The sequence below is a fragment of the Osmerus mordax genome, chromosome 14, assembly GCF_038355195.1.
Source record: "Osmerus mordax isolate fOsmMor3 chromosome 14, fOsmMor3.pri, whole genome shotgun sequence".
NCBI lineage: Eukaryota > Metazoa > Chordata > Actinopteri > Osmeriformes > Osmeridae > Osmerus > Osmerus mordax.
The window spans coordinates 2599323-2669501 of record NC_090063.1 but is presented as its reverse complement, the minus strand read 5'-3'; the positions used below and the strand labels follow the sequence as shown (position 1 = coordinate 2669501).

Genomic DNA, 70179 nt, shown 5'->3' with positions numbered 1-70179 from the left:
TAGCCTGTGTAGTGCACTTTTAGTTTATGAAGTATACTTCATAAAGTACCTCAAAAAATACCTTTGAATACTCTAAAGTAACCTGTGTAGTGCACTTTCAGTTCATGAAGTATACTTCCTAAAGTACTTCAAAGTATACCTTTGAATACTCTAAAGTAACCTGTGTAGTGCACTTTCAGTTCATGAAGTATACTTCCTGTACTTCAAAGTATACTTTGGAATACTTTCAAGTGCACTTTCAATTAATGTAAGTACTTCAAGAAGTTAACTTAATAAATGTCCATTTACTATGATTTACTAATATATTAAAATGTTTAGGGGGCCCTCGCCAAGTGACACTGCAGATTATTAGCTGAAAGAAGCTAATTACTGCGTACAATGTAACAATACAGCTCTTCTTATCAAACGTAACAGTCATTTAACTCATGGTTACGATGGTAAACCAGCACAACAATGACAATTACCACGCAACAAAACTGGACAGGTAACGACAGATTTATTTTGCTGCAACAAGTTACACTGTGGATAAATGAAAGTATAAATAAATAAATGTAAACACATGAAAACGTAAATCTATATATATATACACACAAATACATGTAACATTTATATATAGTATTTAGTGTCTCATTTAATTTGTAATTCATACATTTTGTATGTCAATTAGGCATTAAATGATATAATTAGTCATTTATTTAAGCTTTGTATTTTATAATTATTTATTGATTCAAGTATTTAACCATTCAATGATTTAATTATTTATGTAATTATCTATTTAGTTTTGGCCCCTATAATCCTCCATAAGGGGATGGGATATTATGGCTTGAATCGTTTGGAATATAGCTAAAATAGCTAGTTTTGCAAAACTTGCCTACACTAGCTAAAGGCCGAATACTTACGATACGATAATACGATACTTCTCCGACTCTGTTACGGACAGACGCACGCACGGAGTCGGACGGATTGGTTGAATTTATAGTACTCCGAAGGCTGTGGGTGCTGAAAACAATTCACTGCCAGAAGACCAGGTGGCGCTGAACTGCGATGCTAGCTAGGTTATCGAAAAGTTAGAGCAAATTTGCCGTTTCATCAATAAAATAATCACATTTTCAGCAACTACACTGTCCATTTCTCGTCACATTTTAATTCAGATGCTGATTTACATGTACTGTTTAGCTGAAATATGAATAGTAAAAACGTACAACAATGGCGGTCAAAGGATGTTGTTCTCTTGTTGGTCACGGCAACCCCGCCCCTGACGCAAGCGGTTCTTAATACGGACCAATCACAGCCAAGGGGTATCCGTAAAATGACGGACGGACGGACGGATAGTCAGGAAAATCAGGAGGTGCACGTAGAGCTCTCCGAGGGACCCTTTGCATGTACTTCACGCTAGAGCACATGGACTCCCCAGCATCCTACGCCAGAATCCTGTTTGTGAACCTCAGCTCTGCTTTCAACACCATCATCCCTGCCCTGCTTCAGGACAAGCTCTCCCAGCTGAACGTGCCTGACTTCACCTTCAGGTGGATCATAGACTTCCTGTCTGACAGGAAGCAGTGCGTTAAGCTGGGAACACAAGTCTCTGACTCCCAGTCCATCAACACCGGATCTCCTCAGGGCTGCGTCCTTTCTTCCTGTACACCAACAGCTGCACCTCCAGTCATCTGTCCGTCAAACTGCTGAAGTTTGCGGACGACTCCACCCTCATTGGGCTCATCTCTGGTGGGGATGAGTCTGACTATAGGTGGGAAGCTGACAACCTGGTGACCTGGTGCAACCAGAACAACTTAGAGCTCAATGCTCTTAAGACAGTGAAGATGGTTGTGGACTTTAGAAAGAACACAGCCCCACTCACCCCCATCACCCTGTGCGACTCCCCAGTCAACACTGTGGAGTCTTTCCGCTTCCTGGGTACTATCCTCTCCCAAGACCTCAAGTGGGAACTGAACATCAGCTCCCTCCCTGATTGGCTGCAATCTGCCTTCCCTCGAGGACCTGCACACCTCGAGGACCCTGAGGCATGTGATGAAGATTGTGGCCTACTCCTCACACCCTGGACACACTCTGTTTCAGCCACTCCCCTCCGGCAGAAGGCTGCGGTCCATCAGGTCCAATACCACACGCCACAAAAACAGTTTCTTCCCATCCGCTGTTGGCCTCTTCAACAAGGCCAAGAGCTCGCACTGACTTAATTCACAATCTGCACAATGACACGTTGCCACATTGCAAATAATTGCACTATTTGTATCTTTTGTACTATTTGTATCTCTTGAACTATTTGTATTTGTAAATTATTTGGCTTCTTTATATTTTATTTTATATTTTTTATTAGTATCAGGTAGACTTGTACCTTTAGTTAGACCCCATATTTAAGTTTTAGGATTCCTATATGTTTAATGTATGCACCTTCCTGCCAAAGTAAATTCCTTGTCTGTGCAAATTTTCATGGCGAATAAAACCCTTTCTGATTCTGATTAGGGGAGGATATATCATAGCCTGGCTCTGCCCTCCTACGTACTTCCGCTCAATTAAATTTTTGCTTCTGTACATGGGTGTTGCCATGAGGTACGTAAGTCAGATTTTTCAGGTTGATTTTCTACCGGCGAATCAGCAAACAGAGGGAGTGGCTGAGAACGATGACTTTGATGTTGTGCGCTAGTTTGTGTTGTAGTTCCATAATGGCGGCGGAGAAAGATGCGAGAAAATCCATTCGGTCCGTTGTGGCAACGCTGCCGAATATCCAACAGCTAAAGCCGGAGCAAGAACAAGTTTTGCTGAGTTCTGCTGGTGGCCATGATGTTGTGGCCCTCCTCCCCACGGGAACAGTTTGATTTTCCAGCTACGGCAGCTAGCTCTGTTACAGTAGTGGTGAAGGAATTGGCTAAGGCGAACGCTAGCGATTGGTTATGGCAGATCAGAGTGGCTCTGGGCAGATCCAATAGTTTTAAACTTCAACAGAGTACCCGCCTACAAGGAAGTCAACGCTTGTCAATGGAGCGAGGCCAGACCATAGAGTTAATATATATGGTATCTTGTACATTTGTATTTTTTGTAATATTTGTATTTTTGTATTTTTATATTGTAATTTACGGCAATTTATATTTTATTGTATATTTAATTCTATTCTAATCCCACTTAGTACCGCTAGTTTATGTACCCTTAGTATAGTTAGTCCACATATTAAAATTTTAGGTATATGTTTATTGTATGCACCTTCCTGCCAAAGCAAATTCCTTGTCTGTGCAAACTTTCATGGCGAATAAATCCCTTTCTGATTCTGATTCTGATTCTGAACTAGAGGAAGCAACTTTTGTCTTCCAAGATTGTGTCCCCATTCATTTTTATGAAAAGTGCTCAGTGGCGCAGTGAGGCAAGCGAGAGTACGAAACTGGACCGCGCCATCTTTCCACTTCCGACTCTTCCGGTCTAGCTTTAAACAGTGGCTCTTTTTTTCCCTAGCTCCGAGACCTCGTGCACGCTTGCAACTAGCTGTACACGTCATACTTTGCGACAACCAGTCGCGAGCATAGATTTATATGGTTGCGAGCGTGTGAGCTAAGGCATTGCAGTGGCAGAATGGGGTACAAGTCCGATAAGAATCAGAGACATGATGCAAACTTTACGGAAATGTATGCTGTCACTGTATAGTATTCCTTTCACTTGTTTTTTAGAAATAGGCTATAGGGCTAAATATAGGGCTATTCTAGGTGGAACTCATCACATATGTTGTTTTTTTTCTTCGTGATTTGAGTATGATTTCCAACGCATTGTATCGGATTAAATAAACTGTTAACATGAACACTTAGCTCCGTCGTTGTTCTCGCCAGGCAAAGAAAGCTCAATAGTTATTTTGTAACAGAAATCTTCCATAATGCAGATTTACCATAGCTTACTGTCAACTTTATATTCAAACGAAATGCCACGAAAATCACACTGCCTTCAATTTAACATCAGTGTAGAAATGTGGCTTGTGTTATATGTTCAACCTACAAAACCAATTGGTTTTGTAGGGTTAACCCTAACCCAAACGCCTATTAATGGATATAACGTGATCTAACAAGACTTGGTAATAATGTAATAAATTGAGAAGTGTGTCTAAAATATAATCTACTTTATTGAACGTGCCTTTGAAAGGGGCATATTAACATAACTATATACAAGACGTTTCCATCAGATATAAGTGGGGTTGAAACATAGTCACTGGAGACCTTCATTGTCCCACAAAAACAGTCTGGCTTTGACACGATCAAAAAATGAATAATGAGTGTGTTTAACAAAAGCTTCTGAAGGCAAGACTAATATTATTTAAATATATATATAATTTCCTATTGTGGTTATCAGTTAAAGTACTATTAATCTTCGTCTTTGCTCCAGATAGACATGTCAACAATCTATGCTCACGCTTAACATAATATAATATTTGCCATCATGTCATGAACGTTTTTACGAAAATTCAAATCTATTTTAAAATAACGGGAATAAACTATATTAACAACATTTCATGTATGTGTGACAACCATTTGCTAAACTTGCTACAACAGGGCAGGCAACTCAAGCCATTTCTTTCAGCTCCAGGTAAATCGGCTATCGGCCAATGTGAACTTTTGTGCTCGTGCCCTGTTAGTATCCGCGAGCACATTTGCAGGCAACCTTTATTGACGTAAGCAAATAAATGGGATGCTAGTTTACCCATTTCGGATTGGTTTCAAACTTAGCAAAAATCAGGAAAAATTATTCTATGAAAAAGATAGTAGTATGAGCCAGGTTCGAGAATCTAACAAAAATTATTGGGGGAGATAGCTTTGCAAATGTTGACTGGAGTTAATAGAATAAAAACGACCGGAAGAGTCGGAAGTCAAACACGAAATGCAATACCACCTACATCCACCGGGGCCGTTGCTTCAAGCCGAGGGGCGAGGGGTGGGGGCTTGCTTGGGCCAGACTCTCTGTAAATGCAATGTACGAGTCTGGTTAGGACCCGGCTAGATATATCAGGCGTATATCAGATATTTTCTAGTAATTACGTAAACATCCAATAGATGGTGCCAAAGCTGCATGTATGAATATCAGCAGGCTCGCTCCATCGTTGCTTTCCTCGCGTGAAAAAGCGAGATTCCAAACGCACTAGCGCAAATAAGTATGAGTGCTAGCTAGCTGTAGTAGTGTGCTTGCGACACTAAATCCGAACAATTTAGAACCTTTGTTGTTAAAATACTGTAGTCTTTGTAAGTGATTACATCGAAGGATTGTCAAAATGAGTTTACTCGCTAAAATAGCAGAGATAGAGAACGAGGTAAGTTATTTTAGGGAACGATAGAACTACTGTAGCTAAACTAGTTGACTAGCTTAGTTAGCAACCTGTCACGTTTTCAGCGTGGCTTCTTTATAATGACCCAGAGCTAGCTGCAGACTAGACAGCTGCTAGCAAGTAGCAACTGCCTTATGTAATTCACCGTAGACGAGTAGCTGACGTTTACCGGCTAGCCAGCTAGCTCGCTAGCTACAACCATGTAGGCCTATATTTAAATATGTAATAATGTATAGAATATGATGTGATCTAAAATCATCACACTGTCTTGTTTGGTAGATGGCTCGTACACAGAAGAACAAGGCCACAGCTCACCACTTGGGGTTGCTGAAAGCCCGTCTGGCCAAGCTGAGGAGAGAGCTCATCACACCAAAGGGAGGCAGTGGAGGAGGCCCAGGGGAAGGTATTACGCTACATGTAATCATTTCGCAGATTATTGTATTCAAATCGGAATACAAAAGTCCATAAAGGAAGTGCGCAGATAGTAATGGACTACATTTATGGGCTATAAATATATAGTGCTAAATATGATTTTGTCATAAAACTCACGTGCCAGCACACAAGTTTTATGCAAAAGTTTGGGCACCCCTGGTCAAAATGGCTTATTGTGAATAGTTAAGTGAGTAGATGAACTGATCTCTTAAAGGCATAAAGTTAAAGATGGAACGTTCTTTTCAACATTTTAAGAAAGATTACTGTATTTTAGTTTTGTAAAAAGTTTGAGTTAAAAAAAAAGAAAGCAGCACCATGAAAATGTTTTGGCACCCCCAAGCTTGAGCTTACAGATTTCTTTTACCAAGGTCTCAAACCTTAATTAGCTTTTTAGTGCTGTGTAGCTGTGTAAAAAAATCATCGACAGGAAAGGCCAGGTGATGTAAATTTCAAAGATTGATATACTCTGGCTGTTTATCAATCCGAAGAACGCTAAGAACGTACGCAAGGACTGAGAACGATTTGAGATGTGTGTGTTCTTGCAATGACTTCTGGGAAATCAGATGCGTTCTCGCTGGCCAAGTCACCATCCGATGCATCCTCGATAAAAGGGCCGCATCAAGAACACTTCCGGGTATTTTTGGCGTTCTTGGTGACTTGTGTTCTTTAGATTGGAACCGTACTGGAACCGTACTTGGGCAATGAAAGATGACGTCAAACGGGTTTGCAAGAACACAAGAACGGAGAAAAACGTGGATTGATAAACAGCCTCTGACTCCTAAAACCGTGTCCCAACAATCAGCAGCCATGCCCTCCTCTAAGCAGCTGCCTAGCACCCTGAAAATGAAAATAATTGATGCCCACAAAGAAGCCTATAAGACGATAGCAAAGCATTTTCAGGTAGCCATTTCCTCTGTTTGTAATGTAATTAAGAAATGGCAGTTAACAGGAACGGTGGAGGTCAAGTTGATGGTCAATCATGCTTTGGGCTTGTGTTGCAGTCAGAGGCACGGGGAACATTTCACAAGTAAAGGAAAGAAGGGGTTCAATAAAATTCCAGCAAATTTTGGAAGCAAACATCACACTGTCTTTCAAAAATCTGATGATGAAAAAAGGATGACGTCTGCGACAGGATGATGATCCTAAACACACCTCAAAATCAATAGGCGCAAGTTGAAGATTTTGCCATGGCCCTCAGTCTCCTGACCTAAACATAATCGAAAATCTGTGGATATACCTCAAAAGAGCAGTGCATGCAAGACGGCCTAAGAATCGCACAGAAGTAGAAGCCTTTTGCAAGGAAGAATGGGTGAAAATCCCCCAAGAATTGAAAGACTCTTAGCTGGCTACAAAAAGTGTTTGCAAGCTGTGATACTCGCCAAAGGTGGTGTTACTAAGTACTGACCATGCAGGGTGCCCAAACTTTTGCTTTGGGAACTTTTTTTATTTTGAAACTAATAGATGGAATAAAATAAAAAAGTTATCTTGCTTAAAATATTAAATAAATGTAATCTTTAACTATGTATTTTGGAAATCAGGTCATCGTTTACTTGCTTAGCTATTCACAGTAATAGAAATTTTGACAAGGGGTGTCCAAACTTTTGCATAAAACTATTGGTCTGGTGCACGTAAAAGCAACCCTGTGATTTTATTGGCTTACAGTTGAGCATCAAGTCATATAATGGTGTGTATATATGGTGTCACTCTTTCAAAGATGGCCATTCTGTACTGTGCTCCATTTGTTGAATAGGTTTCGATGTGGCAAAAACTGGAGATGCCCGTATCGGGTTTGTGGGGTTCCCCTCAGTAGGCAAGTCCACTCTGCTCAGTAACCTGGCTGGCGTTTACTCAGAAGTTGCTGCATACGAGTTCACCACCCTCACTACCGTACCAGGAGTGATCCGCTACAAAGGTGCAAAGATCCAGGTATGCTTCCAAGGACACTTCTATCTCTGCCAATTTTCGACCATTAACTTCCCTCTTTAAGCTTTCCACTTTTCCCATTCTTGAGCTGTAATAAATGTCCTGTAGGCTGTTACTGGGCTGCTAGGTGTTGATATAGTTGTTGTGATCTCCATGCTTATGGTTTTCCTTTTGTCTGTTCAGCTCCTGGATCTCCCAGGAATCATTGAAGGGGCCAAGGACGGCAAAGGAAGGGGAAGGCAGGTCATTGCTGGTGAGGGAGGACTACCTGTGAAGTAGGAATGGGTGGGGGAAATCATGAACAAATGGAAGTCAAAGTTGAAATACTCTAGGTTACATTTAATGTAAGCATATTAATATTTTATTTTGGGGGATTCACTGGTATTTTGCACTGACATGGGTGCAATTTCTGAAAAGATTGATAATCATTTTGAAATTGAATTGTGAGACTGGTAAAGGTTCCCATCCCTATTTGGTGGCACTGGTGCTCCAAACTTTAAAAAGTTAGGAGCACCAGCAAAAACTTTGGAGCACCCACCAAATATTAAGAAGCACCACAACTACAATTTTATTGTTATAGATTTATTTTGCGCCCTAGTTGGCTCCCTGTCACGTGACAACGGAGCGCAGTGACAAGGAGTGACTGACGGCTAATATTAACCAATCTAAAATCTGCATTAAAGTTTAGAGCGAAAAGAAAGTTTAATTGGTTATGTAACGTTGGATAGAACAATGGACCGGTCACTATCAGCTCACAGCAGGCACATACTGTTCAGTAGGCTAATTTGCGAGCATTTTTAAAGAAATTTAAACGGGTCGCACCATAATGATTATTTGCACTCTCAAATATATTTTTAGGTCGTACAGACACAATTTCGGGCTCATATGCGACCAAATGGTTGCAATTTCCAGCCCTGCTGTCCCTGGTCTTCTCCCCATCATGTTCCCTCCTTCCCCATCTCAGTGGCCCGGACCTGCAACCTGATTCTCATCGTGCTGGATGTCCTCAAACCTCTGGGCCATAAGAAACTGATAGAGCATGAGCTGGAGGGCTTTGGCATCCGCCTCAACAAGCAGCCACCCAATATCGGCTTCAAGAAGAAGGACAAAGGGGGCATCAACTTTACTGCCACAGTAAGGCAGTTCAGATCCACCAATTCATCATAACCCTTGATTATTCCAGTCAAGCTCTCCTTTCCTCTTTTCCACAACAGCCCTCCCCTTTTTCATGGCGAGAAGGGGGGTGGGGGATTTATTTTCTTTTTCTCATCAACTTATGAGTGTAATCACCCTGATATACACCACATCTCATGGTCTGTAACCTGTCTCTCCACTGATCTCCTGTCTCTCCTCTGTCCTCAGTGTGCCCAGAGTGAGCTGGATGCAGACACTGTGAAGAGCATCCTCGCAGAGTACAAGATCCACAATGCCGACATCACCCTGCGTAGTGATTCCACTGCCGACGACCTCATTGATGTAGTGGAGGGTAACAGGTAACCAATGGCTTGCTGCTGTTCTCTGGAGATGCGGCCCCCCCCCTTTATTTATTTGCATTATTTTCAATCTCTCGTTTCCAGGCTTCATTCAATGGGGGGGGGGGGGTGTATTTCATCCTTTTTTATAGTTTAGGTCTTAAGGTTTAAACTTGCTGATCTGTGGACAACTGCCAAGAACTGTAGAAAGGCATACAACAATAAAGTTTGGTTTGATTTATTCTTCAAGGGTGTACATCCCATGCATTTATGTACTCAACAAAATCGACCAGATCTCCATAGAGGAACTAGACATCATCTACAAGGTGCCTCACTGTGTGCCTATCTCAGCCCACCATCGCTGGAACTTTGACGACTTGCTGGAGAAGATCTGGGACTATCTGCAGTTAGTGCGAATGTAAGGATGCTGGGGCTCAACTAACAGGCCTTGTAAATTTAATGATTGGCTGATTCTTCAAAGCAGAATTTCATATCCTGGGAACATTTAACTATGCCCTTATGCTCTTATTAAATACGGAGCATCCTCTCAGAGATTGAATATACAATTGTATTGTTGTCTCCCCAGATACACCAAACCCAAAGGCCAGCTTCCAGACTACACATCCCCAGTGGTACTTCCTGATAGTCACACGGCTGTGGAAGACTTTTGCCTAAAGATCCACAAAAACCTCATCAAAGAGTTCAAATAGTGAGTATTGTACAGTTTGCCTGGCGATATATGTGTGTGTATATATAATATATATACATATACGAGAATCTTCTCTTTTCTACCCGTATTGGCTGCAAAGTAAAGGTGTGAACAACAGTAATCTACCCCTCCTGTTAAATGCTCCCTCGACAGAGCTTTTAAGGATCCTTTCCCTTTTTGCTATAAATTTAATGATGTATTGATTGAATGGTTGTTATTATTCAAACATACATTCATATTGACTGGATGGTGTAGAACACGAAGCCTCATAGAATTGCTGTTGCAGACGAACCCTCCCCCCCAGGACTCTTTCATTCACTCCAATATCTCTCTCTCTTCCTCCCATTCTCTCCAGCGCACTAGTATGGGGCGCCTCTGTGAAACACAACCCCCAGAAGGTGGGCAAAGACCATGTCATGGTGGACGAGGATGTTATCCAGCTGGTGAAAAAGTAATAGGAAGACCCCACCCATTTATTGCATGGACCTGTTCATCACAAAGACATGTCTATTATTAATCAACCCCCCCTCTCCCTAACACACACACACATTGTACCATAAGAATGTGGTATGCGCTTCCTAATTATATGGGGACATTTTGAACAGAAGACGGAATTAATATCAATGTCAGTGTTGCATACAAAAGTGCCATCCGAGGTTCATGACATCCATAGAAGAACCTTATAGTGGATATCACAAAATAAATACCTACTATAAACATTTAATTGATGTATTTCCTCAATTCTTCTTCGATTTTTGTGTGTGTGTATAACTGATGGTTAGTGCGCTGCTCCATCCTGTGTTGAAGTACATACCATATTTTTCGAAATTAAGCCGAAGTTTATACCCCATATTTTTCTTTTGGTGGTGCGGTTTATATTTCGATGCGGCTTATTGCACCTTTTTATAACAAAACAACAGAAACACTTTTGAATGCTAAATATTAGTTAATTCCCGGGTAATAGAAAACATACATTACACCCTTTCGTTTTAGAAGTGTGTTACACAACGGCATGCTGTAAGATTGCCTATACTCGTGCATTGCTTGGTATCATTGTTCCCGTATTAAGTGCGGAATATATTCCAGTGCGGTTAATACTTTCATTTTCAAACGCGAAGCTCCCATTCTGGTGGGGTGCGGCTTATAGAAAATGCTTCTTATTTTCCAAAAATACGGTAGCTTGAAAAGTATGATAAAACAGGAACATTCGATAAAGTGTAAGGAAGTGATATGTGTTGGTGTGTGTGTGTGTGTTATATATATATATATTTTTTTTTTACTGACGCCAGCTACAGTATATGAATATGTAAGACACGCCTTTGACTGAAAAAAAAAAAGAAAAAAGGCATGGCAGGGCCACTTTCACTTTGCTCAATGCTCAGGCTTCATCTGAAAAGGCCTGTCCACCACAATGATTTATATGACATTGATGGTCCAGCCATTCACTCAGACTGGCACACCAATCCCTTCCTTACAGCACTGACGGCTACTCAGGTTAATCAGTTCATTCACTCAGACACAGTCTGGGGACATGCTACCCCAGCTGGTATCTACTGCATTCAACTAACAGACTGCAGAAAATAGTAATTAAGTTCCCTCAAGCACTTCAAGTTTGTATGAATTATCTTACACTGATATGTATCCACAGCCACCAGCTGTTTGAAATGGTCAGCCATTTTGTGTCTGTACAAACCTCCACACTAGCAGCCGTAGAGAAGTAGACAAGCTATTTTATCGAGGGATGCACAAAGGTTCAATTAGTCCATTCATGAAGGACATTCTTTCAATAAAGTTTTGGACTGGGCTGCAGGATTAATCATGTTGTATTGCCGTGAGATGTCCCCAAGGTCTTCTTATGCCTTTAAAGCTTGATTTGTAGTATTGTCTAAAAGCAAAATCTGTTTCAGCATCCTTTTGCACCTTGTACCATGTGTACAATTTGGTTGTCAATTCTGTTCACATTGTTCTTAACATTTAAACATTCTTTGTAGTTTGAATTTTATGTAAGCCTTTTCAGACTGTGGCAATGTATTTCACAGTGATAATGTCAAGACACACAATGGTTTTATCAAGAAATCTGTGCTTGTCATTCTTAGTCAAACTCAACAGTACTAGAAAGTCGGTGGCACATTCTGAGAGCATGAATCTAATGGAACTTTTAGCAGATTGCACTTTATGATGGATAATGTCAGCAGCCTTATTTTGCGAATAAAATGCCTACTGCTACTGAGGAAAGCTGCAGTGGAGCATAGTGGGAGGCGAGCCAGCGGTGGCATGAGCAACACTTCTCGGACAGAAGCTCTTCCCCACCCCCAGCTCCATCTCCACCGCCCCATTCCTCCCTCCCCCACTGTAAATTATAGCAGCACTTTAGCTAATGAAAGAGTTGAAGACCGGGCACTAATAAAAGCCATTAAGTGTATAAAGCACTTCCCCCTCTAACGAAATTAAAGAATCTGTCCCTTTGTAGAGAGGGAGGGCTCTGTATTAATATTTATAAAATGCAAACCCCCCTCCCCCCCTAAAAGATCCCCAGCCCACAACCAATCGAACCCTGCCCAAGTCCCCTTCGCCAGTCCACCTATCCCAAGAGAAAATCCTTAACCCCTCCTAACTTGAAGGAGGAGCGGGAGGTAGGCGCTTGGGGGGTGTTAGAGGAGACGCAGTCAGGACAGTCTGTCTCCAGTTGAGCTAGCCGGTAGACCCACCCAAGACACCCAACTCAGAGCACCCGCTTTCCATCACTACCTTCGACTACATCACTAAGCCGAGCGGCCACCATCAAGCCAGGGCCAGAGGATGGAGAGGGAGGGTCGGTCCATGGATGGACAATCTGAGAGGTGAGAGGTTTTCCAGTGACAAATCAGTTGCAGCACTTCCTTGAAATATCGGGCAATGCACGGTGGATGTATTTGTGTTTTAATCCCAAATGTGTCTGAATATTGTCTTTAAACAGATACGATGCTTGGTCACCAGTTACAGTTGAGGTATTAGTTTTCATGCAGGATTACTGACAAAGACGAGTACAAAGAGGATCTTTGTCAAGAAGAAGGCAGACCCTAATTTCCTTTTGGTTGGTAAGGTTAAGTTTTGAGTTAAGAGTTTAAATGATCTAAATACAAAGTATTTGAGACTTTCAATCAGTCTCAGATGACTGACAACCCAAAGGATCCCAAATCTACAAAACTTCACGTAAGGTAAGACAGCATGTTTGAAATCCTATATCCATGGGTAAATACCATAATACCATTTCACCCACCATAAAGTGTTCATCCTAAACATTGTCAATGTCCACAGTTTTTCTCAAAATGTTGGTTTATTTGATTGAGAAACACTATACCTTTCATGGTCATTTCCATGTCCATAATGTTCATAAAGACTCCACTACCAAACCCATTTTATTTCCCTTCAAATACCCCTGCATCTGCATATTTATCTAATTTCACCAAACAAAGCGGTTCATCTGCCAGAGCACTAAGTTGATTACTACACCATCTCAGTAAAATATCCCAGGAGATATGGAAAAGAAGAGTAACAAGATTGTCAAAACCCACTGATGGATATTTCCTCACTGGTCTTTGTAAATAATGAATTTATGTCTGTGGTAACCAGGCATCACAGCATTCCAACTCCTGACTTTGATTGTTGACCGCTAACCAGGTTAGGACCAGAATGTCAGGAGTTGTTGTGTTGCTACTCTAAGATGGCAAATGGCAATTGATGGACAGAGGTGATATGACTGTATCTGCCATTCTCTACATTGAATCAACCTTGAGCATTGAAACTGCTCTCTGTCCGTTAGATGGAAGACCTATAGCCTAGAGCACTTATAAGAGATCCTGCTGTTCTTTAAGAAGATGACAATCATTGCTCTAAATTTTATTTCCATTGATTGCTCTTAAAAATCACCTTTGGATAGATGGGGTTGTAATTCCATTAACAACTCCTTTTGGCTGGCCTGCAAAGATTTTAGTTACGGGAATTTAAAGTTTTTATTGTTGTTTTTTTTTGGAAAACATATCTAATTTATAATCCTTTGATACGGTAAATCAAAAGGTGACTGGTGGGATAGGGTGCGAAGACTGGGAGGGTGGGGTTTGCCGCAGTTTGTGGCGCAGGAAGGGCGGTGCCCACTTTTCCGCAGTGAGAGTGTGACCTATGACTAATCCCTTTTTTCAAATTTTGCAGATGTCCCGAGCCGCACTGTACCACAAACACTTCCCCTGTTTCTATTGTGTCTAAAGCTATTTCATTTTAGTACATAATTTCAGTACTCTCAGGTCTGCAACTCTACCTTCACCTCTCATGTACCTCCACCCCATCACTACCTAGGTCACTAATGCCGGTGTAGATTTGATTTAAAGGGACTTTTTAATCTAGATTTGTTTGAATTTCCCCATTCTCCCAGCTACATATACTTGGATCAGTCTTGGACAGGACCTCAGTCTCCCACAGGCTATGTCTTGACTTCACCTGAACTTTGATGGCGTTTTCTCTTTGCCCAGGACCCCATTGTGCTTGATCTAACCATGCAGTGCTTCTCCTGTCCATGGTTGCGCCAAGCACTTTGGAGGCTTGTGAGCACACTTCTTCTGTCTTTTCTCCCGGTTTGAGGTTTGAGCAATTGCATCATTTCTATCTAGATGTCATACCCAATGTCAACCATCTGGCAAAAAAAAGACACTGACTAGTTACTACTTTGTATCTGTATTTGCATGCTTGACCCCTTTTAAAGGATATCAAAATTTAATGGAAATTGATTAAAAAGAGATAAAAGCTGCTGAACACTGATCTGGTGGAGAACAAGTGAATTCAAAGCTTTAACTGTTGTCCACTGCCACAAAGTAACTTTTTATTTTCTTTGTACTTCAAAGGTGTTTTCCCTTGAACTGTATCTGTTTTGATTGCTTTAGCTTTGGTTCTGGTTTGGAGATGTTTGTGTATTTAAATAAATGTTTCAACAAAGATTGTGTGGCTCTCTGGGAAATGTATAAAGTGAAAATCAATGCTAACTGGAGGGGTGGAGACAAAAGGACAAAAGGAGCAAAAGTGTAAGAGGACTGGGGGTTGTTTAATTGTTGCAGATGAAGCAGTTTAACGATTGCTTCACTGACTTGCTACATTGTGGCAGATTTCTGGACACAATCAATTACAAATATAGCTGCAAGCAGCAATGAGGTGGCCAAACCGGTAAAGCAGGTAAAATGAACAAAAAACATTTTAGACATCCTCAGAACAGGGTTCTGAGTAAATGCAGCTTTGAATCCATTAAAGATTTGCTGAGATACAATCCAACTTCCTGTCTGCCGGCCTTGCCGCAGATTTTGATCGGCTGTACCGATCAAACCGTTTCGAAAATCTAAAATAATTTTGATAGTTTGTGTAGACAGAAAACCAGTGACATGGCAGGCTCGTTGGCTTTGGCTACGTTGCCCTTGCCAGGACACCAATTTATCCTAGTGAATTATTCTCAGTGCTGGAAATTCCTGTGTTCAGCTACTGTGTAAAAATATAAGCAGTTTTTCAACTGGCAAGCGGTTTGTCCCAAGTTTAAACAGCTGTAATTCAGTCCTATTTTGACATGTCAAAGTGATTGTGGTCTGAAGATAATCTGTGCCAAATTTGGTGAATATTGGATACATTTTGTTGGAGGAATAGGGAAAAAACTTTTTATAAAACGTAAAATTGGCGGCCGCATCAATTAAGCTGGTAACACAAGTTAATGTGTGTCAGACACGGGATCGCCCCCTAGCGGTTAGATGACACAACCTTTTGTGAACCTCTTTGTAACAGGGTTTCGAGTACCTGTACCAAGTTTGATGTCAATGCAGCAAATATTTCCTGAGATATGTTCTCACTTCCTGTTTTGGCGGCTTCATCGCCGACTTTGATCATTTACCGGAAAAACTATTTTGAAAATCAAAAACCATGTGAAAACGTTTGTTAAGCTTGATCTGAAGATAATTGGTGCCAAATTTGTTCTTATTGCAGCGCCACCTAGAGGTGAAATGGCATGACCTATTGGACCTCTTTAGAACAGGGTCCCTAGTCCTTATACCAAGTTTGGTGTCAATGCAGTAAAGAGGTGCTGATATGACCGCACTTCTTTTATGGTGGCTTGGTTGACGACTTTGATTGGCTGTTCCAGTCAAAAGGTTTAGAAAATCAAAAAAACATGTGATGTCTTTTGTGAGGCTTGGTCTGAAGATGATCTGTGCCAAATTTGGTGAAGATTGGACAAACTTTATAGTTTAAAACGTTATATTCAAAATGGCGGCCACATCAATTCGGCCACATCAATTTGATTGGCTGTAACTAACAAACGATTTAGAAAATCAAAAATCCATCAACTTTTTCCAATCAACTTTTGTGAGGCTTTGTCTGAAGATCATCTGTGGCAATTTTGAAGAAGATTCGACAAAAATTGTAGGAGGAGATACGAAAAACGCTTTTCCTTAACATTCAAAATGGCGGAGAATCTATATAACTGGGTATGACGTCATAGAGTGCGTTGGACTCGTCTTGATCCAGGGAATACAACAATACCTCATTTTCGAAAATGAGACATGTGGTTCAAAAGTAAAGTGTGTAAACACACCTTCAAGTTTGACCCATTGGTGGCGCTAGAGGGTTTAAAATGGAGACATGAAACTTGGTAAAATTGATGAGGGGACTGGCCCCAAAGAGTGTGCCAAATTTCACAACTTCTGACAATACTGTTCTAGGGGCTGCCATAGACTCCCATGGCAGAAGAAGATGTATAATAATAATAAGAAGAAGAATACGTAGAAACACCTAAGGTGGCTTCGCCGCTTCGTGGCTTGGCCACCAATAAGTGCTCTGAACATTTGACTGAGGCTTTTAATTTCAACCAGTAGAGGTCAGGTGTAAAAAAAAAACTAGATGGGGGCTCAGTTTAGTCTTTGGACACAGAGGAACCACTGCAAATCATATTGCTGACAAATTCATGTTGTCCAGTCCCAAGTCACTGAGCAGCACCTCCGCATTTTGTCAGGCTGTCCATTTTTTTTACGGCCATATTTCAATATTGGGACAGAAATGGATACTTTAGAGTCTACAGCCTTAGAGTATTTTCTCTGAACAAGTTCCCTATCCCTTTCAAATCTTGAGTTGTGATGTGAAAGCGCAAAATGTATTTTCCTGCGTATTCATCATAATACTGAGTAGTGAGATTGTGTGTCATTGTTGTAACAACACAGTGCTTTTTATGGAAGGTCAGACCATGTTCATATTTTAGACCTCTATGCTGTCAGTCCTTATCTGATCCAAGTGCACCAGTATTTGGTGGAGTGTGTTATTTATAGACTGATCATCCCTGCCACATGCCTGTCTCTAACCACTTGTGTGTTCCTGATATAAAATATGCATGACAAGGACAGGGGTCTCATCAGACTATACCTTTGACAAAATGTGTAACATGAAGATTCAGTTAAATAGACCCTAGTGTTGTGTATGCACACATTTGCTAGTTGGAGCACAATTTCACCCCAAAAAATATCAAAAGGAAGTTCATTTTTAATTAGCTGTTTATTGATTAGTTGTTCAACTGTTTCAAAGCTGTCATAAAATAACCTGTTACAACCAACGGCTTACATAGTTGCACCAGTTACAGATTTTTCAGTTATTTCCTAATGTTTTTCTTTTTATTTATATATTTTTAAACAAAGGAATCAACCATTGCAAATCATAAAACATGTCAGACAGCTTGTCAAAAAAAAGCTAGAGTACATCACAGTGGACTAACAGAGGGGACACGTGCCGAGAAAATGTAAAGCACATTATAATTTGACATTCGCAAGCTGGACATTCTCAAACCTAAACTGTTTTCGCTGTGTTTCTCTTTGCCCTCCAACTGACCATCTCAAGACAATTTAATTGAAACACCACTGGAGGCTTTAATTAATTTCCACAATTTTAACAAATTTAAAACAGTCATAGTTATTTTTTTACAGAGCTAAATAGACATTTGTAATAAAGATCATTGCATGACAAAAAAAAAATATATATTATTTGGGACTTTTGAGTTACCTTTTTTTTTACGTAATACCTTTACATGGACCCTTCAGTTACCTAATTAATACAAATTACAGTCTGTACTACTGTTACTAGACATACGTACTTGTCTGGCTTTAAAAACACCCATTCTTTTTCAAAGTATTGCAGAATATTGAGCTCTGCATTTCCATAAGAAAAAAACAATGCTGTAGAGAGGAAAAAAACAACCCAAAAAACTCATTGAAAAGGCCAGGTTTAAGCACACAAAAATACAGTTGGGGGGTGTTTCACGCCTAATTGCTGGGCTGTAAACAGAGTAGTCTCTTCTGAGTGTATGTTTTTCATAGAGCATGTCTGTAACACATTTATTTTGCCCACTTTAGACTCAACCAGAAGTAATTCTGATAGTAGGACCTACACTAAAAGCACCACCCCACTTCTCAAAAAGAGCTAACAAAACCAAATTAAACCCAGTAGAACATTTAACCTAAACGTCTTGAGGAATTGCAAATTGTCTTCTGCACTACTTCATTTCATTGCAAACTATTCTACCGCTTCAGCAGTAAGAACAATAGTGCAGTCTGTTCTCCAAAGACAACATTTCACAATTACCACTTTTAGTATTTAGGAAATACAGTAGCAGTTATTTCAATCAGCTCTGAAACTACTGAAATGCAGTTGATTACCATTTGTTGGCATGCTTGTAAATTCTCAGACAATAGCATTCAAATAAACAAGTGAAGGGCAATTGCATTGGTAATAAAGAAAAAAGAGCATTTGTACTATGGATGTGGAGGATTTTGCAGTTGTCCTAAGACAACATGCCCCCTTATGGATCAAAATCCTGTTAAATCAGTTTAAGTTTAAGTCTGTTACAACATACCTGGCAGTTTGAAAAAACTCAACGATGAAGGGACGGATCATGGAGGAACCTGGCTACTACCATTGGATGAAAATTCCCATAATTTGAAAGTGACCACACCAGCTCTTAGTCTTCTGGTCCGTAAAAGTTAGTGTGCTGGGTGTATAGCTCCACGGTGCTTTGGCAACAGAATCTCTACATTGTGGGTAGTTATTTTGTCTCAGTCTTTAACATAGTTCCCCCCAGGATGCTGGCTGGCTAGCACACACACGAACACACACACACAACAGTAATTTCTCCAAGAGGTTCAAATGTTTCGGTCAAACAGTTCACGTTTCTCACAACCACTCAGTGAAAGATGGTGATCAATTCCATAAAATATATCTAGGGGAAAGTAAAGTCTGCAAATTTACCAACCACCGTCTGATACTCCCTTTAATGCTGACGCGTCCAAAAGTGTAAGAGGCTGGTGAAGTTGTGTGTGAACAGGTGTACAGCAGGTGAAGTCACATTTCCCACAACCCATCCTAGATAGAAAAGACATCCAGACTCTAAAACTTAGGCGTAGATCTGTCCGGAACCTCCCGTGCGCGTGTTGTCCCCGGTTAGACGATCCTGGTTGGGCTGGTGCTTGGTGTCGTTGGGTTTAACAACAGCTGCATAGTCATAGATACCTACTTCCAGGTTCTTGGCCCTCAGGGTTGCAGAGTGCAGTTTCTCCAGAAAGTTGGGCATGCCTTTAAGTGAGACAGAAAAGATTAACTATTAAATTTCACCACTAAATGTAACTGTCCTCCTGAAAGGCCACCTGGATACGCAAGCTGCTTCTCTCAAAACCCCTACTGCAAAAAAAGTACACATGTAAACATGTTAAGTGAGCGAGCGTTGCAGACAAGAAGAATCTCTCCTGTTTTATTTCCCCCCCCAACCAGTGTGTCCTGGAAAGCTGCATTAGAGCAACATCAATCTACGAGCTAAACGGTGTTGGTTGTGTATGGACAGCCTGTGCTCAACTCTAAATTTGTGGTGTTGTCAACTTGATTTGTCGTGTTGACTTGCACATAACTTCCCTTTGAGGACAACACTCCAGTTTTATACAATGACAGCCATCATTTATAGGTGAAAAAGGAGATTAGGCATTAAATATATAAAATGCTCACCACTGGAAACCATCCAGCTCAAACAGTAACGTGGGAAGGCAGTCTGAGGGTCATCACTGTAGGTAAGCAGGTAATCAAATCCATTCTGTTGGCCACAAGACAAAATCAATGACTCTGCTGCAGGGCACACCGACCAGTATAGGTGAGACCTGCTACATGTTAAAAGCCCATTATTCCCTACTTACCTCATCGAAGGACCTGTGAGGGCGGATGACCATTTTGGACTGGTAAGAGTGGACTCTAACAAAGTCCTGGGTTTCTGGGAGTCCTGGATGCTGCACAGCCCTTATTATCCCCCCCCCCCAAAACAAAACTGATTTGTACATCTTGACATCTGGGATTGGAATTGGATCTAGATTAGGCCTTTCGAGATACTCACCTGGAGACCAAGATCATCAAATTATTTTCCAGGTCAACATCGTAGCGACGTACATAGACATAGTCTCTCGAGTACATGGGATACTGTAGTAAGACAAAACCAAAATGTCAAATATATAACAGGAAAAAATTTAAGAACATGTTTCAACAGTATCCCAAAAGGACAGAGAGCTCAAAGCAAAAAAAACACAGGAAGCAGAAAACGAGAAAAAAACAAATAAAAGTCACAATCAAATCAAACACAAATGCTGGAAGAAACAGTATCAGTGTCCCATCTTATGTAACAAGCACCAACATACTCACAGGGAAATGTGTGGCCCAGTGCACAACCTCAGAACCTGTGTAAGCATCTCTGTCCACCACCTCCAGCTTGATTACCAGAGCATCCCACTTCTTCCTGTAGTCTGTATCCAACTGGGCCAAAGGAGAGAGCATGAGACAAGAAAACATGCCAGCAGCTATAAATAGCAAATGCTACATAGAGATCTTAAACGGCTGTACATGCTATACATGCCTAAGAGTGGAGCAAGAGCAGCTCCACTATGCACTATGCTATACATAAACTTGAGATTGTTTGGATCCCTGATATAATCCCAAAACATGGAATCTATAGGCAATTGCAGTACAGCCATCACTGCTAATATCGTAAACAGCAAGCTCATGATATACCTGAACATTGAAGAACTGCCTAGGGGTGACATCGTTGTAGGAACCCAAAACTGTAAAAAAAAACATATATATATATATATATATATGAATTAAAGAAATGAGTTTCAGGCATATACAAGCTACGTTTACAACTTGGGCGCCCCCCTAATATAATGATACAGGAAACGCTGATCATTCAATTAAAAGGAGCAAATTGTTAATAATGAATTGAATGAATAATAAAACTAGTATGGTCAGATACTGAAAAGACAGAGAAATTGTAAATGGCTACACAGAATGATTGTCTACCTCTGTATTCATACAAGTGGCTGTCTGGGATAGGTCGCCTCCATACTCTGAAGTTCTTCCTTTCCATGACAACTTCCCAGCCAGCATCCACCTGGCCTGCTAGCTTCTCTGTGGAAGTCCTTACATTCTTCACAGATTCTAACGCTTGAAGCTCTAGTCCACACCTTTGCATTGACAAAAGCATACCACATAAGTGTCCCAGACAGCATTACTGATACACGTAGACAAACATCAAAACCTCAACTTTATTTGTCTGTATAGCCCTTTTTACAGGCAATGTCACAGAGGGCTTCACATATGCCCATGGAACTGCATCTAAACCAACCTAAACCCCTCCGAAAACAGGGGAAAACTAGAGAATAAAAGGATGAAACCTTGGAAGCAATTCAGTGAGAGGTCTTCTCCCCCAGAGATAGTTGGTGGTACAGAGACAATGGTACAGTGGTACAATTACACAGTAAGAAGCAAACCTGCATAGTGCTTTTGTCTTGATCAGAGAACACACAAAAAATATCTAAATATCCAGCAATGTGCAGTCTGTAAACTTGTGGATTCAATATGGTATGCAAAGTACAACAGATAGGCTTGTGTCTCATTTACATTTTAGATCTAAAGCAACTACTTTTACTATTACATTATTGACATTAGACAACAAGAGTATCATAATACCTGCGTATTTCTTCATCTCGAATCTTTTGGTCCTCCCACATAAAGACACCAGCTAGTGCGCCGATAAGTTTCCCTGTATGGGCGTGCTTGCTCTGGAGTCGTCGCCATATGCTGCCGACCAGGGTCCACCTGGTTCGCTCGGAGTACAAGTTGGAGTAAAGCTCTCCAATCTGATGTGCACGTCTGAGCCTCTGCCCAGTCACAAAACTACAATGGTTGGCAAAAATGGACAGTAGGCCTTGTTTCTTCTTGTCAGAACCCACCGTTTCACTCGTACCCACCCCTGATCTCTGGAGCCATGACAACAAAAGGCCCATCCTTCGGCCAATCCATGCAGCAGTGACGGATTTGCCATTGCCCTTGCCAACACCCTCTCGAAATGCCTTGCTGCTTTGAAGCCTCAACGCACTTACACCGATCTTACAGATCGGACGCCTTTGCATGGACTGAAACATACTATTAGTGCCAGTAGAACCCGTTTGTTGTTAACAGAAGTCTGGCAATTTGTCTACTGCATAAGATCCGTGTACAACACACAATCTAGTTAGTGAACAAGCTGGTGATATGCATGCCCTTTCGAATGTATTTGATATCAGGCTAGCTGCGCATGACAACACGAGATCCAATCAACATTGTAGCTAGCTAGCTACCATAAGCTAGCTAGCCATGCCTTAGTTTGGATAGATTGCTAAACTATCTATATATACACTAATACTACTAAATATATATTACCAGTGGTACGAGTTTTAAAATATATTAGCTGGTTTATTAGCTCACGCTTGCATCGCTCTTCTTACAACCTGCCTCTAATGCTCCCTCACGTTTTCTACACACTCTAGCTAGCCAGTCGACCTGATCCTCCTACAGAGACTGCTTACTTCAGAAAGATCTGGACGATAGACCCTCCTCCACTAAAAACACGATTCTTATTGGTCTCTTGTCGTTACACTGGTAGTGTCATTGGCTTTGTATATTGCCTGTCTCTAGATTAGGTGCTCATGAAACAGTCAAGTTCAGTTGTCTTCCTTACGTCATCTGCTTATTGCAAGTGAAAGGACCACGATAAAGGTGAAAAGTAGTCTAAATAAATGCCTCACTTGGCACTGGCATAATTTAGTTATATATATTTATACAGAGCAATTATACAAAAAAAACGCAACAACACTTATGGATGATATGTAAAGTGCATTTGAAAAAGTTATTAACATTTGAATCTATATTCAATATAAAATTAGGCTACAACGTGTTCACCGCCAGATGGTGCAATACAGTGTTGCACATCTACTAACTAGAACACCTTTTTATTTGGCTGCTTTGACATATTTCTCAAAGGATTGTGTCTCGTACCTACTCTAAATAGAGATTATATTGTATTCTGTGTATACTGTATAATATTGTAACCCTAACAATATTGTTAATGAGTAATAAATAGTGGATTTCTCGATGGTTTCATTATCAATCTTTTGTGTACACTGCTACCTTTAATTTTAAATGGATAACTAATGACATCGAAAATTCTGTTTCTTGGAAATACATTTCTGTCTGGAAACCAAGTGGATGAAACGAGGATGGTGTAAAGGTTATAGTCACGGCACCGCTAGACTGACTGGCTGCAGTCAGATTGTATGGGATTGTTATGGAACTATGTATAGGCCTACATACAATTTATACGCTTGCGAAACTGTTCATTTCTAAGCATGCGCCAAGAGGAAGACGTCCATGGCCTATTTTATATACGAAAATCCCTCTTTGCGACATCTATAATCTTTTATAAAACCAACTAAAACCAGTTTGAGCCGTATTCCGACAGTACGGGGGTGGGGTTATGACGTTTTAAGCCCCACCCTTTCTCTGTTTCTGAATAAAGACATCCACGAACCAGGTACCGGGCAATTTCTACGCACGCGGCTACTAGGTGTAATAGAGCTGGACTAGACATCAGAGGACAAAGCTGAGAACCTGACGTGTTCAACGTATTTTTAATACGGTGTTCCTTAAAGCATACAAACGTTTTCAGTAGAAATCGATATTTTGATAACGCCACTTTTTGTTTCCTGATCCCGCGCGCGCTGTATTGATATTGCGCGCGTCATCTCTTACATTTTTGTATCGTGTGCGACGTGTGGTAAGTTGCTAAATATCTACTTTATAAATTTGTAAATTGTTTTTTTATGTATTTTTATAGCTAAAGATTCAGAAGTGAACAACTAATTCACAACAACCGCTGGCAAGCTCACTAGTGTTACATTAGCGACAGCAAGTTACTTCAATTAACCGCGTACTGTAGCTTCCTACAGTAGTTAGCTAAACGCATCTACTGTTTCCCGTAAATCTGTCAATCTGTCTTGTGGTGCCGGCGATGTCAGTGTTGTATAAGGTTAGCCTTCTAAGCTTTGAAGCTTGTGTTTCTTAATTTTATAATCTATTATTTTGTTTTGGCCAAGGATGATGGCTCACTTAAGAGATTACCTTGTTTGATAGCTAACATGTTATCGCAATGTAACGTTATTACATTTCTAGCTGATGTTGCTTACTTCCATTCTGTTACCATATGATTTGATGGCGTGGAGGAGGTTAGGTGTTGCCTATCTTGGCGGGTGGCTGGCTACTGTAGATGGGTGGATGGCTACTGTAGTAGCTATCTGGAAAGACGTTATGAATGAATGAGGACTACACGTGCTCGCTTTTTCCCGACAACAAATTAAATGAGGCAATTCATTGAACTTTTGTCGAGTAATGGCTTGCTACGTTACTGTCTTGGTTTGTAATTGCTGTCAAAAATATTTGTAAATATTATTGCCACATGCCAGCTAAGTACATTTATTCTGTTCCTGCGACATCCCTTAAAATGGCCTCCGTTAGTGATTTTAGGCAAGACGGCAAAGGGGCCCTCATTTAGCTCCAATCTATGTTGTAAAATTGAACGTGTTTAATCCAACAGATATCTTAATTGTTTTATTTAGTCCTAGAACAGTGAGTGGTTAATACCACGAATCGTGTATTTTTTTCACTCAACATCTCCTCCCATGGTTGACATGAATATTGAGTGTCTCGTTTTCCTGTATTCATTGTCAATGGGTCCGCTGACACCGCCCTCTTGTGATGTCAGAGGAAATATGTTTTTTCCTGCTCCCTGTATTGCTCACGGGCATTGATAAAGTGGATTGCACATGTCTTGTCCAGTTAATATCTAACTAGTGTTTTTTGTTCTCACCTTTTTTTCAGCATGTGCACCCATTCACTTCCAGTAACTGTTGCACAATGGGAGTACACTCAGTCAGTCTGGTAGCTGGTAGCAGTCAAAGAACCTGTAGCAAAACTAGTACAATTACAGGATAGCATTAAGCCCACTTTGTAGGTTACTTTAATAACTTACTGCTGTTTTGTCAAAACAAAAGTACTCTAGTTATATTCCAAAGTTTACACAGCTCAGAAACCCAAAAGGGTTGAGGCCTGAAGAAATCACCTCTTGAAAACATTGATACCTCCTTATTTAACTGAGCAGCTTTGGAATTGATTGTCTTTTTGGGCAAACATTCCCTCAAACATAGTGAAGTGGATAATTGTTAAGAGAATCAATCCCGCAAAATGGTTTCAACAACTCTAGCCACCATAACACTGGCCAGCACCATAGTTGTCATGACCCAGGGTCCACTGACTCCCTACATGTGGCTGCTTATTGTTGGCTTTATCATCGCTTTTATCCTGGCCTTCTCTGTGGGAGCCAACGATGTTGCCAACTCGTTTGGTACAGCAGTAGGCTCAGGAGTGGTCACCTTGCGTCAGGCCTGCATCCTGGCCTCCATCTTTGAGACGGTGGGCTCTGTGCTCCTGGGGGCCAAGGTGAGCGAGACAATCCGTACGGGCATCATCGACGTGGACATGTACAACGGTTCCGAACACGTGCTAATGGCTGGATCTGTCAGTGCCATGTTTGGTGAGTGATTTTAATCCAAAAGGCAGGTAAAAATGGGTTTTAAGTATGAGCCCAATGTCTGATATAATCTGTAACTGGAAAAGATTTGTGGCCTTACCTGAAGCTTTGTTTCTGTACGGAGGATAAAACTAGCAGCTTGAATGCCATACTGATGTACTGTTGCTCTGATCTCCCCTCTAGGTTCTGCTGTGTGGCAGTTGGCTGCTTCTTTCCTCAAACTTCCCATCTCTGGAACTCACTGCATCGTTGGTGCTACCATTGGTTTCTCTTTGGTTGCCAGAGGCCAGCAGGGTGTCAGGTGGCTGGAACTTGTCAGGATTGGTGAGACAACAACTGTCTAGGAACCTAAATCTGTTTGTGACCCATTTAATTGGTCAGCAGAGTAAAAAGAATTTGGAATATTTTGGGGGGTGGGGGTTAAGTGTTTGTCTTGCAAGTGAAGTCAAAGTACTATGTGTTGGTGATTTCAAAAACGTTAATTCTCTGTTTAATTGTTCTGCGCTCTCTACAGTTGCCTCCTGGTTTCTGTCTCCCTTACTGTCTGGCATCATGTCAGGCATTGTCTTCTACCTAATCCGCATGTTCATCTTACACAAGGTATGCCTTATCAAAGCGAAATGCACTATTATTACAGAATGTGGATTGTAGAAGCCTCCTGAGAGGAAGGTGTTGACGAGTATGTCCTAGACCAGGGGTACTCAATTAGAAACTCAAAAGGTCCACTCACCAAATTTCCATTCAGTCCAGGGTCTGGAATAGTGATGGTTTATTTTTCTGGCCCTTACCTCAGAGTTCTGTAGGTAATTTTGTTCAGTGTCTATGCTTTGTGTCATAGTGATGTTTCACGTTAGCTCTACCACTTTTGACAAGAGCAACCTTCTCATTGCAGATTAAACACATCGGTTTTGCACTCCCCACCGGCAACACAAATGCATACTTGTCAGTCCATTCTGTCTGAAATTTGCGATTTTCAGAATAAACTTTTCGCTGGGTTTTGTCACGCCATGATTTTTGCTAAAGAAGAAACAGGTAGGCTACCGTTAGCAAATCGATTAGCCTGCATTGTTGCGAATGACACACACAACCTGCGTGACCCACAGAGGTTGCGGCCAACATTGAATGAATGAGTTGTCGTGGTGATTACTATTACAGCTCCTGAATGGATCTTTGGATTGGACACAGAAGATAGAAACCACACTCAGTAGGAAAACAATATGGGCCTGAAATCACGCACTAATGAAAACTCGCTTGGATTATGACTAAATTAGAATGTTGATTTTGGCTTCAGTCCAAATTGTATTGCATCTGGGTCCAGATCCAGACCGCGGTCTGCCTATTGAGTACCCCCGTTCTAGACCATTAATGATCATGTTTCCGGATAGAATAAGGCCCATCTTTGTACTTTTCATTCCCTGTAATCTCAATCATTGATCCTATCCAATATACCAGTGTGTGTGTTCTGCCATTAACTGTAACCTGACAGTATAATAGGGTAACTTTGTTCACAGTGGGTGCAGTGTTTCTGACCTGCTCAGTCTCTCTCCCTGCAGAAAGACCCTGTTCCCAATGGACTGAAGGCTCTGCCTGTCTTCTACGCTGTCACCATGGGAACCAATGTGTTCTCCATCATGTTCTCTGGTGCACCGAGTGAGTAACCTTGTTTCACTCTCCATCTCACCCTGCATTCCTACCTGTAGCCACGGGCTACAGAAATTAACCACTCCCTCAGACAGCCGGATGCTGAGTGGTAGTGGGAGATGTTTGGGAGTTGTCAATGTGGGTCACCACCGTATGTCTGTTCCTTTCCGACCTAAAGCAGGGACATTTTAACTCTGAAAATGCATGTTTGTCACAGTCTCTGGTTAAATGGCTTGGATTTACCTTTGGGTCTTGATGGTGGCAGTTACTAGTTTTGTTTTTCCCTGGTAAAGAACCCTATTTAATTAGCTACTTTCGCTCCTTTTGTTTTCTTCTACCTACAGGACTGAACAGTTCAAGATGTCAACTGGCCTGGGCCATTAAATGAAGGCTTAAGGCCAGGGTATGACCAGATATGCGCTTGTGCGTGCTTGTGGGTGTATTCATGCATATCAGCACACGTGCAGAGAGAAGATCACTTTCACTCACTGCAGGGGCCTCTGCCCTGCTGACTCAAATCACATTGTGTACTGTTATGTAATTTACACCCAGACGCAAGTGTATCGCACTCAAGCACCTATACTGTGGGTATTCCTTGTGCAGAGAAGGGGATTATTTAATTCCTGCTGCACTTTCAGATGCATAGCCACAGGATATAGATGGACAGGAGATTAAAGACCTGAGGCAGAACTGAACTAGCACAGTCATCAGTGCACACTTGGTTTACTGACACAAACTGCTAGGGAGGAGGATGTGTATTCTTACACCCATGCTCCTTTCAAGACCTATAGGCCGTAAAGGTGGTTCTAATAGGATAATCCTGATCTTTGACAAAAAGCAGTGACTTCCTCCATGTCATAAGCACCAGGAGTATACAGTTAAAGCAAAGCAGGAGCACATACCCTTCACAGCAGGAGTGTTTATTTTCCAATACAGGGGTCCTAGTAATGATTTTTTCCTCGATACAGACTCTTATGTAGCAGTTGTGTAGTGGTGATAAGTCAGCCCTGTCAAACTGAGTTGGGTGCCATGGAATGCGGAAAAAGGAAACATGGCAGTACATTTGTGTTCTCTGTTCTTTATATAACCCCTTTTTTCACGTCACATACACTTGCAAGTTCACGCCTTTAGTATTTTGTGGTTGTAAATGAACCTACTTAAGATGACAGTCATCAAGAGGTCAAAAAGAATACATGTTGGAAGCCCTGGTTGTTCAACACCTTAGAAATCAGTCACGTGTAAACATAAACCATATTTGTTCATTTAGAAGGTCTACTACAGATGGAAGTCAAATAAGGAGGCTTTACAAAAGCACATTATCACCATTTTAATGTGACTATAGTTTGTTCGTGCTAGATGCAACTATTTTCCTGATTTGTAACTTTCTTTTGAGTACACCCTTTAAAAAAACTTTTTGGACCTGCATGGGTTCTGAATATGGTAAGCAATGAATTTGACACCCCTCCTGTTGGTGTTTTTGTGTACTTAAACTGGAATGCCAATTTCCTGTTTGGTTACCCCTTTGGAAAACAAACTGTGTGGCATTGGTTTCTTGGGGGACCCAACACAAACCACTTATGACAGTATAGCAAATGAATCGTTAATTAAACAAGCTAACACATGCCTTAATTTACACAACATGTCTGTCTTGCATCATCAAGTTGTGCTATCCGCTAACTGCATTGCTTGTGTGAACATTGAAAAATGTAGTGGGTGTCACAACATATAGATTACAGTTCGACTATGAAACAATTGTTTGGTTTTATATACTGAAAATACTCCACTGTGGGATAGTTCACCGTTCCAGGAACTTATTCTGACGTTGGCTAAATAAATGTCTCGAACTGGGAGGGTTACAACTTTAAGAATGTATTGCTGTTATGTTTAAAGAGGATATTCACCCTTCATCTATCCTTTCCAAACTTTGAGTCATTCATACAGTTGAGTCATAGGGGGAATAACAAACCGTGTTATTGTGTAATGTGGGCCACGGGATGCAAAGGGTTACAAGGGAGGGGGTTGGAAAGTAGCTGTGGTTAAATTCCATTTCCTGAGCACTCCCATTCATCCCACTGCGTGGCTGTGGTGGAGACTCGCCCCTTTTGTGTGGGAGTGTTTATTATATGGACAGCCTATATTTTTATACTTTCATTGTTTCCAGAGGTTTGACCTATTCTGGGGTCATCATCACATAGACGTGCTACTGTCTAACTACATATAAATCTACCCAGGCTTATGCTGAATTTACACACCCAAATCTCTGTTTCCAGTGGTTACTTATTTTTGTCCACTCTTATTTTTGCACTTCACCCTGTTCCTCTTCCCCACCTTATCCCAACACTGGCCAAACTGAGCACCCCGAGCTGGCGGCACCTGTCCAGTGAGGGTGAGACAGCTGGGCTATAAAAGCTACATGCTTCCTTCCCGATTCCTCTCCCAGCCCCTCCTCCTTTCCTTTCCCCGGAGGGGCAGAGTTTGTGTTGCGTAACTAAATACACAGAGCAGATATGTCCTGCAGTCGGCTGCTGCTGCTGTAGCATGTGAGGGTGACAAGTATTATAGGTTGCTGTGGACTGTAGACCCTAAACGAACGATGTGACCAAGTTCTCTTATCTTTCAGCCCCTGGCCTTCTAATCTGTTTGTTTGTCCAGCTTCCATCCGTGTTTTTGTTGTTGTTGTTGTACACTTAACCAAGGTCACACTGTAGAGACCTTGCAGAAGTTTAACAACCCACTTCCTTTTAACTGCGTAGCTAACTTGTATCTTCATGGTATGACATTAGCAGGTTGTTTTCAGGAGTGTTTCATTTAATGGCGCCCCTGTTGCCACCAGCATACAGAGCTGCATTGACACGATGCGTTGTGACGTTTTCTTATGCTACACTGAAGACTAGTAAATCATCACCTCCCTTTTTTGTACCCCCTCCCCAGCTCTCCTTGCCTTTTTAAAGAATTGTCTGTATGTGGATGGTGGCAGGGCACTTGCAACACCCCTGTGTCTTTGTCACACCATGTTGGAATTACGTAACTGTCTGCATAACATCTGAGCCACGTGCTTAATAATTGACTAGGAGTATTTGCTACCTGGATGCAGTGCATGATCTATGAAGCAGTGTTAACTGGAAGCTTATGTTTGGCAACTTAACATATTGGGTAGATAAATTCCAGCGCAAGTTCAGATTCCTTGTAGACTTATTAGCTGAAGATCTTCTGTTAAATAAAAAAAACAATAATCATCAATGAGTTACTTTTTGTGTTTGTATTAGTCTTCAGAAATGTTACAGATTTGTAACCTTATCCACAATACCTGTACATTTGTTATTTTTAAGTAGACCTGCTGAAAGAATATCAAAGTCTGAATGCTTGATTCAAGTTATTTTATTTCATATTATTCTTTATCTTGCTCCATGTCTTTCTTTCCCTCTCGATCTCTTGCACCCAACATCTTCTCCAGTGCTGGGCTTTGACAAGGTCCGTTGGTGGGGAACGCTGCTCATCTCTCTGGGCTTGGCGGCGCTGACTGCTGTAATGGTCTGGTTTGTTGTCTGCCCTCGACTCAAGAAGAAAATTGAACGTAAGTTTCCTCCTCTTGCCTTTTTAGGATTCCTTCGTTAGGAAGAAACCTATTGTAATTGTTGGTATTATAATTATTAGGGGTGCCGCCGGTAGGAGGGAACCCATTGATTTAGTTAGTATTCCTATTATTATATTTCTCCGTTAAATGGCTCAAAAAGTCCTCGACCCAATTTTTTTTCTTCAAATTTGGCCCAATCATACAACAGGTCAGTCACTACTCCCAGACGGCTAGTGGCCCACGTACGCCCATAGGTGGTGCTATAAGCCACGCCCAAAGTCTACGTGATTTCCCCATTACTCCAAAATGCCAGAAAATTGGTATACTTGCCTTATTTCTCATGGGGAACAAAAAAGCTTCAAGGACGCATAAGGTCCGCTATGATGGATTTTCCTGTAGAACGACATTTTGCAAAAAACTTTCAAAATCTATCTCCTCTTAAACAAAAAGTCAAATTGACTTAATTTTGTACCGTATCATTGATGTATTTAAAAACGTTACTTAAGACGGTTGAATCAAATACAAAATGGCTGAAAGAGGTGTATTTATGTAAATGTACACACTGCCTCAATTTCTTTGTGTCAATAAATCAAATATAATTTTAATAGGGTTCAAGATGACATCACTCTGAAGTACCATAAACAATTTCACCTTGGTATATCAAAATATGATTGAATTAGAGCAGTTTCAACTTTCGCTGAATCTAACAACGAAGTATAAGGTCGTAGGTTCGAATCCAGCCACAGTCTTTTGGCCTGTCATTTTAATTATCTGTTTAGTTAAACAGGATGACATCGTTCTGAAATACCATGTGCAATTTCACCTTGAAATGTCAACCGTTTCTTAACCTTTGTCCCAAAGCTAATACTCTGCCCTTTCTATTCATACAATCTCAACTGTTGGTGTGTAGCAGAGAGGATAGAGAGACTGACTTGTAACCTTATGCTCATGAGTTCAAATCCCCATTCAGCATGTTGTTGTTGGCCAAACATGAAGTGGTTTTGCTCTCTTGTTGTCCAACTCTCGATCTTCTACAGTGTACATGTTTATAATATTTTGCGGAGGAACCCGCATCGCTGCTTGCAGCTATATTTATTATTGTAAATTATCTCAAGAACTCATGGGTAAAAGTTTTGAAATTTGGCAAATTGATACAACATGCCACAACTAACGCCCATACCAAGACTGGCCCACATCAGACCATAGGGGGTGCCCAAATTTCCACTTTTCGAAGTGATGGCATTGCAACCCCATTGCTCCAATTCTTCAGAAACTTGGGGTACACGCCTCATTTTCATGAGGAACAAAAAAGCCTCAAGGACCCATGAGGTCCGCCATGATGGATTTTTCTTTACAGTGAATTTGGGAAAACCTTCAAAATTCCTCTTTTGAACCAAAGGTCCAATTTGACTTGAAATTTTGTACAGATATGTATAATGGATGTATTTCAAAACATTACTTGGGACAATTGAATCGAATACAACATGGCTGAAAGGGGTGTATTTATGTAAATGTACACATTGCTTCAATATGTTGGTCACTAAATCAATTGTATGAGATGATTTGCTGGTAAACGAACGGTTGTAGGTTCAACACCAGTCAGAGGCATTGTTTTCTTTTTATTCTGACAGAAGGGTTTCTAGTCTTCTGGTCTACCCTTCGGTTGTAAAACATAGCAATGAGTGTTTATTTGAGCCCCTCACAACACTCCGATCATCTGTTTAGCGAGACTGTAAACCACTGCAAAACAAGCCAGGTTCACCACCGTAGCTAGCTACTTGTAGTCTATTCATGGTAGTGTCAGATTCACAATCGAGTTAGCTCAAATGAAGTAGATTTATTCTTCAGACAGAAAATCGAAATTGCATTTCCCCATACTCCAAATGTGCAAGTAATACAACATTTATAACATTTGACAAAAGTGTAACAGACATCAACAGGTTAAAAACAACGATCGATAAGGACAACATATGAGTAAAGTGCTCAAATAGCAGCATGGATACTATGTTATTGTTCATAATGCAGGCACTATGCACAGACACCTTACAGACTAAAAAATAAATGATAAATAATTAAAATATAAATAAATATTTTGCAGTCAGTTGGTCCTTAGTGGGTGTATGTGGCGCAGGAGCACCTGTTCATGAGATTTCCTTGTGTGTTTGGTAGTCTGATGGCCTGTGGGGAAAAAGCTGTTGCTGAGTCTGGTAGTCTTGCACCGCATGATGCGGTAGCGCTTGCCAGATGGTAGGCGGGTGAAAAGATTGTAGCTGGGTGGGTGGGGTCTATGGTGATGGCTCTCTTGCGGCAACGGGACATGTACATGTCCTGAATGGATGGTTGGGCTGATCTGGTGATCTTCTCTGCTGTCCTCACCACTCTGCAGGGCCTTCTGGTCAGCAGCAGAGCAACTGCCGTACCAGACTGAGAGGCTGCTGGTTAGGATGCTCTCAATGGCACCTCTGAAAAAGATGGTGCGGGCAGAGGGTGGGAGGTCAGCTCTCCTCATCCGGCGAAGGAAGTGCCCTCTTGACCAGAGAGGTGGTGTTGGTGGACCATGTCAGGTCATCTGTGATATGCACCCCCAGGAACTTGGTGCTTTTCACAGACTCCACAGCACTGCCATTTATACTAAGTGGAGTGTGGCATGTGATTTTTCCTGAAGTCCACAATTATTTCCTTTGTTTTATTTACATTCAGTTGTTTTATTTACATTCAGTTGTAGGTTATTGTTAGTCTGGGTGCCAGCCAAACTTAGCCCGCCCACAAATAAATTTGGTCGGGAAGTTGGGTCTGGGGTCGCTCGGTTGTGGAAAAACTATGTCCGAACAAGAGCTGTTCGGACCAATCAAATTGTCAGGGCGGGCTTTATACGATGATGGACAGATGATCAACAGTAACGTAATCAACCGCATCACCAAAGAGCGCTTGGGTTGAATTCGTTTTCAACAAACAACATACTACGTTGCTCTGATTGGTTGTAGGTCTATCCAATTGCGTGAAGAGGCTTTTTTTTTTTCGGGTTCGGTTGAAACATGCCCCATACTCACAGCCCAACGGAGCGGTATCAGACTCATATTCTGACTAGAATTATGAGTATGACAACATCAGGCTATGTTATTGTTGTCACACCAGTTAATAAGTTGATGCACCTCCTCTGTAGGCTGAGTCGTCAGCGCCGCTGATGAGGCCCACCACTGTTGTTTGTATTGAAGGCGGAGCGGAAGTCGATAAACAGCATCCGCACGTAACTGTCTTTGTTTTCCATAGGTGAAGTGCTGTTGCTATGGCATCATCGGTGGAGAGTTTGGGACGATATGCAAATTGGAATGGGTCAAGTGTAGTGGGGAGACTGGATGTTATATGGGCCTGGACCAACTTTTCAAAGCACTTCATCATGATGCGGGTGAGTGCTATGGGCCGGTAGTTGTTCAATGTTGATGCCGGGGATTTCTTGGGTAGTATGATGGTGGTGGCTTTGAAGCATTTTGGAATGATGGCTTGACACAGAGAGGTGTTATGGATATCTGTGAGGACGGCTGTTAGTTGGTCAGCACAATCTCTGAGCACACGCCCAGGTATGTCGTCAGGTCCTGCAGCTTTCCTGGGGTTCACCTTGAGTAGGGTCCTCCGTACATCAGTTGGGTCCAGGTGAAGTGTTTCATCGTCCGGGCCGGGAGGGGCTTTTGTTGGTGTGGTGGTGTTATTTTTCTCAAATCTGCTTAAGTAGGTGTTAAGTGTGTTGAGGAAATCTGTGTTGTCCTTGCACGGTGGGGCTGTTGATCTGTAGTCAGTGACTGACTGGATGGGCATAGGCACGCTTGGCTGCTCTCACGCCCTGGTTCAAGTTGGCCCTGGCAGATCTGAGGGTGTCTTTGTCCCCAGACTTGAAAGCAGCATTCCGTACTCAGGAGCTCACGTACCTCCCTGGTGAACGAAGGTTTTTCGTTGGCTCTCGTGATGTTTTTGATGAAGGTCACATCTTCCATGCACTTGGATATGTAGCCTGTCACATAATCCGTCAAGTCGACATGCTGGTTGGCAGTGGCAGCCTCTCAAAAACATTCCAGTCTGTGCAGTCATGTAGGGCTGAGGTAGCTCCCTCTGGCCATGCTCTGATCTGTTTCACAGACGGCTTGTTCCTGGTTAATAATGGTCTGTAAACTGGAATTAGCATAATAGAGATGGTCTGAGTTCCCCAGGTGGGGGTGGGGGAAAGCTCTGAATGTCTGTTTAATGTTATTGTAGACCCGGTCAAGAGTGTTTTCTCCCCTGGTTGCAAAGTTCATGTTTAGATAATGGTGTGGAAGTACTGTCTTCAGTTTGGCCTGATTAAAATCTCCAGCAATTATGTAGACAGAGTCCGGGTTAGAATTCTGCATTGAGCTACCCGACTGATAACATGTAGACAGTGCGTCTTTTGTGTTTGCACTGGGTGGTATGTACACAGCTGTAATGTTAATGGCTGTGAATTCTCTTGGCATGTAGAATGGTCGGCATTTTAGCGTTAGAAATTCTAAGTCCTTAGAACAGTGGCTTGAGACAATTTCGGCGTTAGTGCACCAGTTGTTAGTAAAAATACACACACCACCTCCATGAGATTTACCGCTGAGAGCGTAGCTCCTGTCCGCCGAATGCTGTTCTCCCGTCCACCTGAATGGCGTTATCCGGAACGGTGTGATTAAGCCACATCACCGTGAGTATGATGGCATTGCAGTCTTTCACTTTTCTTTGTGTTGCTAAATCCAGTCTGAGGTAGTCTCTTTTATTTTCCAGCGATCGAACGTTGGAAAGCAGTATAGATGGAAGTGCAGGTCTGTAGAGGTTGGCCTTTAGCCTGGCGCTGATACCGCTCGACTTCCGCTTGCGCCTCCTTTTTGTTCTAAAAAGCCTTTTAAAATGTAATTGACGTCATACGACCAGAGGTATTGTTTTACGGCAAGCTCCGGTCACTTCTTTTTTTCTCTCGAGCTATCGACAACACAGCTGACAGGTTAGGCTCTCCTTGTCAATACACATGCTAGAAAGAGTTTTGGCTTGCTAATGATGTTGCTAATGCTCTGACATTATGCTTCGGATGCCATCAAGCGGGATCTCTGGTCGTAGTCAGTCCTTCACTAACCAATCAGCATTCATTAGCAGAATGCTAGCGTGTTATGGGCAACACCGACTAACCCTGTAAGAAATCGAAAGGACATAAGTGCTCGTTCATTCAATTTTTGACCTATAATCCATGTTGATCATATAAAAACTACAATAAAATCTGAGATTTCTCAACGACAATCAGGTGAAAGAGACAAATTTAGCCGTTTAGCTCCATAGACTCCCATTCATTCTGCACTCGACCGTAATCACTCCCAGTGGAACTCTGGTGGAACTGCAACAAAATTCGGTACAATGGGGCTTAAAGGTGACATGACATGAAAACTTCACTGTAGGAGGTTATTTAACATTAATGAGTTCCCCTAGCCTGCCCTTGGTCCCCCAGTGGCTAGATTTTTCGATCGGTGTAAACCAAGCCCTGAGTGTTCTTCTCCGCCTTTCAGAAAATGAAAGCTCAATAGCTGTGTTTGAAAATCTCCTCTTTGTTACGTCACAAGGAGGAAGGTTACCTCCCCTCTCTCTGCTTTGCCCGCCCAGAGAATCTGGCCCGCCCATAAGAAACTGAGCTACGACCGTGCAAGTGTTTTTATCCTCGAGAGACATCATGGCTTGCAAACGAACGAAGCATTACATTTGCTCAGTTTTTATGTACAAAGGAAAACAAATCTTTTTACAGTTCCTTCATCCGAGCCTCTGAAGACCCAGTATCTTAATTTTATTTTCTCTGGAAATGCGCCTACACAACTTCTGTTGTAGGCGCATTTGTTTTTTATGTCTGCGCCAAACACTTCAGCCACGACTGTTTCCTCAACTTGAGCTAATACAAAACTGGCCTTGCTGAAATAAAATTCTGGATCAGTACTAACTCTCCTTTGTCCAGCTACTAACCTCAGACAAGTAAGTTAACTAACGCTACATCATTTTGTAGCTTTACTGTATATGGTTACCTAGCTTGCTACCCTTAGAATGTGGCTGTAACATTAGCTCTGCAGCTAACAGCTGAGTTACTGTCGCTAATGGAAAGGTAGATAGCATCAAGTATGTGTGTGAATACACATGCTGTAACGTGAGTGTTGTACACTTCTTTGTTATTTGGATAACCGTTCTGCTGTTGGTGTTATGGCGCTCGCGATATCCGCGATACCGGAAGTTGCACCCATAATCATTTCTACAGTAGACCCCCTGAGAATAAGGTGGATATTTTGTGAATTTGGTCTCTATGTTGCAATTGAGTAATGATGTTGTGTTTGAAGAAGCAGATAGTCTACGAATTAAGTAAATGATTATTGAAGTAAAGGTGCTCTTATCTTTTAACATTTACATCAACGGCCTAGTTTGTGTTTTTGCAGATTTCTGCAACTCTTATTGTGATTCATGTTGATGACCACACCCAATAACCTGTTTTTCATGGATCAATCCATAACATCTTCCATGTTTTTTGTCTCACGGAGACTTGATCTCCTGCTGTCTTACAGCAAAGGTACAAGCTGTTGATGGCCATCTTGAATGGTCATAATCTGTCTACAGCAGGGGTGTCACCCTGGTCTTCGAGGGCCGCTGTCCCGATCGAGCTCACCTGATTTCGAATGAATGGTCGTTATAACAACCATTTAATTGAATCAGGTGTGTTTGAGCAGGGAAACATCTCAAACATGCAGGACAGCGGCCCTCGAGGACCAGGGTTTGACACCCCTGGTCTACAGCCACAATGATCCAGCAGACTGGGTCATCATAGTGATCCACTAATTCCCATTTACCTCAGTCACTAGAATAGCCCTCGTTGACTTAAGTTGATTGAGTTGGGGTTAACCACATTTCACAGGATGAAGGCTAAGGGTGACTCGGGCTGTCTTGTGAACTGATTTGGCCAACAATCTAAAATTACTTGCTAGTGCCTGAATGGATTCGTGGTCTAACAACTTTTGATCATGTAATCAGGCCAATGTTCTGGCTGACCAGCAAGCCATGATGTACTACTTTAAAGAGTTTTATCAGAAAGTTTACAGTATCGTCTTCTGTTTGCAGCCTTAAACAGAAGGTTCTGAGGCGTGTCGTTATCAGTACACTGACAGGGCTTGAAATTCACTTTTTTTTACTTGGTGGCACTGGTGCTCCCAACGTATTTTTTTTTTTAGGAGCACCCACTTAAAGTCTGCATTAAAGTTTAGAACGTTAAGTTTAATTGTTTATGTAATGTTTGATAGAACGGTGGACCGGACACTATTAGCTCACAGCAGGCACATACTGTGCAGTAGGCTAATTAGCAAGTGTTTTTGTAAATAAATTAATACAGGTTGCACCGTAATGATTATTTGCACTCTCAAATAAGGTCTCACAGACAATTTCGGGAGCATACCAAGCAAACCAAATTGGTTGCAAATTCAAGCCCAGACTGAGCTGAGACCAATGTGTAAATATTCTCCCCTACATACTTATCCTTTACCTTTTATCTTTTACCTAGTAGCAACTTGACTCATTATACCAGAAAAAATCCCTCTCTCCCGTCTTGTCATGCAAGTCCTTATAGCTCTCTAGTGGAGTAGTATATTTTATATAATAAAAGGAAGCATGTGTGCCTTCAAGTTCTTGTACTTTTTATATAGTCTGCATATTTGGGCACCCCCCCCCCCCCCCCCCCCCCCCAACAGACTTGACAACTTTTCCCCCTCCACCCCGCAGGGGAAAACAAGTCTTCCAGCCCCTCGGAAAGCCCTCTAATGGAGAAGAGGGAGCTGAGGGAGGCCCACAGTCCTATTCTGAAACCTGTCCCTGAGGAAACCTCCACTCCCTCCTCACCGTCTGCTGCCACCGCCCAGACCTCCCCCATGCAGCCCCAGCCTCCCACAGAGGAGCCACGCAGGGTTACCTTTGACATCGGAGATTCTGACGACGGCGACAACAAGGACGGCACGGACACCGACAGCTGCAACACTAACGGTGGTGAGTGCGAGTCACTGGAATGGCTAGACTGTCTATGCTTGTGGTGAGCAGTATTGAACTGAATTATTCTTTTGAGTGCTCTTGGTCAGGCTTCCTCCTCCAGATGTAGTCCAAATAGTTTCCCTGTCGCCCTCATTGCTAAGCAGCTTTTTGTTCTATTCCAGTCTATGTAGTCCATTAAATCTGGCTTGTTCATTAACAGTCCCTAAACAGGTCCAGTCCACTAACCAAGTCCAGTTTAACAATCAAGTCCAGTTCAGCAATGGGCCTGCCCATGTCCCTAGCAACGGTTACAGCCAGTATCACACGGTTCACAAGGACTCGGGACTCTACAAGGAGCTGCTCCACAAGCTGCACCTGGCCAAGGTCGGAGACTGCATGGGCGAGGGTGGCGACCGACCAATCAGACGCAACAACAGCTACACTTCCTATACCATGGCCATCATCGGCATGCATGGAGACTTTCGGCACAAGGAAGGTGAATTCCGTGCTAGCGAGGATGGGGACAAGGGCACGGGTGCTGGCCAGGAAAGGAAGCGCATCCGGATGGACAGCTACACAAGCTACTGCAACGCTGTGGCAGTGCACGGCACGCCCGATGGCCTGGGGGAGGGAGAGGTGACCCTGGAGATGTGCGAGGAGGACGCAGGGAGCAGTCGCAGTTCCCTGGAGGACGATGGGCTAGAGGCAGACAGGCCAGAAGTTTCCACGCTTTTCCAGTTCCTCCAGATCCTTACCGCCTGCTTTGGCTCCTTCGCCCATGGAGGCAACGATGTCAGGTTGGTACAGTAATAATACCTATAGCTATATTAAGGGTCTCTCACGTTGGATTTAGGTCAAATGCAGTTTGAAATATTGGCAGGCATAAGTAGTGCCAGCATTTATCTGAACATGAAGGTAAGCATCTTCTCTTTCAGTAATGCCATTGGACCCTTGGTGGCGCTGTGGCTGGTGTACCAGAGTGGATCTGTGTATTCCAATGCCCCCACCCCTACCTGGCTGCTGCTGTATGGAGGTGTGGGCATCTGCACTGGTCTCTGGGTGTGGGGTCGCAGAGTGATCCAGACCATGGGCAAGGACCTCACCCCCATTACCCCCTCAAGGTACTAGCCAAACTGAATCCCTGGTATTCTTCCAGGATAAAAACCCCACCACCCCGCCCTCACACAAACCACAACCTCCCAAGATGTGACTATCCTCAAAAGTAACACTTCTCCTCTCCTTCTCACACACACCAACATTTGACATGAGTGATTTTATTTTCCTCCAGTGGTTTCAGCATTGAACTGGCCTCAGCTCTGACTGTTGTGGTTGCTTCTAACATTGGTCTGCCTGTGTCCACCACCCACTGTAAGGTAAGCAACCCTTGGGCAGACATTGGGCCACAACCGAGACTGGAAGGAGGGGGGTGCTTGTTAGGGGTGTCAATTAATCTTAAAAGTTTAAAGGGGTCATTGACTGGGTTTTTTGGGTATTTCACACTGTTCCTTAAAGGACATATGGCAGGTTTATTTTTCCAACGAATTTGCGCTATTTGTTTGTTGGTAATAAACATTTAAACTGTTATTCATTGTATTTGATGTTGTTGGGTGTCACAAAACGGAATATAATACAAAAAAGTAGCTACTTTTTGCAATGATTCTTCTTTCCCCCACAATGCATTGCATGATGTCACGTTAGGGAGACGACAGACCAAAGCCTGCTTAGAGACCATTGAAATAGATTAGAAATAAACACTAGGCTAGTACAAGAGAATGTCTAATATGGTCTCTGCTAGTACCATAAAAACGTGGGACATCTAATTGGGAGTCAGGTGGCTGAGCGGTTAGAGAGTCGGGCTAGTAATCTGAAGGTTACTGGTTCGATTCCCGGCTGTGCAAAATGACGTTGTGTCCTTGGGCGAGGCACTTCACCCTACTTGCCTCGGGGGGGAATGTTCCTGTACTTACTGTAAGTCGCTTTGGATAAGAGCGTCTGCTAAATGAGTAAATGTAAACGGAAATGTGTTTACGTCTGGGAAAATATTTAATTAGGGATGATCTTGGGGGGATTTTACAGGTGGGACTTGTAAGTTGGCCCATAGCTAGCCCATAGCTAGCATGATGTCTTCTATTTCTAGATAAGTTCACCGGTAGTACTAGTCTACTTATCTGAACTACAGCTCACAACATGATTGTCCGGGACAAGTGGATTTTTTTTGTAGGGCAAGTGGAAGAGAAATGTACTTGCCCCACTGGAAAAGTTTAAACTTAAACAAAATAAAATGCCATGTTACTTGCACTGGCCAGCTTGCAAATACTGAGGATAGCCTACCGAAGTTGAGTTAGCCAATGTCGTTAGCGATGCTAGCTAACGTTAGTTTGCTAGCTGTATATAACATTTCACTGGGTCTTGCAGCTGTTATTATGAAATGTTGTGTTTTACTAACCATTTGCCTACTTTAGCAAGTCACAGTATTTCCAAGCCCTGATAGTGTAACTGAGAAGACGCGGTAAATAATTCCTCTTCAAGTAATAAGCCCCCGTTCAAGTGTTGAGCATTAAATTGTAGAGATTGCCGTGTGATTGTCTGTAGAGATATTGGGACGAAGCTGCAATACAGTACATAAGTGTTTCATTCTGCAGAAATTGTGTAAATGTTTAATGTAACAAATAACATTTGTATAATATTACAGCTCATCTTCGTTGGTCAAAGGCACAATCTTTACCCGGACTTGACTTTTGTGCATGGAAAAGTGAAACATAAATGTCGGCTACTTGTCAAAAGGACAAGTGCCTCAAAAAGTTAATGTCAAGCCCTGAATGATCACTCACTAGATATAAAGAAACCGTTGACTTTCAGTCGGTGCTATTCACTGACAGTAAAAAATAAATAATTGTATATGTGCACTGCTGTTCGTAGACTAGCTCCAGAGCTCTTTGCTGCGTTGCTAAATGATAGCAACTCACCAGGACACTTCACCAACTCTCCACTCATTCTCCTCGGACCATCCATTTAATTGGCTTTGACGGCCATCAGGTCTCGGCAATTCCTCATTTGCCTTCTCATGTATAGTTGGTTCAAAATTATACCGCTGCGGGCCATCGTACACATTAGTGGTTTTTGCCACCTCTTCTTCATCCCAGTCAGTCACCATAGTTCTAGTACTAGGCTGAACTCTTCCTCCACGACTCCCCAACGTGGCATCGCCGAATTGCGCTAATATGGTAATGCCAACACCAAAAATGACAAAAACTGGTCTTTAACACCATTTGGAGATATTTTAAATGATATCTTGAGCGCTTCATGTACCCATTAATCAACAGTAGTGTATAACCTGCCATATGGCCTTTAAGGTCTCCGAATAGGGTATGTAACATTGGTTGGGCTGAAAACGGCCTGGGTGCTGTTCTATGCCCCCTGGTGCTTCCTGTGAAATTGTCCCAGGAAAAAATGCTAGGTTTTCTCCTTTTATGGAATGCTCATGAATATATAGATGAGCTGCGCGCTGATTGGTTGGTTTTCAACGACTGAAGCTGCGGAGCAAAAATGCAACACGGCCAACACCACTCACTGAAACATAGAAGGTGGAGACTTGAAATAAAAACTTGCAAATAAATCTATTGTGTCTACACAACACGGTTTTCAACATATTGACTACATATCATTTGAAATGATAATATTTGTTGTTTCCACTTCTGTTGTCGAAGAAAACGGGATCGACCTTAAGTGGGTAACGTTACAGTTCAGAAACCAAACTATATCGTGATTCAACTCAGCTTCAGTTAGCTAAATATCTTGCTGAAAAATAACCTGACAAAGATCTGGACAAACATGCATCGTGAATTGTAGATTTACATGACAACACGGGGCATTTATTTGAATGACACACAGTCAGGAACATGAAACAACGCGTTAGCCCCATTGCCAATAAACGAGGCAAAATCACACATTCTACCTATGCTCTTGCGTTAGTTTTACTAGTTTACATGCCTACAGTCTAGGGGCCTCATGTATAAAGGATTGCGCAGCTTTCATACCAGAAGATGGCATACGGCCAAAACTCAAAGTACCTACACACAGAAATATTCACATGTATAAAACCGGTCGTACGCCAGGTCCTGCGCACCTTTCCTTTATAAATCACAATCAACGTGAGATTGACCGCACGTGAACAAGCCACTGACCCCGCCTTGCCTCCTCCCATAAATGAATAAGCAGATGGACTATAAATGCGCTCCTGAGGTAATTTCTTTGTCTGAATTACCGTATTTCTTCGAATAAACGCCGCCCTTGAATAAACGCTGCACCAAAAATGAACGTTATTTAATCAACGCCGCAGCGTTTATTCGAAGAAATACGGTGACTGTGAGATCGAGGTTCTCAGGACAACAGAGGTGGAGGTGAGAAAATGTGTCCTGTTTGTCGGCCTGTCATCAGGTATTAGCGACAAAAGAAAGTCGGCGGAGTGGAAAACTGTCACTATTTGCGCCCTTTCTTGTTTTTAACCTGTAGCACTTTGAGATTTAGCTAAATGTAAAGTGCATTACAAATAAAATCATTATTATTATTATTATTATTATTATAGGGCCATAAATGATGTGGGTTCAGAGAACCGGACCATGGCAGAAATTAAGAATAAATGGTCCGATGTAAAACTTTAAATGAAGAAACGAGTGGTGGCGCATCGTAACAGCATGGCAGCTATAGGGTTAGCGTGACATGCATTTCCTGAGTGATTTGTCGTTCTTTTGACACCCTCAAGTTTAACATGTTAAGTGGTGGCGGATTAAACAGAAGGCTATACAGCATTTCCTGTTTTGGGTTTTGGCATTTTGATGTGATCTTCCACATTATTGATCAAACTTTTATTTTTATGTTTTTTGAATAGTCAACGTCATAAACGTAGTAGTGGAAACTTTATTTTGTAAGGTTTGGTGAGTTTCGGCACTTCAGTTAGAATTCGCCACGTTACAGAGCCAGACAAGACTTTGTGGACAGTCCGCACATTCTTATGAGGGACCGTGAGGGACATTATTCAGAATACCCTCTCACACACACAACTGAAAAGCTCTCACACACACTACTGAAAAGCTCTCACAAACACTACTGAAAAGCTCTCACACACACTACTGAAAAGCTATACGCTCACACACACTACTGAAAAGCTCTCACACACACTACTGAAAAGCTCTCACACACACATATGAAAAGCTCTCATACACGTATGAAATGCTCTCACACACACATGAAAAGCTCTCATACACACATGAAAATTTCAGTTGAAACGGAAGGTATTTCAGTTGAAACGGAAGGCGTCTCAGATGAAACGGAAGGTGCACAAGGATGTAAGCTCAACCATGTGCTCAACAGCCTTCAAGCAATTTAGCCGAAGCAACGGCATTACTCAACATATTGGCCTCAGCAGAGACAATCAGAACGTTGTCTAACGCATGGGACACACCGGCTGCGAAGCGCCTGGAAGCACCGCGCAGCGCCACGATCGGCTACGACTGAGCAAAAGCTGTTCACTCCAGCGCGCATTTCTCCGCGCCGGTCACCAAGCTTTTCAGCTACTCTGAGCTTTTCTTTACGCTGACATGGTACTTAAACATGGCATTGGCTATATCCCAGCATTGATCCTTATCTAGCCTACGTTGTCCTTGTAAAATTGTTGCTGGGGGTCATACGACTACCTACAGTTAGGTCCATAAGTATTTGGACATTGACACATTTTTCATCATTTTGGCTCTGTATACCACCACAATGGATTTGAAATGAAACAATCAAGATGTGCTTTAAGTGCAGACTTTCAGCTTTAATTTCAGGGTATTTACATCCAAATCAGGTGAACGGTGTAGGAATTACAACACATTTTATATGTGGCCCCCCCCTTTTTAAGGGACCGAAAATAATTGGACAAACTAACATAATCATAAATCTAATTGTCACTTTTAATACTTGGTTGCAAATCCTTTGCAGTCAATGACAGCCTGAAGTCTGGAACCCATAGACATCACCAGACGCTGGGTTTCGTCCCTGGTGATGCTCTGCCAGGCCTCTACTGCAACTGTCTTCAGTTCCTGCTTGTTCTTGGGGCATTTTCCCTTCAGTTTTGTCTTTAGCAAGTGAAATGCATGCTCAATTGGATTTAGGTCAGGTGATTGACTTGGCCATTGCAGAACATTCCACTTCTTTGCCTTAAAAAACTCTTTGGTTGCTTTCGCAGTATGCTTCGGGTCATTGTCCATCTGCACTGTGAAGCGCCGTCCTATGAGTTCTGAAGCATTTGGCTGAATCTGAGCAGATAACATTGCCCGGAACACTTCAGAATTCATCCTACTGCTTTTGTCAGCAGTCACATCCTCGATAAATACAAGGGAACCAGTTCCATTGGCAGCCATACATGCCCACGCCATAACACTACCTCCACCATGCTTCACTGATGAGGTGGTATGCTTTGGATCATGAGCAGTTCCTTCCCTTCTCCATACTCTTCTCTTCCCATCATTCTGGTACAAGTTGATCTTGGTCTCATCTGTCCATAGGATGTTGTTCCAGAACTGTACAGGCTCTTTTTTAGATGTTTTTTGGCAAACTCTAATCTGGTCTTCCTGTTTGAGACTCACCAATGGTTTACATCTTGTGGTGAACCCTCTGTATTTACTCTGGTGAAGTCTTCTCTTAATTGTTGACTTTGACACAGATACGCCTACCTCCTGGAGAGTGTTCTTGATCTGGCATCCACCACAGTTGTTTTCCGTGGTCTTCCGGGTCTTTTGGTGTTGCTGAGCTCACCAGTGCGTTCTTTCTTTTTAAGAATGTACCAAACAGTTGATTTGGCCACACCTAATGTTTTTGCTATCTCTCTGATAGGCTGAAAAATCAAAACAAACCTAACGATGGCTTGCTTCACTGATGGTGACAGCTCTTTGGACTTCATATTGAGAGTTGACAGCAACAGATTCCAAACACAAATACCATACTTGAAATGAACTCTAGACCTTTTATCTGCTCCTTGTCAATGAAATAACGAACTCCCTTTATGAGAGAATAACATACACCTGGCCATGGAACAGCTGAGCAGCCAGTTGTCCAATTACTTTTGGTAAAAAGGGGGGGGCCACATATAAAATGTATTGTAATTCCTACACCGTTCACCTGATTTGGATGTAAATACCCTGAAATTAAAGCTGAAAGTCTGCACTTAAATCACATCTTGATTGTTTCATTTCAAATCCATTGTGGTGGTATACAGAGCCAAAATGATAATTGTGTCAATGTCCAAATACTTATGGACCTAACTGTATGCTTTTCAACTTCGAGAATGAATTTGATGTCGTCCATCTCCTTGAATTTCTCGCTGATTTTAGAAATCGACTTGGGGGTTCTCTCTTTAGGCTGTGTCTGAACGCGTGACAACTCGTTTCTCTCAAACAAACAAAACAACTACGGGCATGCCAGCTCAACAGATCAATCCGTTTATTTTCATTCGTTTTCATCAGGGTAACCACATGTAAAGGCTGTTCGTTACCAACATTGTGTAGTTAAGTTTAATATAGGGTGAATATTGGTAAAGTAGTTAGGGTACGTAGATCTCCAAAGTAATATAAAAAAAAATAATATAAAGTCTACAACTTTACAAATGTTCACCTTATTCTACAATTAATGTATGGCGGCTATGCTGTATCGGGGCCAACCTGGATGGCCAGTCAAGATTGTTGGGGGTATCAAATTGGTCACATCACTGGATCCCTGTCTGGCCTCATGTTCATAAAGCAAGTTGCGAAAGAATCTATACAATGATCCTAGTAGATTACTCACATCACTATCATCATGATCATATCTGGACACAGCAAGAAATGCAGATTGAGTTGTGTATGATCACCAAGCTCTCTATAAAGCCTCTCCTGACCGAAATTGTTGGACTCCTCACTTTGCAATAACTCAATGCATTGCAGAGCACTATTAAAAAAACTTACAATATCCTCTTCATTGCCTCTCACCTCAAAAAATAAAGTTTGGACGTGAAAAACAAACAGGATCAGGTGAACATGCATTGTGGTTGAAGTACTACTTCAAATCCAGTAAAAGCACTTGCACTTCCTGTCATGTACTGAATGTCATTACTAGGCTACCGTGGTTGTCAGGAAGTAGTATTGTGTAGGGCGGCAAATAAAGTGCTAGCTGTTCTTGCATTCCTTGCAAGTCAGCATTAATAAAAAGCAGATGAGCTAGAGTCTAGCAAACATTGACTAGACGGGCATGGCTGATTATCTAGACCATAGCTAGAAGATCCCTGTGCATTTCGACCATCAATTACACATTTGCTCAAACCATTTCACCAAGGACGGTTTTGAAAACCTGGGACAATGGAAAGCAGGATTTGCTATGAAGCTGTTGCTGAAAAGAGGTGCTGTTCCGACCTTATGTTCATCACAACCGCAAGCTGTACTATGATTTTGTCGTTAACAGTTATTAACAATGCTAACGTATCCTGTATCTAGCACCTTCTCCAGTTTTTTCAAATATATAATCTAGACAGGCATTAGCAATAGGCTAGACTGCTATTCGTTTTCTGGCAATTTTTTCAGAAGCTTCCCTTCTAATGCCGACTACAGCTAGTCTAGCTAGAGTCATTTGCCAAGTAAGGTATGTTGATGTGTTTTGAAACGTATTTAGCATTCTACCTATGCTAGATGCAGGAGACGTTAGCATTGCTAATAGGCTAACTGTTAACGACAAAATCATACTTACAACTTGCTTTTTTGATGAGCATACGGTTGGAACAGCACCTCTTTTCAGCTATAGCGGCTTAGCAATCCTTCTTTAAATTGTCCAAGGTTTTCATTCAAAACTGTCTTTGGTGAAACGGTTCGAGCAAATGAATAAATGTGTCGAACTTCACAGGGATCTTCTCATAGAAAAACATAAGCCATGCCCGTCGAGTGTCTGGTTCCTTGGGAATCATAGGCGGAAATCCCGGGGGGGACAGGGGGGACATGACCCCCCCCCCATCCTGGGATTTGTCCCCCCCAATAAATCCCTGTAAACATAAGGAAATTGAAATAATATTAATAATATACATTTAACATATTCAGGGTTCCCGCGGGGTCTTAAGTCATAAAAAGTCTAAAATTCGGAACTTTAAATTTAAGGTCTTAAAGATCCTGTAAAGTGGACCTGGAAACGAGTTTTAAGTTCGCCCCACCACAAAATAATGTGTTATTAACTACCCATCCAAATTCGAATGAAAAAATAACACCGACAAGTATGTTAAATTAGGCTTTGAAATCGTGAAAAAATCTGCAGTCTTCTCTGCTTGAGACTGGGGGGGCGTGTCGCCTGAAGGAGCTGAAGCTCCGCCCCTCGCTGCCTAGTGCCTACCTCCGACCCAGATAATGGACACTGTCAAGCCGAACAAAACCGTATAGAATTAGAATGTATTTGTTCAATGAGAGAAACATACAGATGCATATAAATGAAATGTTCCCCTGAGCTGTAACAGTAAAAATGGACACCAGAGACAGCAGACAGTGAGCTCTCCAACTAGGCTACTTCTAACACATTAGCTACCATATCACCAAAATACCATCATTCTACACCGAGTAGCCTAATATCAATTTAACGGTTTGAACTAACTCATAGCAGAGATACCTCTGGAAAAGTTATCTAGTATAATTATAACAAGCACACAGAACTGAGTGATGAACTGCTGGCGGCGGTGGATGGTCCAGGTGCGACCGGAGGATGAACGGCCGGAAGGGCGATGCTCGGTACGGCTCCGCGCTGCAAGAGAAGCCGTGTGTTGGTGAACCCCGTCTGTCTCTGGTCCATGTTAAAACTGTCCGCCGTGAAATGGTCAGTGCAGAGGCGGCTGTTGGAGTTTATCCAAAGCTTTCCATGAGCGTGGCTCTTCACAAAATCTATCCACCTATTTTTCTTTTCATTATCAATAGGGAACTTAAAATGGCGTTGCAGCACAGCTGGATTTCTTGCATCCAGGGAAGATGCAGTGGTGGGTGGTGGGAGACATCCTGAAGCTAGCTAGCTGATGTAGGCTACAATAACACTACAGCAGGAGGAGCCATTCAGTGATCTGGCGTAGATAGGGCGAAATGACGTAGATAGGGCATTTTTTGGCTCCGCCCATTAAAACCTGATCTGAAAACGGAAGAGAAACTGTTCTTCGGTTTAACTCCACATTTCAGTGTGACAAAGTCTTAGCGCTTTGCACATGCTTTCAGGAACTCATTTCACACGTATATAATGTACTTAGAAGCAAAACATGGAATTTACTTTACAGGATCTTTAAAACGGCCAGATTTTCATCCGAGGTCTCTTTAAATTTCATTTAGTAATTTTCCTGAACCGCTGGCCGCAGAAATTTATGACAAAGTAGCAAAAACTTAGAGTCGCAGCCTACAAAGCGGAGCTCTACAAACGAAACCAGCAGAACGCTGCCCTCAGAACGTTGGTTCGGTGTGTTGTAGTTCTTTCTGGGGGATATTGGTGTTGGTATGTACACGGTGATAAAACTACAAATCCTGTTATAAATGCAAAACCTGCCCGCGAAATACGCTTCCTCAGAGTTTGTTAAAGTTTGGCTACGTGTGGAAAATGGGAAAGTGTAGTTTCAACGAGACATGGCTAGATCACAGCGATTTCCGCTGTTGGTTACAAGCTGTACCCAGCTGCAGGTACAAGGCTCGCTGCAAACTTTGCCCCAAAAATATTTAAAAATTACTAATGTGATTGTTTTATCTGTAAATTATGCTTTTTCAATGACTGAATTCATTGAAATAAAATTTTTAAAAAATCAGAATTTCTTTGATTTTAATATTTTTATATTAAACTTTGAGGTTCACTGTATGTCCATTTTACCCACCGAACTGTCGTTATTCAACTATGACAAGATCAAATCGGTTTTGCAATCAATGACCCCTCTAAGGGGTTTAATTTGAGGTGACTGTTGCCAGTCAGCTGACCTTGGTGTGTTTGTTTTCAGGTGGGCTCGGTGGTGGCAGTTGGCTGGCTCCGCTCTAAGAAGGCAGTGGACTGGCGTTTATTCCGGAACATCTTCATGGCCTGGTTTGTGACCGTGCCCATCTCCGGTCTGATCAGCGCTGGCATCATGGCCATCTTCACCTACGGCATCCTGACATGAGGCTGCAGGCCGCCCCTACAACGGGGAAAAGAGTATGTCTAGGCACACAAGAGGGAGGGCGAAGGAGAGGCAAACTGAAGAGTGGATTATTAACTGTCTTCCAAGCCAACACACCAGAAGAAAAAGGAAAAAAGAAAATGTTTAAAAAGGTCGGGGTTGAAAGGTGTTGTGATATCGGCTTATGGTTTTTGGCTGCATCATTCCCAACCATAAATTGACGGTTGTACCATTTGCATCAGATCTCTTCCAAAATGAGCAATTGTTTTCCTTTTTTATTTTTTTTGTGCTTCTGATCCTGTACATAGCCAAACTTAAATGTACTCAACCAAATGTTGTTGTTTTGCTGACATAACCTTTTATGTGTAATTATGTACATGCAATCATCTCTTTAGTGTTTCTTATTTTACAATTTAGGAAAACAAAAGAACAAGTAAAATGCAGTATTAGCGTTTGTTACAGATGAATTTGTCCAGTCATAAATTACATGCTGAAATTAACCTAGAACAGGCAGTATTTTGTGTGTGGCCATTGTTAAGAGAATGTGGGGGTTTTGTCACTAATCAACTCATTAGTGGTATTGCTCTATTAACCTTGTACCCCCCCCCCCCCTTCTATGTACAGGAAGGAATTGTTTCTCATGTAATTTCCAGATGTAATTGAGTTGGAGGTTTAACGATCGGACAATATAGACATATAGACTGGACTAATCATCTTGTCCTCCACTCAACTACTCTTGTGCTTACTGTTCTAATGATCAACTTTTTGTTTAGTTTTTTTTCTTGATTTACTACTTAAGTTGATGCATTTAGTTGTATTTATTTCCAAGTTAAAATGGCAGTTTACTACACACCCTAATTTAATGAAAAGATGGGTTCGGAAAGGCTAACACCTGTCCATACTGTGTCGTTGCTGTAAGATGTTAAGGCATTGCTGGTGTTACTAAGGAACTTACCTCATCTGAGAGTTGAGCTCCCATAAATAATTGGAACATTTCTTTTTATTTATTTATATGGAAATCACAAAAATGGTTTGAGAACTTGGTTAAGGGGGGGATCATTGTTAGTAAGTTGATGCCTTTGTGTACCTCTTTCATATCTCATCAGAATCTTAAAACGCACACTCTAGATAATTGAAAGAACATACTTTTTTTATGTAAAGTAAATTATCAAATTTTAGCTGGAGAATGTGTTGGCTAATGCAAAAAGACAAACACTTAAGACCTTCAAAAAAGTTTCCTGTTAAACTTGATTGCTTCATACTATATTTTATAATGTGTTTTTATTCTGCTGAAGTTGTAAAAGCTACTTAATTTCCTTGGAATCTCGCTCTGTGGAATGTACACAATTGCATAGATATGGATGCTTTTACCAATCCCACCCACTGACCGTCAGTAGTTGTATATCTGTTTTGATAAGGTTGTAGTGAACAAGGCAGTGATAGCCTAACCTTGTATTTTGGACCAGTGTGGTGTAGAGTAGACTACTGAGATGATCGGTTGGAATTCGGGGGGGGTGGCGATATTCATACATCGCTACTGTCAAGCAACCCAGAGTGAGAACTGGGGCTGCAGTACTACGCCTATATAGATGCAGGTAGTTGCCTTAATACATTTCCCTTAGGTACCAAAGATAATACTTGGAGGTTTGTTATGCACAGACTGCGCACATATGCTCTTTAGTCTGCACTTAGTCTGGACGTGGGAAGGGAACAATAAATACAAATTGAAACTATTTAGTCTGTCTTTTAGTTATGTTTTTCTGAATGGAAGGGTTTTGCTTTAGCAGGCAACATGATCGTGTGTAAATAAAGTACAATATTCAAAGTGTCCTCAAATAAAAAGGACAAGAACTTAACATATTTTTCCAATCTTTGTAGATTAATTATGGATTAACACAACAGCCACATATTGGGTAGTCAGATTTCCTCTTTATTTACAGTAAACTTCTGCTGTCTTGTCTGAATCACACAGGAATCACACCATGCACAGTAGCCTACTGCCAAAGAGTAGTCTTTGGTACTGCAACAATGGGGTTTGTAAGCTCCGCCTCAGCTTGTCACATGTCCTGCACCGTATCACTCCAGAACCGCTGTGATGCAGGGCAATAACAAACAAAAAAACATTAGCCTACATCGGGTATTCAGTTTTCCCAGAACTCAACACAATTTAGGCTCGTATTTTTCCATGCTGCTCATAGCAACACTTCTGAGGCATCGTCGTACCTCATTCATGCACATCAATGCCACTAAACAAAGCAGGGACATGAAGACAGGTTTCATGGTAAATAGTCGGGAGACAGGCTACAATTCTATGATTAATGTGCTGTACACTACAATCTTTTACGTATGTTGGTGTCAAATTATGGACACTAAAGACGTCCGTGCTAGTGTAGCCTACTAGTTTGTCCAAACTATTCCATCTATCCTTTGACGCAAAGGGATGTTTAAAATGAACAGTGCATCCTGTGTCCAAATATAACTTGGACACAGAGCAGATGATGCAGTAGGCCTAGTCTATAAATCACACTCAATGAGCAGCTGGGGACAGTAGTCTTTAGGTGCCCTTGTTTTCTGGCCTATATAGGCTACAGCAAAAAAGAGAGCTAACATGAGTAGCCTATAAATAAGAACATGGCATCCACTGTCCACACCCCCAAATCATCAAACTAGGGACACACAACAACACCGAGATGTGAAGATGTTAGTTTAAAACAATATTTTTTGCCACAAGTGAAGTTGTTTGTTTATTGTGTTAAATTCCGGTGATGTAGTTAATGAATGGGACAAAATACACACACTTTAACACACAGTATTATCACCTTCTTCTTTTGACTTGTCCTCAATGAGCTCATCTGTTGGGAAGGATATTTATAGTTAGTAAGACTGGTCGGTGGTTAAAGCTATGTCCAGTCAGTGGTTAGCTTCTGTCTTACCTAAATTGCTTATCTCCTCTGTCTCATTGTGTTCTAGAAGGGAACAGAGTAAAGCATTCTTATTTGGTGGCAGCATTGTACAGCATTGTAACTTGATTTAAATGTATTTAGTGATTTAAGTTATTGAGGATTGCTATTGATGATGCTTAGGTAAATGCGTTCCCATTACAATATTTATTAAAATCGAAATGTAAATATTTCAATGGGAACGCATAGACACATTCTAGGTGGATGCAAATACATTTATTTAAAATGTGTGTGTTTGTCTGAAAGAGGGAGATTTGTGTGGGATAAATGTCAGTTTACCTTGCGTTTGCTTGAGTTCTGTGCAAAACCAAACATTATACATATTAATAGTATTACAAGTATGCATTGATGAGGAAGCAACTATTTTGTGTTTCCCCCCATATTCTATATTAGATACACTATGAATAAAGAAAATGAAAAGTTTTAAACACGGCTCACCATCAGTGCTTTCAATAGACTCAAATTCAGACTCAGATTCTGTTAGATCAGAAAAAATTCCACAGATCACATACCTCTGACTTAATATTATTTGCATTTCCTATATCTAGCCTATTAAACATTAGCTCTCATTTAGAACAGGGCTCTTTCTTTAAATCTGCATTCACAAGGTACTCAAGATGCACTCAAGATACTTTATCGCCACCTCAAGGTGTGTTCTGGAAATGTTTATGAACACAACTTTGCCCTACCCTCATGGCCTGTATCCACGTTTTCATTGCCATCATCTGGTGAATGATGTAAATGTATAATGTTGATTTAAAGCATAGCATTTTTAGCACATATAATATTCACATGCGGTGAACAGGGACCAATGTTTTTTCCTTATGTTTTACATTACCTTTCTCTTCATCCTTTGTTTCAACTATTTCCTCAGCTTGAAAAAACAAGTTATATGAGAAATAGAGATTTATAAATAATTGCTTACTGCCTAAATTACTATAATCTTAAGAAATCATCAGACCAATTTAGTTACCACAGACAAAAAATTACCATTTTCATCTTGACCAGCCTCTATAGTAAAAAAGAAAAGAAAAGTCTTATCAACCTTATAAGTCATTTACAAGAAATAGTTTATGACTTCTCTAATACTTAATATTCTAATAGTAATATTAGAATGTCCTCACCCAAGAAGCGTCGATTCTCCATGTAGCTTTTTTCTGGGGATAGAACAACATAATTGCACAATAGTTGATTAACTTTAACGAAAGAAGACACCATGACACCTCAGGCCTGGAGTTCAAGGCATGTTGCCTTAGCTATCAGTCCACAGCCTGTCCCTGGCCTCACCATTCTGAACTTCCTTCAATTCAGCTGGCTCCAACTCAGCTGCCTCCATCTGAGCTTCCTCAAACTCCATCTGATCTAAGATCAAAAGTCAAGAGAGGTGTTTATCAGTGCAAACATAAGTACATTGACCAATTACAACTGACGTTGTAATTTTACAACAAGGGGTCTTAAACTTATGAAAAATCCTTCAATTATTGAAGTCAGTAAACGATTAGAAATTGGAAGAAGTTTTAAATATACATCTACCTCTCTTTTGCAGTTCAGTTAGTTCGCCCACTGGAAAAACATTCATGAAATTATTGATCATTATCTTAACCATAACCTCATCATCACCACATCCTTACTATCCTCTTCTCATCACCATCCTCATCTTTTTCCCTCCTCGTTATCATCTCCACTGACATCATCCTGTCATCATCATTCTTTTCCTCCTCCTTCACCTCATCATCATCCTTCCCACAACTCTTACCTTCCTCACCATTGATTTCCTCTCTCTCTGCAGACTGGAGTGATGCAGTGAGTGCTGGAGATATAAAAATATATATCAATATAACACAAAAATCCAAATGGACAACATGCTCAAAATAAAACAATATATGCACATTTGTAACAAACAAAGCAAAGGCCCAAAGCAGTTTGAACTTGAAGCAACCACAAACATTATTTTTTAAATGTAACTAGGTAGGTTACACCCCAAAACTAACAAACCATCTCAGCCAAGTCAGTAGTGTTAGGATTAGAGTTTAAGCTTTATAGAAGTACAGAAGAACAATCAACAAAGTTCTTATCAGGGAAATTTGGGTGTGCATGTCACACTATTCTCTTACCAGTTTGCAATGCTGCTGTAGCCAAGCACAGAAATAAGGGCACTGCAAATCTCATTTTAGCTCTGTAGTAGGTCTCTGAAAGTGTAAGCAAGGTGTAAGTCCAAAACTGTGTGTTTTGTGTCTTTCAGGCAGACGGGCCTTTTATACATTCATTACCATCACATGCTTTGCATTGACTGGCGGCTGTGGTACCATTGTCCCTCCCTACCTGTTGGGCAGCTGGGTGGCACATCGCTGGCAACACACAGATGCCTCATTATCCAGCCCATCAATGCCATTCATTGTTGTCAGATGTCCCCCATTATTTAGGGTGCTGGTTGGTGTTTGGGAAAGAGGACAGCTATCTGGAAGGCTGTCAATGCTGTTGAAAGCAATACTTATTCCTTTTAGGGATTAAAATGATAGTACAATTATCTGCAGTAACTGTCTTGTTAACTATTGTCTCTCAGACAATATTTATTTTGTGGAAGTGGCACTGATGTCATTTTTGGTCATCAAAAGGTACACAATGGTTCCAGTTTAGTTTGGTAATGATGAGAAACGAGCAAGATCTCCCAATTTAGACAAAAATAACGACCAGCTACCTTGTCACTCATGTATCATTGCTACCTTGACATCTGGGCTTACATTTCCTTATGGGACCTATGTCCCAGGGTATCTTGCTCTAATTTACACAAAGGCAAATGTTGCCATGATATCATTTTTATGGTTTGTCAAAGAGCAACAGACCAGTGAAGTATTTTTTAGTGCATGCTGTTGGAACGGGAATTGCTATGCGTTCGACAACTATACATCACACACAGTCAAACAGGTGTCGCAGCTAGGAGACCTGGACCTGGGCCTCTCCATGTTCACCTGGGGCCTCCCCTCTGGCAGAAGGCTGCGGTCCATCAGGACCAAAACCTCACGCCATAAGAACAGTTTCTTTCCATCTGCCACTGGCCTCTTCAACAAGGCCAAGGACTCCCATTGACATTCATTCACTTATTTAACTATAAGTCCATCTAATGGCAATTAAGTATGCATAAGCCACTTTATCTCAGTATCCGACTGCACTATGTTGACCATTCACGCTGCTCATTATTGGGTGTGCTCAAGCCTTCGGCGAGAGCACAACCTTTGTTCTCTCACATATATATTTATTGTGAGAATGCTACTTTCTGAACAAAATTAACTCCGCTTCAAACCCCCACAAACTTTTTTCTACCTACTCCACCCTTCTTAACCCACCTCCCCCACCCCCTCCCTCCACCCTGACAGCAGACGACTTCTCCTACTTCTTTGAGAAAAAAGTCGCCGACATTAGCAGTCGGTTCCCTAAACCCACCCTCGACCCTCTCACCCTCCATGACTGACCCAACTAAATGTCTAAACTCTTTTTCTCCCCTGTCTGAGACAGAGATCTCTGACCTCATTCTCTCTCATCGCCCCACCTCCTGTCCCCTTGATCCTATCCCCTCCCCTCTCTTTCAAACCATCTCCCCCTCCATCATAACTTTTCTTCTCCATGTCCTAAACTCCTCTCTTACCTCTGGCACCTTCCCCTCTGCCTTCAAACAGGCTAGAGTTACCCCTCTACTCAAAAAACCCTCCCTTAACCCTGCCGTCCTCCAGAACTACAGACCGGTATCACTGTTACCCTTCCTTTCAAAAACAATTGAACGTGCTGTATCTAACCAACTGTCTAACTTTCTCTCTCAGAACAACCTGCTTGACCCCAACCAATCGGGCTTCAAGACTGGCCACTCCACAGAGACTGCCCTCCTTTCAGTCACCACTGCCCTCCAGTCTGCCAGAGCGGCTTCCAGGTCATCCGTCATCATTCTGCTGGACCTCTCTGCAGCGTTTGATACGGTTAACCACCAGATCCTGCTCGCCAGACTTTCTGAGATGGGCATCACTGGCACTGCACTCCAGTGGATCTCATCCTACCTGTCGGGAAGATCCTACCAGGTTTCCTGGGGAGGCAAACTGTCAGGACCTCGCCAGCTCTCCACTGGTGTCCCACAGGGCTCCGTCCTTGGACCCCTCCTCTTCTCTCTGTACACCACCTCACTTGGACCAATCATCACCTCCCATGGCTTCTCCTACCACTGCTACGCTGACGACACGCAGCTGTACCTGTCGTTCCCCCCGGCCGATCCGGGGATCTCAGCTAGGATTGAGGCCTGCCTCACAGACATCTCCGCCTGGATGACCGAGCACCACCTCCAGCTGAACCTCGCCAAAACAGAACTTCTCATCATCCCGGCTAAACCCTCCATCTCCCACGATCTCTCAATCACCCTGGGATCTGGGACGGTGACCCCTTCATCCTCTGCCAGGAACCTTGGGGTTACCATGGACGACGAGCTCTCCCTCACGGCCCACATTGCTGCGGTCTCCCGGTCGTGTAGATTCACCCTCTACAACATCCGGAAGATCAGGAGATACTTGTCTGAGCACTTGTCCTCTCCAAGTTGGACTATTGCAACTCGCTGCTCGCTGGTCTCCCAGCATGTGCAACCCGCCCTCTTCAGAGGATTCAGAACGCAGCGGCCCGCCTGGTCTACAATCTACCCAGACGCTCCCATGTTACCATGCTCCTCATCTCTCTCCACTGGCTACCTATCATGGCCCGTATCAGATTCAAGACCCTGGTATTGACCTTCCGAGCAGTGAACGGGACTGCACCCGTCTACATCAAGTCTCTCCTGCAGCCTTACACCCCCACCCGTCACCTACGGTCTTCTTCAGACAACCGCCTGGTGGTCCCACCGCTCAAGACCGCCCGGTCCCAACACAAGCTCTTCTCCTGTCTGGCCCCCCAGTGGTGGAATCAACTCCCCACCTCCATCAGAGATACTGACTGTCTCTCCACCTTCAAGAAAAGGCTCAAGACGCACTTGTTCCGGGAGTACAACGGTACTTAGGAATGGTTCGCTTGACCCGATGTTAGTTTCCTCAAGGATCACAATGACTCTTGCTTAGAGACTTGTTGCTCTTGTGGTTAGTGGTAACTGATTTAAATTTTTGTTCTCGCTGTGATATATTGTTTTTATTACTATTGCTTGCTTTTTTCCACAGGTACACTTGCACTTGTAGCGGTTCATGTTGTTTAATTGTAACTTGTTTAACTACATGCTGTTATGGTTCTTCCCTTTGGCACTTACTTTGGTTGTTCACAATGTGTGCTTCATGTTTTGGCTACTCGCAATGTTTTTTGGCTATCTTGTTGTTATGATCAGTGACCTATGCACTTTGTAAAGCTCTCTCTTGGAAGTCGCTTTGGATAAAAGCGTCTGCGAAATGAATAAATGTAAATGTTAAGCATTCTCACTATTGTTTTCCTGTTTCTCTTTATTGTGAGAATGCTGTTAAAACAATAAAAGAATGAAAGTCTCAAATCTCTGAATCTAATGGCTAAATCTTGTCAAGAGTATGGATTAGATGATTTACAGTTGATTTGAGTCAGTGTGGCCTGTTTTAGGCTGAAATCAAAGTCAAAGTCATGTAATGTGAACTGGTACAATGCCAAACATTGCAAATGCTTTGAAAACGCTATTCAGGAGCTGAAAAGGTCTTTAAAGCACTAAAGAGATGAAAGTCTCAAAAACAGAACCTAATGGCTAAATCTTGTCAGTAGTATGGATTAGGTGATTTACAGTTTATTTGAGTCAATGAGTTCTGTTTTAGTGTAAAATCGAAGTCAAAGTCATGTAATGTGAACTAGTAGAATGCCAAACATTGTAAATGCATTGAAAACGCTATTCAGGAGCTGAAAAGCACTATAAAGCAATAAAAGAAGAAAAGTCTCAAAACTCGGAATCTAATGGCTAAATCTTGTCAGTAGTATGGATTAGATGATTTACAGTTGATTTGAGTCAGTGTGGCCTGTTTTAGGCTGAGATCTAAGTCAAAGTCATGTAATGTGAACAAGTACAATGCCAAACATTGTAAATGCATTGAAAACGCTATTCATGAGCTGTAAAGCACTTTAAAGCAATAAAATAATGAAAGTCTCAAAACTAGGAATCTAATGGCTAAATCTTGTCAGTAGTATGGATTAGGTGATTTACAGTTTATTTGAGTCAGTGTGGCCTGTTTTAGGCTGAAATCGAAGTCAAAGTCATGAAATGTGAACTAGTACAATGCCAAACATTGCAAATGCATTGAAAACGCTATTCAAGAGCTGAAAAGCACTTTAGAGCAATAAAAGAATGAAAGTCTCAAAACTCGGAATCTAATGGCTAAATCTTGTCAGTAGTATGGATTAGATGATTTACAGTTGATTTGAGTCAGTGTGGCCTGTTTTAGGCTGAAATCGAAGTCAACGTCATGTAATGTGAACAAGTACAATGCCAAACATTGTAAATGCATTGAAAACGCTATTCATGAGCTGTAAAGCACTTTAAAGCAATACAAGAATGAAAGTCTCAAAAACTCTGGAAGTAATGGACTAATCTTGTCAGTAGTATGGATCAGGTGATTTACAGTTGATTTGAGTCGGTGTGGACTTTTTTAGGCTGAAATCTAAGTCAAAGTCATGTAATGTGAACTGGTACAATGCCAAACATTGCAAATGCATTGAAAACGCTATTCAGGAGCAGAAAATCACTTTAGAGCAATAAAAGAATCAAAGTCTCAAAACTCGGAATCTAATGGCTAAATCTTGTCAGTAGTATGGATTAGATGATTTACAGTTGATTTGAGTCAGTGTGGCCTGTTTTAGGCTGAAATCGAAGTCAAAGTCATGTAATGTGAACAAGTACAATGCCAAACATTGTAAATGCATTGAAAACGCTATTCATGAGCTGTAAAGCACTTTAAAGCACTAAAGAGATAAAACTCTCAAAAACAGAACCTAATGGCTAAATCTTGTCAGTAGTATGGATTAGGTGATTTACAGTTGATTTGAGTCAATGAGGCCTATTTAAGGCTGAAGTCTTGTCAAAGTCATGTAATGTGAACTAGTACAATGCCAAACATTGTAAATGCGTTGAAAACGTTATTCAGGAGCCGAAAAGCACTTTAAAGCAATAAAAGAATGAAAGTCTCAAAACTCTGAATCTACTGGCTAAATCTTGTCAGTAGTATGGTTTAGGTGATTGACAGTTGATTTGAGTCAGTGTGGCCTGTTTAGGCTGAAATCGAAGTCAAAGTCATGTAATGTGAACTAGTAAAATGCCAAACATTGTAAATTCTTTGAAAACGCTATTCAGGAGCTGAAAAGCACTTTAAAACAATAAAAGAATGAAAGTCTCAAATCTCTGAATCTAATGGCTAAATCTTGTCAAGAGTATGGATTAGATGATTTACAATTGATTTGAGTCAGTGTGGCCTGTTTTAGGCTGAGATCTAAGTCAAATTCATGTAATGTGAACTAGTAGAATGCCAAACATTGTAAATGCATTGAAAACGCTATTCAAGAGCTGAAAAGCACTATAAAGCAATACAAGAATGAAAGTCTCAAAAACTCTGGAAGTAATGGACTAATCTTGTCAGTAGTATGGATCAGGTGATTTACAGTTGATTTGAGTCGGTGTGGACTTTTTTTGGCTGAAATCTAAGTCAAAGTCATGTAATGTGAACTAGTAGAATGCCAAACATTGTAAATTCATTGAAAACGCTATTCAGGAGCCAAAAAGCACTTTAAAGCAATAAAAGAATGAAAGTCTCAAAACTCTGAATCTACTGGCTAAATCTTGTCAGTAGTATGGTTTAGGTGATTTACAGTTGATTTGAGTCAGTGTGGCCTGTTTTAGGCTGAGATCTAAGTCAAAGTCATGTAATGTGAACTACTACAATGCCAAACATTGTAAATTCATTGAAAACGCTATTCAGGAGCTGAAAAGCACTTTAAAGCAATAAAAGAATGAAAGTCTCAAAAACTCTGGAAGTAATGGACTAATCTTGTCAGTAGTATGGATTAGGTGACTTACAGTTGATTTGAGCCAATGTGGCCTGTTTTCGGCTGAAATCGAAGTCAAAGTCATGTAATGTGAACTGGTACAATGCCAAACATTGCAAATGCATTGAAAACGCTATTCAGGAGCTGAAAAGGTCTTTAAAGCACTAAAAAGATGAAAGTCTCAAAAACAGAACCTAATGGCTAAATCTTGTCAGTAGTATGGATTAGGTGATTTACAGTTGATTTGAGTCAATGAGTTATGTTTTCGGCTGAAATCGAAGTCAAAGTCATCTAATGTGAACTAGTAGAATGCCAAACATTGTAAATGCATTGAAAACGCTATTCAGGAGCCGAAAAGCACTATAAAGCAATAAAAGAAGAAAAATCTCAAAACTCGGAATCTAATGGCTAAATATTGTCAGTATTATGGATTAGATGATTTACAGTTGATTTGAGTCAGTGTGGCCTGTTTTAGGCTTAAGTCAAAGTCATGAAATGTGAACTAGTACAATGCCAAACACTGTAAATGCATTGAAAACGCTATTCAGGAGCTGAAAATATCTTTAAAGCAATAAAAGAATGAAAGTCTCAAAACCCTGAATATAATGGCTAAATCTTGTCAGTAGTATGGATTAGGTGATTTACAGTTGATTTGTTTTTTAGGCTGAAATCGAAGTCAAAGTCATGTAATGTGAACTGGTACAATGCCAAACATTGCAAATGCATTGAAAACACTATTCAGGAGCAGAAAATAACTTTAGAGCAATAAAAGAATGAAAGTCTCAAAACTCTGAATCTAATGGCTAAATCTTGTCAGTAGTATGGATGAGATGATTTACAGTTGATTTGAGTCAGTGTGGCCTGTTTTCGGCTGAAATCGAAGTCAAAGTCATGTAATGTGAACTGGTACAATGCCAAACATTGCAAATGCATTGAAAACGCTATTCAGGAGCTGAAAAGGTATTTAAAGCACTAAAGAGATGAAAGTCTCAAAAACAGAACCTAATGGCTAAATCTTGTCAGTAGTATGGATTAGGTGATTTACAGTTGATTTGAGTCAATGAGGCCTATTTAAGGCTGAAGTCTTGTCAAAGTCATGTAATGTGAACTAGTACAATGCCAAACATTGTAAATGCGTTGAAAACGTTATTCAGGAGCCGAAAAGCACTTTAAAGCAATAAAAGAATGAAAGTCTCAAAACTCTGAATCTACTGGCTAAATCTTGTCAGTAGTATGGTTTAGGTGATTGACAGTTGATTTGAGTCAGTGTGGCCTGTTTAGGCTGAAATCGAAGTCAAAGTCATGTAATGTGAACTAGTAAAATGCCAAACATTGTAAATTCTTTGAAAACGCTATTCAGGAGCTGAAAAGCACTTTAAAACAATAAAAGAATGAAAGTCTCAAATCTCTGAATCTAATGGCTAAATCTTGTCAAGAGTATGGATTAGATGATTTACAATTGATTTGAGTCAGTGTGGCCTGTTTTAGGCTGAGATCTAAGTCAAATTCATGTAATGTGAACTAGTAGAATGCCAAACATTGTAAATGCATTGAAAACGCTATTCAAGAGCTGAAAAGCACTATAAAGCAATACAAGAATGAAAGTCTCAAAAACTCTGGAAGTAATGGACTAATCTTGTCAGTAGTATGGATCAGGTGATTTACAGTTGATTTGAGTCGGTGTGGACTTTTTTTGGCTGAAATCTAAGTCAAAGTCATGTAATGTGAACTAGTAGAATGCCAAACATTGTAAATTCATTGAAAACGCTATTCAGGAGCCAAAAAGCACTTTAAAGCAATAAAAGAATGAAAGTCTCAAAACTCTGAATCTACTGGCTAAATCTTGTCAGTAGTATGGTTTAGGTGATTTACAGTTGATTTGAGTCAGTGTGGCCTGTTTTAGGCTGAGATCTAAGTCAAAGTCATGTAATGTGAACTACTACAATGCCAAACATTGTAAATTCATTGAAAACGCTATTCAGGAGCTGAAAAGCACTTTAAAGCAATAAAAGAATGAAAGTCTCAAAAACTCTGGAAGTAATGGACTAATCTTGTCAGTAGTATGGATTAGGTGACTTACAGTTGATTTGAGCCAATGTGGCCTGTTTTCGGCTGAAATCGAAGTCAAAGTCATGTAATGTGAACTGGTACAATGCCAAACATTGCAAATGCATTGAAAACGCTATTCAGGAGCTGAAAAGGTCTTTAAAGCACTAAAAAGATGAAAGTCTCAAAAACAGAACCTAATGGCTAAATCTTGTCAGTAGTATGGATTAGGTGATTTACAGTTGATTTGAGTCAATGAGTTATGTTTTCGGCTGAAATCGAAGTCAAAGTCATCTAATGTGAACTAGTAGAATGCCAAACATTGTAAATGCATTGAAAACGCTATTCAGGAGCCGAAAAGCACTATAAAGCAATAAAAGAAGAAAAATCTCAAAACTCGGAATCTAATGGCTAAATATTGTCAGTATTATGGATTAGATGATTTACAGTTGATTTGAGTCAGTGTGGCCTGTTTTAGGCTTAAGTCAAAGTCATGAAATGTGAACTAGTACAATGCCAAACACTGTAAATGCATTGAAAACGCTATTCAGGAGCTGAAAATATCTTTAAAGCAATAAAAGAATGAAAGTCTCAAAACCCTGAATATAATGGCTAAATCTTGTCAGTAGTATGGATTAGGTGATTTACAGTTGATTTGTTTTTTAGGCTGAAATCGAAGTCAAAGTCATGTAATGTGAACTGGTACAATGCCAAACATTGCAAATGCATTGAAAACACTATTCAGGAGCAGAAAATAACTTTAGAGCAATAAAAGAATGAAAGTCTCAAAACTCTGAATCTAATGGCTAAATCTTGTCAGTAGTATGGATGAGATGATTTACAGTTGATTTGAGTCAGTGTGGCCTGTTTTCGGCTGAAATCGAAGTCAAAGTCATGTAATGTGAACTGGTACAATGCCAAACATTGCAAATGCATTGAAAACGCTATTCAGGAGCTGAAAAGGTATTTAAAGCACTAAAGAGATGAAAGTCTCAAAAACAGAACCTAATGGCTAAATCTTGTCAGTAGTATGGATTAGGTGATTTACAGTTGATTTGAGTCAGTGGGGCCTGTTTTCGGCTGAAATCGAAGTCAAAGTCATCTAATGTGAACTGGTACAATGCCAAACATTGCAAATGCATTAAAAACGCTATTCAGGAGCTGAAAAGCACTATAAAGCAATAAAAGAAGAAAAGTCTCAAAACTCGGAATCGAATGGCTAAATATTGTCAGTATTATGGATTAGATGATTTACAGTTGATTTGAGTCAATGTGGCCTGTTTTAGGCTTAAGTCAAAGTCATGAAATGTGAACTAGTACAATGCCAAACACTGTAAATGCATTGAAAACGCTATTCAGGAGCTGAAAATATCTTTAAAGCAATAAAAGAATGAAAGTCTCAAAACTCTGAATCTAATGGCTAAATCTTGTCAGTGTATGGATTAGGTGATTTACAGTTGATTTGTTTTTTAGGCTGAAATCGAAGTCAAAGTCATGTAATGTGAACTGGTACAATGCCAAACATTGCAAATGCATTGAAAACGCTATTCAGGAGCAGAAAATCACTTTAGAGCAATAAAAGAATGAAAGTCTCAAAACTCGGAATCTAATGGCTAACTCTTGTCAGTAGTATGGATTAGATGATTTACAGTTGATTTGAGTCAGTGTGGCCTGTTTGAGGCTGAAATCGAAGTCAAAGTCATGTAATGTGAACTAGTAGAATGCCAAACATTGTAAATTCATTGAAAACGCTTTTCAGGAGCTGAAAAGCACTATAAAGCAATACAAGAATGAAAGTCTCAAAAACTCTGGAAGTAATGGACTAATCTTGTCAGTAGTATGGATCAGGTGATTTACAGTTGATTTTAGTCGGTGTGGACTTTTTTAGGCTGAAATCGAAGTCAAAGTCATGTAATGTGAACTAGTAGAATGCCAAACACTGTAAATGCATTGAAAACGCTATTCAGGAGCTGAAAATATCTTTAAAGCAATAAAAGAATGAAAGTCTCAAAACTCTGAATCTAATGGCTAAATCTTGTCAGTAGTATGGATTAGGTGATTTACAGTTGATTTGTTTTTTAGGCGGAAATCGAAGTCAAAGTCATGTAATGTGAACTGGTACAATGCCAAACATTGCAAATGCATTGAAAACACTATTCAGGAGCAGAAATTAACTTTAGTTCAATAAAAGAATGAAAGTCTCAAAACTCGGAATCTAATGGCTAAATCTTGTCAGTAGTATGGATTAGGTGATTTACAGTTTATTTGAGTCAGTGTGGCCTGTTTTAGGCTGAGATCGAAGTCAAAGTCATGTAATGTGAACTGGTAGAATGCCAAACATTGTAATTTCATTAACGCTATTCAGGAGCTGAAAAGCACTTTAAAGCAATAAAAGAATGAAAGTCTCAAATCTCGGAATCTAATGGCTAAATCTTGTCAATAGTATGGATTAGATTATTTACAGTTGATTTGAGTCAGTGTGGCCTGTTTTAGGCTGAGATCTAAGTCAAATTCATGTAATGTGAACTGGTAGAATGCCAAACATTGCAAATGCATTGAAAACGCTATTCAGGAGCTGAAAAGCACTATAAAGCAATACAAGAATGAAAGTCTCAAAAACTCTGGAAGTAATGGACTAATCTTGTCAGTAGTATGGATCAGGTGATTTACAGTTGATTTGAGTCGGTGTCGACTTTTTTAGGCTGAAATCGAAGTCAAAGTCATGTAATGTGAACTAGTAGAATGCCAAACATTGTAAATTCATTGAAAACGCTATTCAGGAGCCAAAAAGCACTTTAAAGCAATAAAAGAATGAAAGTCTCAAAAACTCTGGAAGTAATGGACTAATCTTGTCAGTAGTATGGATTAGGTGACTTACAGTTGATTTGGGTCAGTGAGGCCTATTTTAGTGTGAAATCGAAGTCAAAGTCATGTAATGTGAACTAGTACAATGCCAAACATTGTAAATGCGTTGAAAACGCTATTCAGGAGCCGAAAAGCACTTTAAAGCAATAAAAGAATGAAAGTCTCAAAAACTCTGGAAGTAATGGACTAATCTAGTCAGTAGTATGGATTAGGTGATTTACAGTTGATTTGAGTCAGTGAGGCCTGTTTTAGTGTGAAGTCAAAGTCATGTAATGTGAACTAGTACAATGCCAAACATTGTAAATTCATTGAAAACGCTATTCAGGAGCTGAAAAGCACTTTAAAGCAATAAAGGAATGAAAGTCTAAAAACTCTGAATCTACTGGCTAAATCTTGTCAATAGTATGGATTAGATGATTTACAGTTGATTTGAGTCAGTGTGGCCTGTTTGAGGCTGAAATCGAAGTCAAAGTCATGTAATGTGAACTAGTAGAATGCCAAACATTGTAAATTCATTGAAAACGCTATTCAGGAGCTGAAAAGCACTATAAAGCAATACAAGAATGAAAGTCTCAAAAACTCTGGAAGTAATGGACTAATCTTGTCAGTAGTATGGATCAGGTGATTTACAGTTGATTTGAGTCGGTGTCGACTTTTTTAGGCTGAAATCGAAGTCAAAGTCATGTAATGTGAACTAGTAGAATGCCAAACATTGTAAATTCATTGAAAACGCTATTCAGGAGCCAAAAAGCACTTTAAAGCAATAAAAGAATGAAAGTCTCAAAAACTCTGGAAGTAATGGACTAATCTTGTCAGTAGTATGGATTAGGTGACTTACAGTTGATTTGGGTCAGTGAGGCCTATTTTAGTGTGAAATCGAAGTCAAAGTCATGTAATGTGAACTAGTACAATGCCAAACATTGTAAATGCGTTGAAAACGCTATTCAGGAGCCGAAAAGCACTTTAAAGCAATAAAAGAATGAAAGTCTCAAAAACTCTGGAAGTAATGGACTAATCTAGTCAGTAGTATGGATTAGGTGATTTACAGTTGATTTGAGTCAGTGAGGCCTGTTTTAGTGTGAAGTCAAAGTCATGTAATGTGAACTAGTACAATGCCAAACATTGTAAATTCATTGAAAACGCTATTCAGGAGCTGAAAAGCACTTTAAAGCAATAAAGGAATGAAAGTCTCAAAACTCTGAATCTACTGGCTAAATCTTGTCAATAGTATGGATTAGATGATTTACAGTTGATTTGAGTCAGTGTGGCCTGTTTGAGGCTGAAATCGAAGTCAAAGTCATGTAATGTGAACTAGTAGAATGCCAAACATTGTAAATTCATTGAAAACGCTATTCAGGAGCTGAAAAGCACTATAAAGCAATACAAGAATGAAAGTCTCAAAAACTCTGGAAGTAATGGACTAATCTTGTCAGTAGTATGGATCAGGTGATTTACAGTTGATTTGAGTCGGTGTCGACTTTTTTAGGCTGAAATCGAAGTCAAAGTCATGTAATGTGAACTAGTAGAATGCCAAACATTGTAAATTCATTGAAAACGCTATTCAGGAGCCAAAAAGCACTTTAAAGCAATAAAAGAATGAAAGTCTCAAAAACTCTGGAAGTAATGGACTAATCTTGTCAGTAGTATGGATTAGGTGACTTACAGTTGATTTGGGTCAGTGAGGCCTATTTTAGTGTGAAATCGAAGTCAAAGTCATGTAATGTGAACTAGTACAATGCCAAACATTGTAAATGCGTTGAAAACGCTATTCAGGAGCCGAAAAGCACTTTAAAGCAATAAAAGAATGAAAGTCTCAAAAACTCTGGAAGTAATGGACTAATCTAGTCAGTAGTATGGATTAGGTGATTTACAGTTGATTTGAGTCAGTGAGGCCTGTTTTAGTGTGAAGTCAAAGTCATGTAATGTGAACTAGTACAATGCCAAACATTGTAAATTCATTGAAAACGCTATTCAGGAGCTGAAAAGCACTTTAAAGCAATAAAGGAATGAAAGTCTCAAAACTCTGAATCTACTGGCTAAATCTTGTCAATAGTATGGATTAGATGATTTACAGTTGATTTGAGTCAGTGTGGCCTGTTTGAGGCTGAGATCTAAGTCAAAGTCATGTAATTGATGAAACAAAAGTTCTGTACATCTTCAGTCAATTCTCAAAATTTAAAAACAGCACTGGAACTCAGCAGGGTTGATGCAAAGTGTTTTATTGGTTCTCAGGTAACAAAGATTCCCAATAGAATGTGAGCCTGATCCCGGGATCAGACTGAAGTTTTCTCCGGACAATTTAACTTATATAGTCTTCTCCCCATTGTATGTTAATATGGTACGATATTTGTGGGTTTCGTAGACATTAGGTAATCTTACAAAGCGGATCCCTTGTCTCAGGGGATTCAAAACAGGTACTTTCCTACATAGACACTTCTTCCAATTAGGCTCTTTCTGACCTTGAATAGCCAGCTGCATTAGGTTTCTGGGCGAAAGGCCACAAATATGTCTCATAAGTCATAGCTGTGCGTCCTGGTCCTTTATGAAAGCATACACATGCTCCTCTCCCCCACTCTTCCTTTAATTATTTAAACCTTATTTTTGGGCTTCATGTCTCCTACTATTGTTTAGGAATAACACTATTCAGCAAACAGCTTTGCATCTGGTTTCCTATAATGTAACTTGTAATAATATGGTTTCCAATAATATGGCATATACCAAAGAGTGATTACAAATATCTTTAAGTCCATAATCATTAACCATCTTCATAATTACAACAATATGATGTTTTTTCCACAACATAATGTGAACTAGTAGAATGCCAAACATTGTAAATTCATTGAAAACGCTATTCAGGAGCTGAAAAGCACTTTAAAGCAATAAAAGAATGAAAGTCTCAAAAACTCTTGAAGTAATGGACTAATCTTGTCAGTAGTATGGATTAGATGATTTACAGTTGATTTGTTTCAGTGTGGCCTGTTTTTGGCTGAGATCTAAGTCAAAGTCATGTAATGTGAACTAGTAGAATGCCAAACATTGTAAATGCGTTGAAAACGCTATTCAGGAGCTGAAAAGCACTTTAAAGCAATAAAAGAATGAAAGTCTCAAAACTCTGAATCTACTGGCTAAATCTTGTCAGTAGTATGGTTCAGGTGATTTACAGTTGATTTGAGTCGGTGTCGACTTTCTTAGGCTGAAATCGAAGTCAAAGTCATGTAATGTGAACTGGTAGAATGCCAAACATTGTAATTTCATTGAAAACGCTATTCAGGAGCTGAAAAGCACTTTAAAGCAATAAAAGAATGAAAGTCTCAAAAACTCTGGAAGTAATGGACTAATCTAGTCAGTAGTATGGATTAGGTGATTTACAGTTGATTTGAGTCAGTGAGGCCTGTGTTAGTAGTCGAAGTCAAAGTCATGTAATGTAAACTAGTACAATGCCAAACATTGTAAATGCGTTGAAAACGCTATTCAGGAGCTGAAAAGCACTTTAAAGCAATAAAAGAATGAAAGTCTCAAAACTCTGAATCTACTGGCTAAACCTTGTCAGTAGTATGGATTAGGTGACTGTTATGGAAGTTTTTGACATAGTTACAATATCTATATGTTTCTTTAAGCGGTAAAAAGTAAGTTCCTTTGTTATAGACAGACGAATGTAAGAAACTGAGGCTCTGTGGTGTGGTTTACTCTGTAGAATGGACACTGAGATTGTCTTAAGGTATTTATGGTGTTGTTTTATGATACCTGGGGGTTGGGGGAGATTGTTATCTCAGTTGAGCGAGCTGACCTAACCTTTTGGCCAAAGAGATTGTGTCCTGTGTCCTGTTTGTGTATCATTAACCATCTCCTTTTTTAGAGAGGGAGCTGGGGCATCAAAGAACTGTGGGACACTTGATGTGGAGTCAAACTGTCACTGAGTGGTGGATTGACCATCAGAAGAACCATTTGTTCTAAGTTTATATAAGGCAGGGCTTTAGACCTGTAGGTTACATCTGCATGTCTTTCGCTATGACCGAGCCAGAGTACTCTGTTAATTCTTAAATTGTACAAACTAAATAAATTATATTGAAACCGCCATCT

General features: G+C 40.9%; 4 protein-coding genes across 5 annotated transcripts; 2 read left to right on the top strand and 2 right to left on the bottom strand.

Annotated features, from left to right (window-relative positions):
• The first annotated feature begins 5139 nt into the window (after nt 1-5139).
• drg1 (developmentally regulated GTP binding protein 1) lies at nt 5140-10571 on the top strand. The gene is made up of 9 exons (XM_067250296.1): nt 5140-5296; nt 5591-5714; nt 7494-7669; nt 7850-7919; nt 8631-8800; nt 9029-9159; nt 9389-9556; nt 9725-9847; nt 10203-10571. Exons 1-9 carry the CDS (start codon nt 5258-5260, stop codon nt 10300-10302), a joined length of 1101 nt encoding a protein of 366 aa, XP_067106397.1. The 5' UTR covers nt 5140-5257; the 3' UTR covers nt 10303-10571.
• A 6805-nt stretch (nt 10572-17376) lies between these two features.
• Nucleotides 17377-22726, bottom strand: stard7 (StAR related lipid transfer domain containing 7). Its single transcript, XM_067251001.1, has 8 exons — nt 21890-22726; nt 21221-21384; nt 20933-20982; nt 20567-20677; nt 20265-20347; nt 20071-20170; nt 19886-19970; nt 17377-19462 (listed from the first exon to the last, which is right to left on the bottom strand). Exons 1-8 carry the CDS (start codon nt 22342-22344, stop codon nt 19284-19286), a joined length of 1227 nt encoding a protein of 408 aa, XP_067107102.1. The 5' UTR covers nt 22345-22726; the 3' UTR covers nt 17377-19283.
• A 1079-nt stretch (nt 22727-23805) lies between these two features.
• Nucleotides 23806-51220, top strand: slc20a1b (solute carrier family 20 member 1b). Its single transcript, XM_067249732.1, has 11 exons — nt 23806-24014; nt 25115-25826; nt 26007-26147; nt 26338-26423; nt 27377-27473; nt 30919-31038; nt 38821-39081; nt 39284-39860; nt 39999-40184; nt 40352-40436; nt 50069-51220. Exons 2-11 carry the CDS (start codon nt 25478-25480, stop codon nt 50225-50227), a joined length of 2061 nt encoding a protein of 686 aa, XP_067105833.1. The 5' UTR covers nt 23806-24014; nt 25115-25477; the 3' UTR covers nt 50228-51220.
• Nucleotides 50623-55391, bottom strand: si:dkey-200l5.4 (uncharacterized protein LOC795026 homolog). Of its 2 annotated transcripts, none has more exons than XM_067249751.1 (13): nt 55299-55391; nt 54941-54994; nt 54718-54747; nt 54472-54546; nt 54309-54341; nt 54175-54195; nt 54023-54058; nt 53874-53909; nt 53623-53661; nt 53464-53481; nt 53158-53190; nt 53044-53076; nt 50623-52314 (listed from the first exon to the last, which is right to left on the bottom strand). In XM_067249751.1, the coding sequence occupies exons 1-13, from the start codon at nt 55351-55353 to the stop codon at nt 52301-52303; spliced, it is 477 nt and encodes a 158-aa protein (XP_067105852.1). In that variant the 5' UTR covers nt 55354-55391; the 3' UTR covers nt 50623-52300. The 2 variants fall into 2 exon arrangements, with proteins under 2 accessions (XP_067105852.1, XP_067105853.1); XM_067249752.1 differs by having other exon boundaries at nt 54950-54994.
• Between the last annotated feature and the right edge of the window lie 14788 nt (nt 55392-70179).

Excerpts from the sequence above, each read along its gene's own strand:
- drg1 (XM_067250296.1), top strand. The coding sequence starts at position 5,258 with ATGAGTTTACTCGCTAAAATAGCAGAGATAGAGAACGAG. Across the intron at positions 7,670-7,849 it reads ACAAAGGTGCAAAGATCCAG|CTCCTGGATCTCCCAGGAAT; the intron begins GTATGCTTCCAA and ends TTGTCTGTTCAG. Across the intron at positions 7,920-8,630 it reads GGGAAGGCAGGTCATTGCTG|TGGCCCGGACCTGCAACCTG; the intron begins GTGAGGGAGGAC and ends TCCCCATCTCAG.
- stard7 (XM_067251001.1), bottom strand. The coding sequence starts at position 22,344 with ATGTTTCAGTCCATGCAAAGGCGTCCGATCTGTAAGATCGGTGTAAGT. Across the intron at positions 20,348-20,566 it reads ACTGGGCCACACATTTCCCT|TATCCCATGTACTCGAGAGA; the intron begins GTGAGTATGTTG and ends GTCTTACTACAG. Across the intron at positions 19,971-20,070 it reads CTCACAGGTCCTTCGATGAG|AATGGATTTGATTACCTGCT; the intron begins GTAAGTAGGGAA and ends TGTGGCCAACAG.
- slc20a1b (XM_067249732.1), top strand. The coding sequence starts at position 25,478 with ATGGTTTCAACAACTCTAGCCACCATAACACTGGCCAGCACCATAGTT. Across the intron at positions 31,039-38,820 it reads ACTCAAGAAGAAAATTGAAC|GGGAAAACAAGTCTTCCAGC; the intron begins GTAAGTTTCCTC and ends TCCACCCCGCAG. Across the intron at positions 40,437-50,068 it reads TGTCCACCACCCACTGTAAG|GTGGGCTCGGTGGTGGCAGT; the intron begins GTAAGCAACCCT and ends GTTTGTTTTCAG.
- si:dkey-200l5.4 (XM_067249751.1), bottom strand. The coding sequence starts at position 55,353 with ATGAGATTTGCAGTGCCCTTATTTCTGTGCTTGGCTACAGCAGCATTG. Across the intron at positions 53,910-54,022 it reads AACAAAGGATGAAGAGAAAG|ATGATGGCAATGAAAACGTG; the intron begins GTAATGTAAAAC and ends ATCATTCACCAG. Across the intron at positions 53,662-53,873 it reads CGTGGATACAGGCCATGAGG|AATCTGAGTCTGAATTTGAG; the intron begins GTAGGGCAAAGT and ends CTGATCTAACAG.